Source organism: Thalassophryne amazonica, chromosome 13 (assembly GCF_902500255.1).
Source record: "Thalassophryne amazonica chromosome 13, fThaAma1.1, whole genome shotgun sequence".
Taxonomy (NCBI): domain Eukaryota; kingdom Metazoa; phylum Chordata; class Actinopteri; order Batrachoidiformes; family Batrachoididae; genus Thalassophryne; species Thalassophryne amazonica.
The window spans coordinates 36,513,963-36,586,051 of NC_047115.1; the positions used below are offsets into that span (position 1 = coordinate 36,513,963).

A 72,089-nucleotide genomic window follows, 5' to 3' on the forward strand; every position below is an offset into this window, starting at 1 on the left:
AGATTCACCATTACAATCAAACAAGATAAATGGCAGACATTTTTCCACTTCAAGGTTCAATGAAACTGAGAAGATCTTGGACCGATGTTTTCTACAACAGCTTCCGAAAAAAATCCCTGTTGTACTCTTGCTTTCAAGAATCAGCACATCAAAACAACACACAGCAGAAAAATCAAAAGCCCATACTTAAATATTAGTGCAGTTTGTACTTTTCCTTCCTGCGGTGCCAAATACTTTTTAAAATTAAAAGAAAGCCAACAGGAAACACCAGAATCAAAAAATCTGTGCAACAAAAGGGAGAAATAAAGCACAAGAAAAGTGAGAGACAATTTAGACCAGCAGGGAAGATCGTAACGGCTCTACGCAAGGGTGTGAGCCAGCTTTTCTATGCCAAACTGAGAAAAACGCCTATTGCTGAACTTATTTCCTGGAACATAACCAAGTCTGAGCAAGAATGTTCTGAAAGTCATTAGGTCAGAATTCAGGATGATGTGTTTATGGAGATGTACCTCACACAAAAAATCATCAAGGAATGTGACACTCAATTTCACAGAATACCTGGATACATTGAGCACCTGCAAATTGATCCCTTTGGTGTATATATGTATACAGAAACTGGAATCAGCATTCTTGTACAACATCTGAGAAAGAAAACCCCACTGTCCTTGTACCTAGATGCTACTGGTAGTGTTGCATCCAAAGTTCCTGGTCAGAACAGCAGACGTCTTTATTATTCCCTCACTCTTCGTGGAGGTGGTCAGAGTGCACCTCCTCTTCCAGTCTGTGAGATGCTCACGACGGAACACTCAATACCACCCATCACATTCTGGCTGATGCAGTTTCTATGACACCTGTCACAGTTCACAAAGTTCAAAGTTCATCAGGTTGAAACCGACTACAGCTGGGCACTGATAAATAGTGCTCTTCTGTCCTTCAAAAAGAGAGTATTTTATGCTACCTGGATAGGGCTTTTGCTATTTGTTCAGGACAGATGACATCAAAGGATATGAATACATTCACTGTGTTGCATATGTGCTGAAAGCAGTCGCTCATTCCATTGGAAAAAAAAAAACTGATGATCAAGGTTTAAAAGTTTTTGCAACCTTTGCATTTGCTAGGTTGCAAAACATTACTTCATTGACTGATGCCCTCAGCAACGTCCGCCCACTGTGCAGTGTTTTATGCGGAAAACACAACAGCAAAGCTGTCGTTAATCTGAAGGTCATGCAGGAATTAATAAAGAAAGGCAAGACACCAGACTTGGACAAGACAGAACAGTTGAACAGCCAGATAGCACAGGAGGAAGATGATGAAGAAAAAAGAAAAGCCTGCACATTTCACTCATCAGTTTAAAGTGGTTCTGGAGCAGGTGCTAAGTGATCTTGGAAAAGAAGATGCCCAAACCCATATAACTGGGAATCTGTATTACTGCCCTGGGATAGTTGACATCCTTTTTGAGAGCTACCTGAGAATCTTCCCACTTTGTCTCCTGTTGGGAGATTTGAAAAGGCGTGCATCAGACAAGGATGAAAAGAACTTTGACCCAAAGAAAACAAAGGACACAAACTGCCATGTTGAGAGATGGTTTGGTATCGTGAAGCAATCAATACTCAAAAAGCAGAGACAGTTAACACCAGCAACATTCATCAGAAAAATGTATGGGACTCTACAGGGACGGTACAGAGAACACATCATGTGTCATAACCTCTCTGAAAAGCTACTCCTCAAACAAGGCATCTCAAAAGACATCACACAATCCCAGGAAGGATGGGCAAAGAGAGATGGGGGCAAGCCCCGCACTGGACACCCCAACACTTCTCATCTCCTTCCACTGTTCCTGTTCCAAAGAGAGCAAAATCTGCCCAAAACAGTGACAAAGGACAGAAGACCAAGGATAGGAAGAGCAGCAGCAATGCAGCCGCAAGTGATGGGACCAAGCCTACAAAAGAGGTCATTATTGCAGATTTATAGCAGTTGATAAATTTCTGTTCATTGTAATTTTACAGCATGAAGTTTTTACATGTAGTGAGTGAAGCATTAAGACACATAGTGTCTTAATGCTTCACAGTAGCATTAAGTAGCTGCAATGACAGAGTTTTGAAAATGTTTAATTCAATGACTTGGTTTATACTGTATAAAGTGATGACAGTTCTGTTATTCATAATAGGTTGAGTGTCTTGGGACCAGTAAACCAACTGACGTTGTTGTGGCTGTTATCAGAAATAACAGAAGATGAAGGTCACACTCAGACAGAGGGAATTTCAGAGTTTGAGGCTTCACGAACTTTTCTTAGGAGAGGCAAGCTTGTTTTTGTGTCCAAAATAGCCGTGTTTCAATATTGAGCTGCAATGCTTTTAAGCAAGATTTCCTAATCATTGCTTAAAAGTAATCTATTTTCAAACCTATTGATACTTACTGTATTAGATTTTATTCTCTAAATCCCAAGGCATGTGTCTTAATTAATTTCTTAAACTTTCTTTAAAAGGTAATTGAAGGTTACACAAGAGTCATCCTCAATGCTGGCCGATTATACCAATTAAGTCACTACACCATGGGCGCACTATTATACAGCACAAGCAAGCAGGTGGCCAGGCAAGGTTTAAAAAGTGTAAGTACAACTCTTAATTTCTAAAATAAAAGGCAGCACGATGTGCGGCAACCAAATGGTTTGAATTTTGATCTAAAGATATTCTTGGGTTTTAGTGTCTTGACGTGATAACTGATAGTATTCTTTTGAATTAATACATAGCAACATTCACCGTTTGGGGTTACTTCACTTGGGAAAGGCACATACTGTTTTCTCTGTAAATGAAAAAACATTTTTTAACCCTGGTCTTATCACAAAAAAGTAAGTAATTAAAACTTTTCCTCATAAACACTTTTTGCTGGTTACATTTGATGACTATGATGGAATAATTCTCAGTTTCTCAACATGAACAGTGTGCACTGGAAGTTTGTGGTGAGTATATTGCTTGTGTATTCCTTAACGCTCTTTGAATGTGGTTTTTAAGGTTACTTGTACTGCAATTGCAAAGAACAGAACTACCTGTTATTTGAAGTTAACATAAATAACTATATAATGTAATTGGCACTGAAGGCACATGTGTTTTTTGATAATAAATACTTCATGAGCAAATGAGCAGTAACAAAATCCCATTGCAGTCCAGTTTTATTACACATACAAAATTACAATTTTTAGTTCTGATTCATTTTAGACATGTTTAAGGTTTTAAATGTCTTTATGGTCTTCATTGCTATTTCAGGGAACCATTTTTTAATATTTGTCATATCGGGGTATTTGGAGAGCGTTTAAATTCCTCAACACTAAGTGGAATTTTTATACATTTTCTTAATGACTTAATCATAACTAGCATGTTCCCCGTAGGGATCCATAGGCTCTAGATTGAGTAGTGTTTATAAAAAAAGTAACTGACATTTTTCAAGGCTTGTAATAAATTGTGCAAAGTTTCTATAATGAGTTGGAATGGTGTGTGAGTCCAGAAAGTTTTAGAACCTCAGACCTCAGCAGTTTTTTGAAGAAGAACTCAACCCTTTATTTCCTTTTAATTACATAATTTTGTAATGTTAATTTACTGTCTGATTAGATTAGATTAGATAGAACTTTATTGATCTATTGGGAAGACTCCCTATGAGGAAATTGTCTTAATGTATCTATAAATTGTTTATTTTTATTATTATTACTACTACTACTACTATCAGTATTATTATTATTTTATTTTTACTTCTATTTTGTCATTTGATTTTTAAATGGACCACAATGGAAATAAATATTTTCACTTTCTTGTGTCATCCATGCGTACGAGGTCTGTGAGAAAAGTATCCGACCTTATTATTTTTTTAAAAAACCATATGGATTTGAATCACGTGTGATTACATCAGCCAAGCTTGAACCCTCGTGGGCATGCAAGAGTTTTTTCACGCCTGTCGGTGACGTTACAATTTCCGTTGGAAGCCTTAAGGACAAGTTGGAACATGCCCTGCTGTTAAACAATTTCTCAGATACTCACTCAACTGAAAGCCACCAAAAGCCGCCTGGATTTTACAAATGGTTATCAACACGGAGGTGTATTTCCTGTGGCGGGCGCGCCACGCTGGCTGCGAGCCGACGCGCCAATCCATCCGCACGTCTTTCATTAAAAAAATCTCCTTTAACAGTGGAATGTCCGGACAAACTGCTGATTCCGACCTCTTCTGAAAGTTCTCTGTTCTTTCACGACATCCTGGGTCAACAGAGGCTTAAATTTGGAGGTTTTCAGCTTGAAACAGGATGACAACATCGCCTCGGAGCGCTGCGCGACGTCCCACTCCGTGGGAAGTCCTTACAGCGATAGAAACAATCCAGAATCTCTCATCAGCCGTTAAAATTTACACCGAAAACCATCTGAATTTCTCGAATGGTGTCCACTTGGATGTGCCTCACAGTTTTTGAAAAAATTTTGATCAAGCACAGCGCCAGTCTCTCAGCAACTTCTCAGACAATGAAAATCCGACGAGGGGGCTGGACCACTCCTTCCACAAGGTGTGCTCACAGGCGAATGACGTCACCGACAGGCGTAAAAAAACTCATATATGCGCACGAGGGTTCAAGCTTGGCTGATGTAATCACACGTGATTCAAATCCATATAGTTTTTTTTTTAAATAAAACTGTCGGTTTCTTTTCTAATAGACCTCGTATTTAATGTATTTACAATTAAATTATGTACTCACATTGAGCTTACTAAATAAAATCACGCACACACATTTAATATAGAGATGATTTATCACCCCCTGCTGGATTGGGGTGTGAGTCCAGAATGTAAATTTCAATGTCCATTGTTCAGTGTTATCAGTTAATATATGTAGCTTCTCTAAAAATATTACTCCTATCAACATTCGGTTTTGGTGCCATTCATCCTTGACCCAAAATACATAAGCATACCAAACAGAAAATTTCAGCTCTTGCATGTTTGCACATGTTTAAAATTGCACACGCACGCACGCACACACACAAGCGCGCGCACACACACACACACACACACACACACGCAAGCATAGCTGTTTGTCTTTACTGCATTCTGCTGTATGCAGGTGCTTTTTTGAGAAACAGAGATAGTAGTGAAAGATATTAAAAGCATTACACATTCACTCATTGTAAAAGCAACAAAACACTTAACTAAACTGATTAAACCAATTGAACTACAAAAAAACGCAACTACCATGAACCACAATAACATTTAAAACTTCAAAACCCCGAACTTGTTGTGTGGGCCGCTGAAGAGGAGGTACTGCTGGCCCACCACCACCAGAGGGCGCCCTGCCTGGAGTGCGGGTTCCAGGCACCAGAGGGCGCCGCCGCCTCACGTGAGCAGCTACGGTGACAGCTGTCACCCATCACCTGAGACAGCTGACGGCAATCATCTGTGGGGTATATCAGCAGGACGGCACCTCCACCTCATTGCCGAGATATCGTTTCTACCAGAGAGGTAACGTATCGAAGCTACGGAGTGTATCTTTTTGGATTTGTGCTTAGTTTGTGGATTACTGTTCCAACGAGAGGTGGAGGTAACTTCCCTGCTGTTCGGAGTCCTGGGTGCAAACGCGCCCCCATCTAACTGTCCTTTGTTCCTCGCCAGCAGTACCAGGTCCGACACGCGGAGGCAGTGGCCACCTGGGAGTTCGGGACTTGGCGGCTCCAGTATTCCCGGGGTCCTGTGGCGGAGGAAGCCGTGTGGTTCCGGTCTTACCTTGGAGAGGCGTCTCCTATCTTCGAGCCTGCCCACACGACACTTTTGTGAATTGACTGTTGTCCATTGCTGTGATTGGTTGTATTCGTTGTGCACATTCACAACAGTAAAGCTTGTTATTTTGACTTACTCCATTGTCCGTTCATTTGCGCCCCCTGTTGTGGGTCCGTGTTCCTACACTTTCCCAACAGAACTGCCATAGTGCACTGTAACACAATATCCATTGTTTACTAGTTATCTAAAATCACTACTTCAAAAAATGTTAGTATTATAAACTTTGTTTTTGCAGAATTCATCCTTGACCCAAAATACATAAGTATACCAAATGTCAGCTTTCCCCGGTTTTTGCGTGATCGAAGCCACACACACACACACACACACACACACACAGGCCACTTGCCTATTATTATATAGATAATAAATAATAATTACCATAATTTCACTGTCACTGTAAAACACTATTTCATCAAATCAAAAACAGTCATTTTTGATTTTATGATGACGTATTAAATATGACTGTTTTTTATAACAATATTGCTTTTTTGTTACTGTTTGAAAATGATTTTGTTTCAATGATATACACCTCGTTCAAACAGTATCTCCATGCCCCTTCAAATCACATTTTTGTGGTCGATCCTCTGCAAGGGTCAAATTTGAGTATTATTTTTGAGCTGTTTGCAAATTGACTTTTTACACAAATATTTTCTAAAGCAAAAGAGTAAGAACCTAATAACTTAAGGGAAATCAAAATGCTTGATTCCTGCAGACAGTACTTCGAAGTACACTTGGAAAAGAGGACTGGGTTAACATCAAGTGGAAGCCTGGCATGATAACCCACACCTTACAGAAAGATGGCACCAGCTGTGGGGTCTTTGTCATGCAGGTGATTATGCACAACATTTATGACATTGTTGAAAAAATATATATATTTATTTTACTGTGTAGGATCAAACAAAATGCATGTGTTGTTTTGTCTTTCGTATAGATGGTCAAGATGACAGTGATGGAATTTTACCAAAGAACTTTCACATTGTCATCAAAAAGATGCATTCAGAAACTCAGAGGAGACATGGCAGAAGAAATTCTCAAAGGATCAGGGAATAAAAGACTTATTTTTGGACACTTTTTGCAAATGAAACAGTTATTTCTTTTTAAAATAAGATGAATCATCGATAAATTGATTGAAAGTCTTTCTATTTATTTTAAGATTCAATGGATGAATTCTGCTCCTTCTGTGGAAATGGGGACCTGCTCCATTTTGTCGTTGCTGCCTTTGGGTGAGGAAAAAAAAGGCTTAATGGATTAACATAACTTAACATAACTTGATCTGGAGTTTAAAAAAACACAAAACAAAACAATTATATATTAACTGAAATGGTAAAAACAAATTTATTCTATACTGATTTCTTCGTATCAGAAGTTTCACAATATGATAGACATGTATATCCCCATGTTGTAGATACAGTGTGAAACCTGTGGACGATGGTTCCATACGAAATGCATTGGGATGACACCAGCACAGATACCAACCAAAGACACATTTAGTCATACTGGAGTGTTTAATAAATATTTTTTTTTCATTTGAAACAAGGCTCAAAGATGTGATTTTTTTTTTTTGCCATATATGGCAAAAATGGTAAAAGCAAGCATGAAGCGTGATTCACTGTGTGATGACATTTTTATGGTGACCCTAGGGCCTACAATGGTGAGTTTTTTATGAAATAATATCCATGTTAAACAAAATCCCTCTGATTGCACAAAAAAAAAAGAAAATCCAGTGTCATTTAACTAGAGACATTCATCACGAAATGCCCCGTGCACAGTAATATTTGCAATGCAAAGTGCAGTAATATGTACTTGTATGGGGTGGGTATCTGGTTGATGTAAACTGGGATATACAATGAAAAAATTGGAGATTGGCATAATATTTATTTAGAGGATGTGACAAATAGTGACCATAAAAAGTCGGTCACCGTCACCAGCCTTAAAAACAAATGCAACCACTAGTAACCTTGAAATGGAGGTCAAGGTCACTGGCCTTTGAACTCATGCGAAGTACTCCTCCAAGGCATGTACCCACCAAGTATGAAGTTTCTATGAGCAAAAGGTGCCGAGCTACATTGCGGCGAAGGATTTGACAATTGTGACCACTGATGACCTTCTAAAGTAAGTCAAGGTCACTGGCCTTCGAACCCATGCAAAGTACTCCTCCAAGGCATGTACCCACCAAATATTACGTTTCTGCAAGCAATAGGTGCCAAGCTACGTTGTGGCGAATGATTTGACAGTTGTGACCATTGGTGACCTTGAAAAGCAGGTCAAGGTCACTGGCCATCAAACCCATGCAAAGAACTACTCCAAGGCATGTACCCACCAAATATTACGTCTCTGCGAGCAATAGGTGCCGAGCTACGTTGTGGTGAAGGATTTGACAGTTGTGACCACTGGTGACCTTCAAAAGTAAGTCAAGGTCACTGGCCTTCAAACCCATGCAAAGTACTCCTCCAAGGCATGTACCCACCAAAAATGAAGTTTCTGCAAGCAATAGGTGCATAGCTACGTTGCGGCGAAGGATTTGACAGTTGTGACCACTGGTGACCTTCAAAAGTAAGTCAAGGTCACTGGCCTTCGAACCCATGCGAAGGCCAGTGACCTTGCGTGGAGTACAGGAGGACAAAGTGCCGAGCTACATTGCAGCGAACGAATTACAGACGGATGGCCGGACAGACGAACTGACGGAGGGACGGACAACCCAGATAAAAAAATAAAAAAAAGAGACCCCTGTTGGTCAAACTGAGAACTGCTATGAAAAGCTGATGACAGAAATGACTTCCTCACCATGGAGTGAAATCCAAAATCCCCAAGCCAAGTGCTGTAGTGTAAACAGCATGTTATGGATATATAAATTTTAAATAATTTTATATAAATTTTAAAATGAAATTTTTAATTTTTTTCCAAACTGAGTTCTGCAGTATAATCAACAGGACACCCCTGTTGTGTGCAGTAAATTCTGTCACTGCACCTTATAACTTTGATGCTATTGAAAATGTAGGCAATAAAAATTCTCCAAATTTTTTTGACAATTACTTTTGTCCAAACTGAGATCTGTAGTATAGTCAGCAAGACACTCCTGTTGTGTGCAGTAAATTTTGTGTCACTACACCTTCAGACATTGATGCTACTGAAAATTAAACAATGAAAAATTGCCCACATTTTTTTAAATTACTTTTTTCCAAATTGAGTGCTGTTGTATAATCAACAGGACACCCCTGTCGTGTGCAATAAATTTTGTGTCACTGCACCTTATAACTTTGATGCTATTGAAAATTTAAACAATACAAATTCTCCAAAATGTTTTGAAAATTACTTTTGTCCAAACTGAGATCTGTAGTATAGTCAGCAAGACACCCCTGTTGTGTGCAGTAAATTTTGTGTCACTATACCTTCTGACATTGATGCTACTGAAAATTAAACAATGAAAAATTCCCCCAAATTTTATAAAATTACTTTTTTCCAAATTGAGTTCTGTAGTATAATCAACATGACACCCCTGTTGTGTGCAGTACATTTTGTGTCACTACACCTTATGACATTAATGCTGTTGAAAATTAAACAATAAACATTATCCAAAATGCTACTGAAAATTTAAACAATAAAAAAAATGTTCAATTTTTTTTATTACTTTTTCCAAATTGAGTTCTGTCATATAATCAGTAGGACACCCCTGTTGTGTGCAGTAAATTCTGTGTCACTGCACCTTATAACTTTCATGCTATTGAAAATTTAAACAACAAAAAATTGTCCACATTTTTTTAAATTACTTTTTCCAAATTAAGTTCTGCTGTATAATCAACAGGACACCCCTGTTGTGTGCAGTAAATTCTCTGTCACTACACCTTATAACTTTGATGCTATTGAAAATTTAAACAACAAAAAATTCTCCAAAATGTTTTAAAATTACTTTTTGTCCAAACTGAGTGCTGTAGTATAATCAACAGGACACCCCTGTTGTGTGCAGTAAATTTTGTGTCACTACACCGTATAACTTTGATGCTATTGAAAATTTAAACAATAACAAATTCTCCAAAATGTTTTAAAATTACTTTTTTTCCAAACTGAGTGCTGTAGTATAATCAACAGGACACCCCTGTTGTGTGCAGTAAATTCTGTGTCACTGCACCTTATAACTTTGATGCTATTGAAAATGTAAACAATAAAAATTCTCCAAAATTTTTTGAAAATCACTTTTGTCCAAACTGAGATCTGTAGTATAGTCAGCAAGACACCCCTGTTGTGTGCAGTAAATTTTGTGTCACTACACCTTACGTCATTGATGCTACTGAAAATTAAACAATGAAAAATTCCCCCAAATTTTATAAAATTACTTTTTTCCAAATTGAGTTCTGTAGTATAATCAACATGACACCCCTGTTGTGTGCAGTACATTTTGTGTCACTACACCTTATGACATTAATGCTGTTGAAAATTAAACATTAAAAATTCTCCAAAATGTTTAAAAATTACTTTTTTCCAAACTCAGTTCTGCAGTATAATCAGCAGGACACCATTGTTGTGTGCAGTAAATTTTGTGTCACTACACCTTATGACATTAATGCTATTGAAAATTTAAACAATAAAAAAATGTTCAATTTTTTTTTAATTACTTTTTCCAAACTGAGTTCTGTAGTATAATCAGTAGGACACCCCTGTTGTGTGCAGTAAATTCTGTGTCACTGCACCTTACAACTTTGATGCTATTGAAAATTGAAACAACAAAAAATTGTCCACATTTTTTTAAATTACTTTTTTCCAGATTGAGTGCTGTTGTATAATCAACAGGACACCCCTGTTGTGTGCAGTAAATTTTGTGTCACTACACCTTATAACTTTGATGCTACTGAAAATTTAAAAAACAAAACATTCTCCACATTTTTTAAATTACTTTTTCCAAATTGAGTGCTGTTGTATAATCAACATGACACCATTGTTGTGTGCAGTAAATTTTGTGTCACTACACCTTATAACTTTGATGCTATTGAAAATTTAAACTATGAAAAATTCTCCAAAGTTTTATAAAATTATTTTTCCAAATTGAGTTCTGTAGTATAATCAACATGACACCATTGTTGTGTGCAGTAAATTTTGTGTCACTACACCTTATGACATTAATGCTGTTGAAAATTAAACAATAAAAATTCTCCAAAATGTTTAAAAATTACTTTTTTCCAAACTCAGTTCTGCAGTATAATCAGCAGGACACCATTGTTGTGTGCAGTAAATTTTGTGTCACTACACCTTATGACATTAATGCTACTGAAAATTTAAACAATAAAAAAAATGTTCAATTTTTTTTTTATTACTTTTTCCAAACTGAGTTCTGTAGTATAATCAGTAGGACACCCCTGTTGTGTGCAGTAAATTCTGTGTCACTGCACCTTACAACTTTGATGCTATTGAAAATTTAAACAACAAAAAATTGTCCACATTTTTTTAAATTACTTTTTTCCAGATTGAGTGCTGTTGTATAATCAACAGGACACCCCTGTTGTGTGCAGTAAATTTTGTGTCACTACACCTTATAACTTTGATGCTATTGAAAATTTAAAAAACAAAAAATTCTCCACATTTTTTTAAATTACTTTTTCCAAATTGAGTGCTGTTGTATAATCAACATGACACCATTGTTGTGTGCAGTAAATTTTGTGTCACTACACCTTATGACATTAATGCTATTGAAAATGTAAACAATAAAAAAATGTTCAATTTTTTTTATTACTTTTTCCAAACTGAGTTCTGTAGTATAATCAGTAGGACACCCCTGTTGTGTGCAGTAAATTCTGTGTCACTGCACCTTACAACTTCGATGCTACTGAAAATTTAAACAACAAAAAATTGTCCACATTTTTTTAAATTACTTTTTTCCAGATTGAGTGCTGTTGTATAATCAAATCATTCCGCCATTTCCTCGCAATGAAACAACGACGAGAGGGGTGGACCAGTGCTCACTCAAAGCCTGCCCACAGGCGAATGACGCAACCGACAGGCGTGGAAAAACTCATGCATGCGCACAAAGGTTCAAGCTTGGCTGACGTAAAAACATATGAATCAAATCCATATATTTTTTGCATAAAATAAAAAGGTCGGATACTTTTCTCACAGACCTCGTATAATCAACAGGACACCACTGTTGTGTGCAGTAAATTTTGTGTCACTACACATTATGACTTTGATGCTATTGAAAATTTAAACAATAAAAAAATTCTCCAAAATGTTTTAAAATTACTTTTTTCAAACTGAGTTCTGTAATATAACCAGCAGGACCCCACTGTTGTGTGCAGCAAATTTGGTGACACCACAAATTATGACTTTGATGCTATTGAAAATTTAAACAATAAAAAATTCTCCAGAATGTTTCAAAATTACTTTTTTCCAAACTGAGTTCTGTAGTATAACCAGCAGGACCCCACTGTTGTGTGCAATGACTGTGATTCCATCTTACCTTATAACACTGATGCTATTGAAAATTTAAAAATAAAAAATTCTCCAAAGTTTTTCATGACATTTTCCCAAACTGAGCTCTGTGGTATAATCAGTAGAACACCACTGATGTGTGCAGTGAATTTGGTGATATCACTCCTTATTACAATGATTTATTCAATAATTTTCTAGTGTCTTTTTTTTCTTGTTTGCACTTGGGTGCATCTCCTCTGTGTGCAATGAAAAAATGCGCCCCAGGCACCTGCCCGCTTTGCCCGCATCAAAAACCGCGTCTGCACCCCCAGGAGTCACCAAATGCAGTCTGGGACTTTCCGCCACAAAAACCAGTCCAGCTGGTGTGAAATGATGACTTGACTCATGGCATTAGAGGTGAATGAGAACAGCTCGGAGAGCACAGGGACCTAAAAACTCCAAAGCGCACCCACAGAACCAGTGTCATGCCAAAGTAGTTCTCCCCGTCACAATTTGAATCTCCTGACGCGGGAGCGCGCACTCACTCAGTACAGCGCTTACAGATGTTCTGCAGCTCTTAACAAATGATCTCCCGCTGCTCCCAGACAAAAATAACAGCATGTTGGTTGTTCAATACATGACATTAAAAAATAAGTTTCATAATCTTTTGACGACGTTTAATGCATGCATGTCTTCACGCCGATTACACGCATAGCACAGAAACAGTGTCCAACAACACACCGTAAACGCAAACACGCCGTAAGACATTTATAAAAGCAAACACGCCGTAAGACGTTTATAAAAACAAACACACCGTAAGACATTTATTTATATTAAAAAAAAAACAAGCTGTAAGACATTTATGCCCACACCACTGTCAAGATAATTCAATGATTTTCACTCTTTCAATTCAATTAGTTTATAAGAGATTAAAATATGAACAATATGAACATCACACAAACGTGATGTGGATGATGGGTTGTTTTGTTTACAATAAATCAAATTCAGCTTTTACAATGTAAAAAAATCTAGTTTTTACAGAAAAATTCTGGCAGCTGTGGTTGCCAAGGGAATTCTGTCAAAATTACAATGAATATGTAAATGGTTTTACACATACATATTTATATCAGTTTTACAGTTCCAATCTTTTGGCTGGCTAGCGTGCCCATTAACATCAGCCTAGAAACGCAGGCTATGGAGGACGGCTTTCGGACTGTGGCTAGGCGGAGGAAGCCCCGTAGGGCTTGGTGCCCGGTTGTGGTACCCCAATCACACTCGCCACTGCAAACTGTGAATCGGTTCTCTCCCTTGGATTTCCCTGATGTGAATTCTTTGAGCCCACGAGTGACTTCCACTCCTGTCTCCAGACCAAAATGCCGGACTTTAGTGATAGGGGATTCTATCACCCACAAAGTCAGGTTACAGACGCCGGCTGACGTTAAATGTATTCCTGGGGCCAGAGCTCCCAACACTGCATCCCATCTTAGGGTGCTGATGCTGCAGAAGGGACGACAGACTAAGAAACATGACATGAGATATAGTCACAAAGTTATTCACATCGGCACCAATGGTGTCAGGATGAAGCACTCAGAGGTCACAAAAATAGACATAGAGAGGACTTGGGACCTTGCCAGAAAGATGTGTCGGCATTGATTAATAGTCTCTGCCCCCCCCCCCCCCCCCCCCAGAGTACTGAGGAGGCGTTTAGCAGGCTAACATCATTAAATAGGTGGCTGGCACAATTTTGTAGACCGCAAGGCTTTAGCTTTATTGATAACTGGCCTTTGTTCTGGGGCTGCTGTGGCTTGCTGATGCCGGATGGCCTCCACCCTACTGGGGAAGGCGCCGCCATCTTGTCTGCCAACATAGATAGAGCTCTACAGGGAGGGTAACATTAGGAATTTACAACAGGCCACAGAGCAGGTGATTAGAGACCCTGCAAGGCTTATGACAAAAGAGGGTGTGGAATCCATTATCTTAGCGGGGAAATTAGTGCAGAAAATCCACTATGGTGATAGTGCAGTTTATCTGCCAGGGAGGGAAATTCAACAAGTTGAGACTGTAACCTGCTTCCGTAGATGTGTCCATAAAAATCATAGAGGGATATGCTTTGCAAACTTAATACCCATTACTACCTTGGATGATTTTGAAACTGACGATGGCCCAGTGGTTGTTCCAACAATATCAAAAATTTCGTGTCTGCTACCTACAACGCGTGTGGAATGTCTCAAACCAAAACCTACTTCTAGGCATCTTATATATGCTACTCTGGAACCACCCCTAAACCCAAACACTTCAACTGTCAACCACACTGAGGTCCTTAGTCTAGGTCTCATTAGCATAAGATCACTATCCTCAAAATCATTGTTGATTAATGATCTAATTATTGATCATCACCTAGATATGACTGGGTTATGTGAAACCTGGCTTAAACCTACAGCTGCCCTCCCCTTTAGTGAGGCCTGCCCACCAGCATATACATTTAGTCACGTCTCTCGTGATGTGAAGCAAGGCGGGGGTGTTGCTCTTATTTATAAATATAGGTTTAGCTTATTAGATGTTGGGGGTCACAAATATAACTCATTTGAGCATCTGATTCTCCGCTCCACTCAGGATATTATGCATTGCCAAGGTCCAAAGAATAAAAATCAGACGTGTTACTTTGTCATTGTATATAGGCCTCCTGGCCCATATTCTGAATTCTTAGATGAATTTGGTGTGTTCATCTCTAACTTGTCAACTAGTGCAGATAACATTCTTATCATTGGTGACTTTAACGTTCACATAAATAAGCCTTCTGATCCCCTCTGCAAATCATTTATGGCAATGCATTCGGGACTCCACCTTGCGTGGCGTGATGCTATCTTAGACTATAAGCATGCATTACTGGCTACAAAGAGGACCCGTTACTCTGATTTGATAAACAAAAACAAGCATAACTCAAAGTTCTTGTTTGACACAGTGGCAACACTTATTCATGGACAACCACCTGTAGTTCACTCTCCTTTTACAGCACAAGATTTCTTGGATTACTTTGAGAAGAAAATAGAAGTCATTAGGTTAAACATATCCCAGCATGCCTTAACCCAGCCACTACATCCTGCTATTGAGATGGGCACCATTACTGAGGTATTACCTAGATTTACAGAATTTGATAGTATCTCACGAGGCATGCTGATGAAACTCGTAACATCAACAAAAAGCACAACCTGTTTATTTGATCCTATACCAACAAAACTGTTTAAGGACCTGTGGCCCACTCTTGGGCCGACTGTGCTGGAAATGAATAATCTTTCTTTACCTTCTGGCTCTGTTCCTAAATGTTTCAAATTTGCAGTGATTAAACCATTACTTAAGAAACCTAATCTTGACAATCGTGTATTGAAAAACTATCGGCCAATATCAAATCTATCATTTTGTTCTAAAAGTCTGGAAAAAGTGGTGTCACGGCAGCTCATGGACTATATTACTGAGAATAATCTCTTGAGCCACTACAGTCTGCTTTTAGAAAATATCATTCCACAGAGACGGCTCTCACTAAAGTGATGAACGATCTTCTGCTTGCAATGGATTCGGACACCACTACAGTTCTTGTGCTGTTAGATCTCAGTGCTGCATTTGATACCATGGATCATCATATTCTACTTGATAGGCTGGAAAATCATTTTGGGATTATTGGGAGTGCCTTTGCATGGCTGACATCATACTTGACTAGTCATTCTCACTGCGTTTTGTACAGTAACACTACCGGTAACCTTAGTGACATGAAATTTGTGGTACCACAGGGGTCCGTCTTAGGCCCCCTGCTTTTCTCCCTTTATATAGCACCCCTTGGGCACATATTGCGGCGTTTTGGAATTACCTTTCACTGCTATGCTGGTGATATTCAGTTATACATGCTGATAACTGCTGGTAATCTCATTCACATAAAATCCTTAGAAGATTGCTTTGCATCAGTGAGAAGTTGTATGTCTAGAAACTTCCTACTTTAAAACTCTGATAAAATGATTTTTCTTTGTCCAGTGAGGCACTGGCATCAATTTGACCAGTTAACACTTAGCCTAGGCTCATGTGTCATACACCACACTGACAAAGTGAGGAACCATGGGGTAATTTTTGATCCTACATTGTCCTTTGATCTCCACATTAGAAATAATACGAGGACTGCTTTCTTCCATCTGTAAAATATAGCGAAGATTGATCCCATCCTGTCTGTGGCTGATGCTGAGACCCTGATCCATGCATTTATCTCTTCTTGATTGGACTACTGCAATGTTCTATTTTCTGGTTTACCGCAGTCCAGCATTAGGGCTCTCCAATTGGTTCAAAATGCTGCAGCCAGATTTTTGACATGAAGCAGAAAGTTCGACCACATTACACCCATTTTGGCATCCCTTCACTGGCTTCCTGTCCCAGTGAGATTTTATTAGGAAACGGAGCGGGCTGCGGCCTCAACTTTACCTAAATTCTGGGTCTTTTAGTGAAGCTTATGGCTAGTGGCCGGCGATCACCTTAGTATTTCCTGTTTTTCTTGTTGTTTAATGCTAGCAAATTATACTGGATTTCTTGTCTTTCTGATGCCTGATTCAGTTTTTCTCTCTGTTTAAGGTGCAGCTCCATCCAGAGATGGGTGTGGTATTTGTGCTGGAGACCCTCCTGTCCTGTGCACCAACAGTATTTCCTTTATATTAGTTTTGTGAATTGTTTCTGTGAATTGTTCTGTAATTTATGTCTGTAGCATGGCCCAAGCAGAGGGTCACCCCTTTGAGTCTGGTCTGCTTTGAGGTTTCTTCCTCAGAGGGAGTTTTTTCCTTACCACTGTTGCTCTGGGGGTTAGTAAGGTTAGACCTTACTTGTGTGAAGCGACTTGAGGCAACTCTGTTGTGATTTGGTGCTATATAAATGAAAATAAATTGAAATTGAAAATTGAAATATTAAATCTGGAATTTTTACGGTCTTTTTCGTGTTCAGTTGGCATGACTATACTGATATTAAACCTTTTTGTTTTGTTTTGCTAAAATTTACACATATATTAAGTCAGGAAATATACATTAACAGATATATTTCATGTTGATTTGGCACAAGCTGTACACCAGATGCCCTTCCTGATGCAACATCCCATTACACAGTGAAATGTGGCAGGGGTGGGGTTCGAACCAGGAACCTTCAGCACTGAAACCAAGTGCACTAAACACTTGTCCACCACTCCTGATATCTGTCTGTATCTTATAGATTAATAAGCATGGTGGCTTTGTAATTACCACAGTTGCCTCAGAGCAAGAAGGTCATGGGATCAATTCCCACCTGTGGCCTTTCTGTGTGGAGTTTGCATGTTCTCCCCATGTTTGTGTGGGTTTCCTTCAGGTGCCCCGGTTTCCTCCCACATTTAAAGACATACGAGGTCTATTAGAAAAGAAACCGACCTTTTTATTTTTTCAAAAACTATATGGATTTGAATCACGTGCGATTACATCAGACAAGCTTGAACCCTCGTGCGCATGCGTGAGTTTTTTCATGCCTTTCGGTTGCGTCATTCGCCTGTGGGCAGGCTTTGAGTGAGCACTGGTCCACCCCTCCCGTCAGAATTCCTGTCTGACTTCTTCCTGAGAGACTGGCGCTTTGCTTGATCAAAATTTTTTCAGAAACTGTAAGGCACATCCAAGTGGACACCATTCGAGAAATTCAGATGGTTTTTGGTGAAAATTTTAACGGCTGATGAGAGATTAAGGAGTGTTACTATCGCTTTAAGGACAGCCCACGGCGCCGGACGGCGCGGCGCGCCCCGAGCCACCGTTGTCAGCCTGTTTTGAGCTGAAAACTTCCAAATTTAAGCCTTGGTTGACCCAGGACGTCGTGAGAGAGCAGAGAAGTTTCAGAAGAGGTCGGGATCAGCAGTTTATCCGGACATTCCACTGTTAAAGGAGATTTTGTAATGAAAGACGCGAGGACGGATTTGCGCGTCGGCACGCAGCCGCTCATCACATGGCGCCACAGAAAAAAAAATTCCAGGTTAGGTTTAAACTGTAAAATTTACATAAATATGTATGTGCAAACCATTTACATATTCATTGTAATTTTGACAGAATTCCCCTGGCAACCACAGCTGCCAGAACTTTTCTGTAAAAACAACTGGATTTTTTTTTTTTTTTTTTTTTACAGTGAAAAGACAGACAGCTATCAGGGGTGGTGGCCAAGTGTTTAGTGCACTTGGCTTTAGTAACAAAGGTTCCTGGTTTGAACCCCACCTCTGCCACATTTCACTGCAATGTGACGTTGCAGCAGGAAGGGCATCTGGTACACAGCTTGTGCCAAATCAACATGCAGATCCTCCTTGCATCTGCTGTGGTGATCCTGAGTAAAATCAAGGGAGCGGTCAAAGGGACTTCATATATTTGTAAATTTTACAAAAACAAACAAACAAATAAATAAAGTGGTTTAATATCAGCATGGCCTTGTCAATTCAACATGATAAAGACCATCAAAATTACAGATTAGTATTTTTAATTCCAGGTTAGGTTTAAACTGTAAAATTTACATAAATATGTATGTGCAAACCATTTACATATTCATTGTAATTTTGACAGAATTCCCCTGGCAACCATAGTTGCCAGAATTTTTCTGTAAAAAACAACTGGATTTTTTTTTTTTTTTTTACAGTGTAAAAGATGAATTTTATTTCTTGTAAACCAAAACAACCATCACCCACATCACGTTTGTTTGCTTATCTTTTATTTAAAACAGAAAAAAGTCGCAGACAAGTACAAGAGTGTACAGGTTATAACTGTTCATATTTTAATCTCGAATGAACGAAGTTAACTAAAGAAAGAGTGAAAATCATTGAATTATCTTGACAGTGGTGCGATCAAACGTCTTACAGTGTGTGATTTTTTTGTTGTTTTTTGTTTGTTTTTTTACTTATATAAACGTCTTACGGCGTGTTGTTGGACACCGTTTCTGTGCTGTGCGTAATGGCTGTGAAGACGCACGCATTAAACGTCGTCAAAAGATTATGAAACTTGTTTTTTATGTCATGTATTGAACAACCAACATGCTGTTATTTTTGTCTGGGAGCAGCGGGAGATCGTTTGTTAAGAGCTGCAGAACGTCTTGTGAGCGCCGCGCTGAGTGAGTGCGCGCTCCCGCGCCAAGACGGGGAGAACTACTTTGGCACGACACCGGCGCTGTGACTTCTGTCCCAAGAAGCTGCGAGCGTCACTCCAGACCGTCACGTCACCTGAATGACGGGATGTGAGACAATGAAGCAAGTGAAGACGACAGGGATCAAACGAGTGTGGAGCCGCGCCTGCGATGACAGACGACGCAAAGGACAGAGAAGAGGTAAAGCAGAAGTTACTCGGCACATTAGAGGCGCTGGAGAGAATATTGAAAAAAATAACAGATGTGCAAAGCGAGTGTGTGACTAAATAAAGTGGGGTGGGAAAAACCGATCTGCTTTGTTTGAAAGAGAACACTTAACCCAGAAGAGGAGACGATCATGGAGCCGGAGGGGACCACAGAAACGCAAGCCGCTAATTTGGCGCAGTCAGCAGCCTCGAAACTGTCCCAGATGAGCGAAAGAACTAAACAACTGGGGAATGTGATCCAAAACCCAGAAAGACAGAAACGGATTATTATGATCATAGTTTGTGTTGCACTTTTATTAGACAACATGCTGTACATGGTGATCGTGCCAATTATACCCGATTATCTGGAAGAGCTACAGCAAGAAGCGGACCATGTGCACACTGCTGCTGATGCTGCTGTTGCGCACACTAACTCCACCAACATCACCACCGAGCCCGATGATGAACCCAAGTGTAACTTCGACGTGCAGATCGGCGTTCTTTTCGCCTCCAAAGCCATCCTGCAGCTGCTGGTCAACCCTCTGAGCGGCACCTTCATAGACAGGGTCGGATATGAAATTCCACTTTTCATCGGACTCAACATCATGTTCCTGTCCACAGTTATATTCGCCTTCGCGGAAAATTACGCCACGCTGTTCCTGGCGCGCAGCATGCAGGGCCTCGGCTCGGCTTTCGCGGACACTTCGGGAATCGCTCTAATCGCAGACAAATACACGGAGGAAGCAGAGAGGAGTAAAGCGCTGGGTATCGCTTTAGCTTTTATCTCTTTTGGGAGTCTCGTGGCACCCCCTTTTGGAGGGATCCTCTATCAGTTCGCGGGAAAACGCGTGCCATTCCTGATCCTGGCCTGTATCTGCCTCGCTGACGGCGTGCTGTGTCTCACTGTGCTCAAACCCTTCTCTAGCCGAGAGAGAGAGAACATGCCGGTGGGCACCCCGATCTATAAACTGATGATCGACCCTTACATTGCCGTGGTGGCGGGCGCGCTGACAATCTGTAACATTCCTCTAGCCTTCCTGGAGCCCACGATCGCCACATGGATGGAAGAAACCATGAAAGCTAACCAGTGGGAGATTGGCATGACGTGGTTCCCTGCCTTTTTCCCGCATGTTTTAGGTGTGTTCATCACTGTGAAACTAGCAGCCAAGTATCCTCACCTGCAGTGGTTTTACGGGGCCATAGGCATGGTGTTCATAGGCGCAAGCTCGTGCACAGTCCCCGCCTGCAAAAACTTTGGACAGCTCATGATCCCGCTGTGCGGAATCTGCTTCGGCATCGCCTTCGTGGACACCGCGCTCCTGCCCACGCTGGCTTTCCTGGTGGACGTCAGGCACGTGTCCGTCTACGGCAGCGTGTACGCCATCGCAGACATCTCCTACTGCGTGGCCTACGCTCTGGGGCCCGTGGTGGCTGGACAAATAGTGCACGACCTGGGCTTCGTCCAGCTCAACTTGGGCATGGGGCTCGCCAACGTGCTTTACGCACCGGCGCTGCTTTTGCTGAGGAACGTGTCGCAGCTGAAGCCGTCTTTCTCCGAGCGCAACATGCTCCTGGAGGACGGTCCGACAGGACTGTACGACACGATTAAGATGGAGCAACGGGAAAAGAAGCGGAAGGGTCTGTGCACGACAATTGAGGAGAATGGAATTGAAAGTTTTACGCAGCGCTCCTATTCCGAGGAGGAATCTTCAGGCGGAGAGTACGCGTAAAAGTCACTTAGATGACTTGTTGAAAGTATCAAAGTGCCCACGCAGACTTGTGTGCATCCCATCACACTCACGAAATTCTTAAAAAAGATTGTGTAACAGTATCAATTATGAGATGATTCTTGCAAGTAGCTTCATGCATTTATAGTAGAAGTCACTCGCTGGCGTTTATTCATGTTAAAGTGAGAGTGTTACGGAAATGTGTCTAAATATTAATATTTATCACTATCAGATTCATATGGTATTCAGGGACAGTGTGCAAATGCATTTTAACGAAAGAGTAAAAATGTTACGTCCTTTAAATGTAGTGTGCATTTATTTTGCCAGAGTGCTGCTAAAACTCAATATGCAATCTTGTGCGTCACTGCATCCAGGCGGAGAAAAGTGATGGAAACGCGCGTCTTGGTGTCTGTTTTGTTTTGGGGTTTTTTCTTTTTCTTTTTCTGTTGGATAATGTCCTTCTGGAATGCATAATGCCATTATGATTTGTACATAAATGTACATTCATGTACATAATTAAAGAAATATTATAAGAATAAGGTGGTTTATCATTTTGTGTGTGTGAGAGAGGGAGGTTTCTTTCTTTAGAAAAAGTTCGTTGCTTTTTGCCGAAATATAACCACACAATTGTGATATATATATATATATATATATATATATATATATATAGTGAAAAAATATTCAAATAAAAATTTAATACAGTGATAAAATAATTCTATGCAGCTTTCTATTGTCATCTGTTTGCAACCAATTTAAACTGACCCCCAGCAAAACCAGCCACTGTGTTTATATATAGTGAAAAAATATTCAAATAAAAATTTAATACAGTAATAAAATAATTCTATGCAGCTTTCTATTGTCATCTGTTTGCAACCAATTTAAACTGACCCCCAGCAAAACCAGCCACTGTGTATATATATATATATGTGTATATGTGTGTGTGTGTGTGTGTGTGTGTGTGTGTGTGTGTGTGTGTGTGTGTGTGTGTGTGTGTGTGTGTGTGTGTGTGTGTGTGTGTGTGTGTGTGTGTGTGTGTGTGTGTGTGTGTGTGTGTGTGTGTGTGTGAAACATCCTATGTGCCGGTGTCTAAATAAGGTGGAGTGGAGAGGAAAAGTGCCAAATAAACTTGTGGACGAATAGCAGGACTTTTGGGAGGAGCCTGGCTGTAAGGAGGGTGAAGTACCCTCAGCATCTCTCCTGAGCCAGTTGCGCACTTTCCACGCTGGAGATGGAAGATGCTCAAGATGACAACGGATCACAATAGTGAAATTTAGCAGAGAAAATGAAGATTTTCACAATGGGTTCCGGTGCAGACGAACAAACCTAGATTTCTTTCTTGAGCCAGACAGAAGAGACTTACTTTTTTCTGCTGCAGGTAAGTCCAGTTTTATGTGATGCATTCCTTCACAATGGGAAAATTTGGCAATGCCATTTATGGCACAGCATGCAAACACATTTAAGAATAAAGATGCATGAATATGAACGCTTCAAAGGTGGATTAAAAAAAATATTTGGTTAAATAGCTGTTTTGTAATTTGCATTGCACATTTGGCTTCATTAAGTGTTCCAGCTACTCCCAGATAGACAGACAGTGATATTGTGTCAGTGTATGACACTTTAAGTTGCCTGTCTTTGATGTCTGCTTTATTTGCAGACACAGAATCAGACTCAGCAGGGATCAAGCTTCCAGAATAAAGCACCTCTGCACAGCCAGCATGCCAGTTCTGAACCGAGATGCCTCCAAAGATTTAGGCGGCGGTGATGTGAATATACTATATCTGACTTAGATGTATACAAACTCAGATTTATTGGGATGTGAATGAAAATCATAATTTTTAGTAATATTAATCAAAGCATAAAGATCAAACAAACTAAAAGGTTCAAAAAGTAAAAATAACTTAAAACTGTTTGACATAGCTTTAAGAACATACTCTTATTTTGAAAAAAAAATTGTACGAGTAATTTCATTTTTACACATTAGGATACAATTACATTTTTAATTAAATTTATACAAATTTTTAATTAATTAATCTTTTCATAATTTTAAGAAAATATTGGCTATGAGTAGAATTTACTGATTTGTTTTTCATTCCAACCTCCGGTCAGGTTCTGCCGAAGCTGCCGCTGCCGGCCCTGACAGACACAGCAGAGGTGTACCTGAGGTGCATGAAGCACCTGCTCACAGAGGAACAGTTCAGCAGGACCCAAAAGTTAGTGGAGGAGTTTTGTGCCCCTGGTGGAGTGGGGGAGCTATTACAGAGCAAACTCGAGGAGAGGAAGGAGAGTGAGGCAAACTGGGTGAGAAAATTATACATGTCAAAATAAATAAATAAAAGTAAATTCAAGTACATTTGTGTTTGATCATGAAGCTAAAATGTGTGATAATATTTAGGATTTAAAAACGTGTAAATTGGTGTTTTTGTAAAACAAGATCTTGTTCATGACTTCATTCGTTGACATGCGTCAGTGCAATGAGAGGTGAGCAACATTAAGAAATTTTGAAATGAATGAATGAAAGAATTTATTTATTTATTTTAAAAGCAGAGTAGCTCAGTGGGATAAAGAGCTGGTTTACCAACATGTAGACCCGGGTTTGATTCCTGCTCACACTATCTGTATCCTTAGTCAAAACCATGCTTCTCAGTCCAAGTCAAGTCTAGAAGCTTGCAAAGGTGCCGTGTTTCACTACATCCACAACACCACGGACAGTGCTGCGTCCTGGATGGCAACCACTCAGGCATACAGCCGGTTCATTCTTACATATATAAAATATCCATGTATCTGCTGCAGCCAGGAGAACTGTGCGCATCCCCTTGGCCTCCTCCAGCCACTGGGGTCCTCAACACTCACACACCTGTGTGCTGAATCATGCACAGAGAAATGCATCACGGCCAAAATGTCAAAGTTGATGCTTGCTCATAATGAAAGCGAGACTCCCTAACTGCTCATTTAGCACAAAGTCATTTCAGCAGTACCCAAGGATCCTCCAGAGAGACCTGGTACCAAAGATATACAGCCGTTACCATAAGTTATTGGTTCGAGTCACTCAAGCATATAGCAAGACATGAAGCACAGTACCCTAAAGACACGGACCTTCATTCTCCTGCAAAGATATCATCAATGCCAAACATCTCTGTCCAGCGACCTAATGACTTCATAAGCTCTTCCCAGGCATCTTTCGATCTCAAAGGGTGAGGACCAAGAGACATGAATGTCAGTGCCAAGATAAGTGAATGTTTTCACCAAGTTCAACATTTTTACCAAATACAGATACATTTCTGATGGCAGAGTTCAGAAAATCATAAAAAGGGATCTTAAGATCTGCTGGGCCATATGAGAAATTTATGTTTGGTAACACAAAATTACAGGTTTAGATTTTAATTGGGTAAAAAAGTCTTGATCAGTTTGACAGTGGCAGCAGAGGATTGCTTTCATGTGTTGACACTACACACTTTATACTGTATGCAGAATGATTGTGTTTGTTCCTGTAGGTGTACGAGTTCTGGCTGAATGACATGTACCTGAACAACAGACTGCCTCTGCCAGTCAATTCCAGTCCTGCTATGGTGTTCTCACAGCAGAACTTCAGGGCTCCCATCGACTCTTTACGGTAAGAGGTAAAGAGCAAAAGCTCACAAACAGCAAAAGCTCATCAACTAATACAGTGATATAATAATGATGATGATGGTGTCATTATTATTGTTATTATTATTATTATTGTTATTATTATTATTATTATTATTATTATGCATATGCCGCAGACATGAACGAGCGAAGCTCGTCAGCATCTCACCATGTAATTTAGGTCCTTCAGACATTATTTTGAGTAAATGCTTCAGGGGAGCATTAGCATGGCAAAAACCTTTCAGACCCCCTGCTTTTTTAAGCATTTTCCTTATTTTACCTTTCAGTTTCCGGAGAGGGGTTCTGCTCCATATACCCCCCACCTTTTTAAGCATTTTTCTTTTTTTAGCTTTTCAGCTGACCCCCCCCCCCCCCCCCCCATTACAGCCCTCTTAACCCCCTACCACTTTAAGCATTTTTTAAAATGTAGATGTAAATTAATATTCAAAGTTTTCAGCTAGTTGACAGTAGGGCTGTACAATATGGCCAAATTATCACAGCTCAATATTGTCATATAAATTGTCATGTAAATGTCATTTATAGACATGCTGTCCATATTCTTGAGCCGCTTAGGTGGGTAGGGAGAGTTCCCATGGGATAAAAAAGCTTTGCAGAGGTCACAGGGGTCAAAATTAAAAGATGCTCCAATCATATAGAAAACTACACCACATTATTTGCTTGATCATAAAGATTCCAAAAAGGTATAGTTTGAACTATCTGTGAATGTTATGGAGTTATGAGATAAAAGCAGCAAGAAAGGTGACAAAGGTCAGTTTCAGTTTGTAGAGGGGTCAGAAGTTAAAGTTGCTCCGTTAATTTTGCTCCAGCTGTATTTGTGCTGAATTTGATGCTTGTATCACCATTTGAAGGATTATCTGCTGCACTAATAAGCCATATAGCATGAACCAGCTGCTGTCTGTTAGCTTAAATGTGTATATAAGGCAACCTGAATTAAAGGAGAAATGCTGCTTTTAACAACTTGGCCCCCATTTCTGCCATAAAATACTGTCATTTACTCACCAATATAAGTTTGGTGTGATTAGAAGTCCATAGTTCAAACGACATGTTCAGTTCAAATCTGAAGCAAACACTTTTCTTCTTCTACTAAGGTGGATTAGAACTTTTTCTGGTACACAGCACTAATTACTGGACAGGAGGAACCTAGCAGTCAATGTGACTCACTGATTTGAAAATGCAGGTCTTTCAACCAGACATGTGGTGCCGTGACATGTGTCCAATCAGATTTCAGCGGAGTTCAGTGAAAGCCTGGCCTCTGCTCTAGCTCCACCCATGCCAGGAAGTGTTCAAAACTGGACATTTCCTGTTTCACTGTGACAGAGAATTCGGCACTTCCTGTTTGAGTGTGAGCTTGCCACTGAGTTCCCGCGAGATTCCATGGGATCTCGTCTGTCAATCCAGGAAGTGTTTGACATTTGAACATTTCCCGTTTTACTGTGGATTTGAATTTTGGTACTTCCTGTACCATGACTGAGCTTCGCACCACTGCGCAACGCTTCTCTCATAATAATAATATTATCGTTATTATTATTGGCTGTTGAACACAGCAAAATGTTGAACTGAACTAAGACGTAGACTTTCATGATTTTTTTGTTTATGTTGTTCTGTTTAAAAAAAAAGGCATTTAGGGTAGACAATGACCATCCAAAATGCTGAGGTACCAAATTAAAAAAAAAAAAATCTGTTTCTCCATGGAAGCACATTGATGTTCTTGTTTGACATAATATATTGAAGAAATACATCACATTGTGGGGTACAACAGTGGAAAACCTCCAGTCTGTTAGGTATGAAATAATAATTGTCTACTTGACATTAGCTATCCATAATGTGAAAAGGAAATTTCCACTGTTAAGCTCTGGTGAGATATGGCTAGGAGAAAGAAAAAATAAAGCTTCACTCCTTAGTGTGCAAATTTGTGCATGCGGTGCAACCGGAAAGTATTCACAACGCTTCACTTTTTCCACATTTTATGTTATTCCAAAATGGATGAAATAAATTTTTCCCTAAATTTCTACACACAATTACCCCATAATGACAATATGAAAAAAGGTGGGGGTTTTTTTTTAGATTTTTGCAAGTTTTTTAAAAAATAAAAAATTAAGAAATCACGTGTACATAAGTATTCACAGCCTTTCCCATGAAGCTCAAAACTGAGCTCAGGTGCATCCCAATTTCCACTGATCATCCCTGAGATGTTTTTACAGCTTAATTGGAGTTCACCTGGGGTAAATTCAGTTGACTGGACATGATCTGGAAAGACACACACCTGTCTACATATAAGGTCTCACAGTTGACAGTGCAGGTCAGAGCACAAACCAAGCATAAAGTCAAAGTAATTGTCTGTAGACCTTCAAGACAAGATTGTCTCCAGGCACAGATCTGGGGAAGCGTACAGAAACATTTCTGCTACTTTGAAGGTCCCAGTGAGCTCAGTGGCCTGCATCATCTCTAAACGGAAGAATTTCAGATCCACCAGGACTCTTCCTAGAGCTGGCTGCCATCCTGTTTTATTTCTTTATTTTCTTTATTTATTTATTTTTAATGGACTGCTCAAATGAAATTGCCCCTTGTGGGATTAATAAAGTTGTTGGTTGGTTGATTGATTGATTGATTGATTGATTGATTGATTGATTGATTGACTGAAACCGAACGATCGTGGAGAAGGGCCTTAGTCAAGGAGGTGACCAAGAAACCGATGGTCATGCTGTCAGACCTCCAGCAATCCTCTGTGGAGAGAGGAGAACCTCCCAGAAAGACAACCATCTTTGCAGCGATCCACCAATCAGGCCTGTATGATAGAGTGACCAGACGGAAGCCACTCCGTAGTAAAGGCAGCCTGCCTGGAGTTTGCCAAAAGGTACCTGAAGTACTCTCGGACCATGAGAAACAAAATTCTCTGGTCTCATGAGACAAAGATTGAACTCTTTGGTATGAATGCCAGGCATCATGTTTGGAGGAAACCAGGCACCATCCCTACAGTGAAGCATGGTGGTGGCAGCATCATGCTGTGCAGATGTTTTTCAGCAGCAGGAATTGGGAGACTAGTCAGGATTGAGGGAAGAATGAATGCAGCAATGTACAGAGACATCATGGATGAAAACCTGCTCCAGAGGGCTCTTGACCTCAGACTGGGGCAAAGGTTCATCTTTCAGTAGAACAATGACCCAAAGCACACAGCTAAGATATCAAAGGAGTGGCTTCACGACAACTCTGTGAATGTTCTTGAGTGACCAAGCCAGAGCCCAGACCTGAATCTGACTGAATGTATGTGGAGAGATCTGAGGATGTCTGTGCACTGATGCGCTCCATCAAACCTGATGGAGCTTGAGAGGTGCTGCAAAGACGAATGGGCAAAACTGCCCAAAGATAGGTGCACCAAGCTTGTGGCATCATATTCAAGAAGACATGAGGCTGTAATTGCTGTCAAAGGTGCATCAACAAAGTATTGAGCAAATGGTGTGAATACTTAGTTTTTTAGCTTTAACACTCAACAAAAATATAAACGCAACACTTTTGGTTTTGCTCCCATTTTGTATGAGATGAACTCAAAGATCTAAAACTTTTTCCACATACACAATATCACCATTTCCCTCAAATATTGTTCACAAACCAGTCTAAATCTGTGATAGTGAGCACTTCTCCTTTGCTGAGATAATCCATCCCACCTCACAGGTGTGCCATATCAAGATGCTGATTAGACACCATGATTAGTGCACAGGTGTGCCTTAGACTGTCCACAATAAAAGGCCACTCTGAAAGATGCAGTTTTATCACACAGCACAATGCCACAGATGTCGCAAGATTTGAGGGAGCGTGCAATTGGCATGCTGACAGCAGGAATGTCAACCAGAGCTGTTGCTCGTGTATTGAATGTTCATTTCTCTACCATAAGCCGTCTCCAAAGGCGTTTCAGAGAATTTGGCAGTACATCCAACCAGCCTCACAACCGCAGACCACGTGTAACCACACCAGCCCAGGACCTCCACATCCAGCATGTTCACCTCCAAGATCGTCTGAAACCAGCCACTTGGACAGCTGGTGAAACAATCGGTTTGCATAACCAAAGAATTTCTGCACAAACTGTCAGAAACCATCTCAAGGAAGCTCATCTGCATGCTCGTCGTCCTCATCGGGGTGTTGACCTGACTCCAGTTCGTCGTCGTAACTGACTTGAGTGGGCAAATGCTCACATTCACTGGCGTTTGGCACGTTGGAGAGGTGTTCTCTTCACGGATGAATCCCGGTTCACACTGTTCAGGGCAGATGGCAGACAGCGTGTGGCGTCGTGTGGGTGAGCGGTTTTCTGATGTCAATGTTGTGGATCGAGTGGCCCATGGTGGCGGTGGGGTTATGGTATGGGCAGGCATCTGTTATGGACGAAGAACACAGGTGCATTTTATTGATGGCATTTTGAATGCACAGAGATACCGTGACAAGATCCTGAGGCCCATTGTTGTGCCATACATCCAAGAACATCACCTCATGTTGCAGCAGGATAATGCACGGCCCCATGTTGCAAGGATCTGTACACAATTCTTGGAAGCTGAAAATGTCCCAGTTCTTGCATGGCCGGCATACTCACCGGACATGTCACCCATTGAACATGTTTGGGATGCTCTGGACCGGCGTATACGACAGAGTGTACCAATTCCTGCCAATATCCAGCAACTTTGCACAGCCATTGAAGAGGAGTGGACCAACATTCCACAGGCCACAATTGACAACCTGATCAACTCTATGCAAAGGAGATGTGTTGCACTGCATGAGGCAAATGGTGGTCACACCAGATACTGACTGGTATCCCCCCCAATAAAACAAAACTGCACCTTTCAGAGTGGCCTTTTATTGCGGACAGTCTAAGGCACACCTGTGCACTAATCATGGTGTCTAATCAGCATCTTGATATGGCACACCTGTGAGGTGGGATGGATTATCTCAGCAAAGGAGAAGTGCTCACTATCACAGATTTAGACTGGTTTGTGAACAATATTTGAGGGAAATGGTGATATTGTGTATGTGGAAAAAGTTTTAGATCTTTGAGTTCATCTCATACAAAATGGGAGCAAAACCAAAAGTGTTGCGTTTATATTTTTGTTGAGTATAAATGTGCACAAATTTAAAAAAAAAATTATGTCATTATGGGGTGTTGTGAGCAGAATTCTAAGGGGAAAATGAATTTACTCCATTTTTGAATAAGGCTGTAACATAACAAAATGTGGAAACAGTGATATGCTCTGAGTAATTTCCGGTTGCATTGTATGTCATAGCAAGATCAAAGGTGGAACATGTACTCCACATGAAGTATTCATGGTGTAATATAAACATTCCACTGCTGAGCAATGGAGAATTTGAGTGAAAACTCCACTAGGAAGAAAATCAATTCTCTAAGCCACAGATTAGTAAATCAGGGGCCAGTCCCTTTGGCCCAAAATTTGGTTGACCTTTAACCATTTTTCCCCTAAACTGAGGCCAGACTAATTGCTTTATTACAACCAAACCAAAAGCACTTAGTAAGAAATAGAGCCTTCATTGATTTAGTACAAGTTATCCGCACAAAAAAAATTCCAGCAAAGTGTATGAAAGGTAACGCACAAAAATTCATACATGTCCCAAAAACTCATCAGTGATGATGATGGTGGTGATGATGTCACAGTGGAAAAAAGAAAGCAGAAATTAATCTTATTTTAACCCTAACCCTAATGTGCATCTCAGAATGTTAAATATGAAATGTGCATAGGCAAGGAAATTCATAGTGATATGTGCAATATATTGTACTTGATGTGTTGTGAGATTACATTGATTAGTAAGTTAGCAAACCTAAAGTATTTACACCTTTAATCTTGCCCTTGATATTTGACCTTGATAGTTGACAGTGACCTTGAGCTCAGAGAACCACATTGTTCCCAACCATATCCAAATATACATAATAATAATAATAATAATAATAATAATAATAATAATAATAATAATAATAATAATAATGATGAAAGAAAAATTTGAACTTGACCTTTGTCCTTCAAATCCCAGAACAGGGGTGTCTGCCGAAAAAGCAGCACATTGGTCAATTTGTTCAAAAGGTTAGAGCACAGACAAACTGTCAGCAAAATCCAGCCTCCAATAATTATTATGCAAATGTATGCAAATATCATAACAGCACATTCAGTATCTGCTCCACATGAAGTACCCGATGACGGAATATGACCACTGTGATACTGAACACGAGTGAGATGTATATTCAAAAAGTGCTTCACTAATTAAAACATATTTCACCAATTAATATGCTAATTATCTGCATATGTAACAGTATTCGTACTGCAGCATGTACTCCATGTGAGGGAAGAAATGAGAACGTTCCACCAGACTATACTACTGCTGTGATACAGAGGTTTAGAAAACATCATGTTGTCCTCATTTGTGTGTAAATTTATACACATACATCAAGCAAATCCTAACCAGTTCATCTGTTTCATAAAAACTACATTTGTTACAACAAAACGTCCAACATGCGATGATCTTGAGTTGTGCTTATTCAAGCATATTTATGTACACCTTTTGCACCATCTACTCTACATAAGATCCCCATAACACTGAAATATGAATGTTACACTTCTTACTTAGCAATGGTGAGATACATGACAGGCTCTAGATTGAGTAGTGTTTATAAAATAGGTAGGTGACATTTTTCAAGGGTGGTAATAAATTATGCAAAGTTTCTATAATGAGTTGAAATGGTGTGCGAGTCCAGAATGTTTTTAGAACCTTAAACCTCAACAATTTTTACAAGAAGAACTCAACCCTTTTATTTCCTGTTAATTACATAATTTTTAACGTTAATTTACTGTCTTAATGTATTTCTAAATTGTTTAGGTTCTTGTTATCATGTACACACTATTGTAATTATCAATGTATTTTTGTATTTTTAACATATTTATATTATGTACTTACACTGAATTTCCGAAAAAAAATCATGCATGCTTTTAATATAGATGATTTACCGCCTCCTGCTGGAATGGCGTATGAGTCCAGAATGTAATTATCAACATCTATTGTTCAGTGTTGTTAGATAATATCTGTAGTTTCTCCAAAAACATTAGTCCTATTAGTCCTCCATTTTGGTGGCGTTCATGCTTGACCTGAAATATACCAAACAGCAAATGTCAGCTCTCCCCAGTTTGTTCATGATCAAAGTTATATGCACGCACACACACAGAGCATCTTGTCTTTTCTGCCACAAGCATGTGCTTCTATTTTTACACACCCACAAACAGAGACGGTGGTGGAAGACATCAAACACAATACACGTTTTACTCATGGTAACGGCAACATGACACTTAACTAAACTGACTACACCAATTGAACTACAAAACTACAATTGAACTACAAAACCACAATAAATCAATAACACTAACAACTCACATGAACAACAATAACATTTAAAACCCCAAACTGTGAAATTCCATAGTGCATTGCAGCACAACGTCCATTGTTCACTGTTAGCTAATATCACTAATTTCTCCAAAAATATTGTTCCTATCAACTTTCCATTTTAACAGCATTCATCCTTGACCCAAAATACATAAGCATAACAAATGGAAAATGTCAGCTCTCCCCAGTTTCTTCATGATCAAATCAATGCCATACACACACATGCACACACGCACACAGAGGCCACTTGGCTATTTTAATATAGATATTTTGACCATAACATTAACTAAACCAAACAGATTATCTTATGTCATTCCCTTTAAGAGTGTGATGTGTGTGAAACTGGTCCACTGGTATTTTGATGGTGGACTCCATAGAAGACTGACCCGAGAGGTTTTCTGCTGAAGAAATCTGTATGCAAAACATGAAAGCACACAAGAACATAATTTACAGGTGCAGTTTCCACCCATCTCCACATCTCTATTATACCCCATCGGGTGCATACAGCCTTCCATTGCTTCTATGGCAGCACCATTTTGGTGCTTCCTATCTGTGAAGCCAGAGAGAAAGAAAACCAGCGTAAAATATGGTACAAGCCAGAGTTATTAAAGTTTTGTGTTTTCCATTCGTTTTTAATTTTTGTCTAATTTTAAAAGTGTTTTCAATTTATTTTCATTGTACTGTGATGAGTGAAGATAAGCACAAATGCACATCCCAATGGGTACAAGCAGAGTGTATGTGCATGATGAACCCTCCTATGTAAGGCGTATATGAGTAACGTGCATATAAATATCAGAAAAAAACTCTGCACTTGGCTTTTAATTGAAAAATCATTGGCACTAGTTGTGAAAATAAGCATATTTGTCAAAACAAGCAATGACACTTACACTATGCATCGGAAGTAAGATGGAGCCTAGTGTCTCTCATACTGTATCCAGAGTAGCAGAGCAAACAAATGATCATTAAACCATAAAGCCTGGTGCACTAACAGCCTGACTCGATAAATTGCTGTGAAACTGGCTTTGATCAGTTATATCGAATTGAACACTTCTGTGCTGTGCACTGACAGATAGGGTCATTACCCAGAAGACCTTGTGGCCTCGAAGGCCATGGTCCAAAGATTAATAGGCAATGAATGTTGTGGTTTGGTTACCACAGTATTGATCTGTGACCGACTCCTCAACCAGATGATTTACACAAAGTGTTTACAGTGATAACTGATAAAGCTGTTCAATAAACATGAAGAAAGATAAATATAGTGAATCACTTCCTTTAATTTGAGGTAGAGAGTGTAAATATTTTTTAAGTACTTCTCTCCTCTCCTAGGTTTGCTGCACACTTAATTTCTGGAGTTCTGGAGTACAAGACTCTTCTTGATGCGTAAGTCAGCATATTATAGTGCTGTGGCCAAGGCCAAAAAAGGGCCCTAAAAAGGGGACATACCCCTCCCCATCTTATAACTATATGAAACCTGTTTTGTTTGATGCATTTATATGCCTACTAATAGAAAATCATGGTTGTATGATTTTTAAGTGTGCACAACATCACGAATTAACCCCTTCTTTACAGCTATATCTGAAAATTGTGAAATAAATACAGCCCTATTCTATGATTTTCTGATCTTATATGAACAAAATGGATATCGATTGTTATTGACGAGTTGTGTGCCAAATAAATAAGTTCAAGTTCAAGTAATCCATGATATTTGTAGAAAGTACACATCAACATGATATTTGCAGTCACTTTTGTTGAAAAAAGTATGATCCTGTGATAATCTTAACCCTTTCTGTAATTTTGCGTAATTTTTGGTATATTATGCTGAGAAACATTTTTGTTTTATTTCTGTGGTTGCAAATGGGTAGAATAGTAATATTTCTGCTTTTGTAGAGATGTATTTTTCATACCCTCAGCAGACTTTATTTAGACAATGATTGGGATCACCAGCTTAGTCATCAGTCTCCTTTACCTCCTCCTCAGCTTCCAGTTGTTGCCATCATCCATACCAGGTCCTTCACTTGGGCAGACTCTAAACTACCACTTCTCTCACTTAGCTTTTCATTCAGCAGAGAAGGATCAGGTTTAATGTGGGGTTTATTGTACCTTGTCACCAACTCTTCTTCAACCCGGGACAATGTGAGGGACTTCTGGGTTGTGCAGGGTATGGAGGACACTTTATCAGGAACACTTCTTTGGTACAGAACAACTGCCATCAAGTGGGTTGTGGTTTTGCCATCCAGCGTCTCCTCGTTTTGATGAAAATTGTCAATGGCAGCATCAACAATTGTTTCTGTGTTGTCTGGACTGAATGGACAAATGCCTCTAGGGACATACGTATACTGCTGATGTGTTAGTTAGCTGATCATTGGCCAAAGAAGTGGCAAATCGTCTCACTTCATCATAGGAGATAGAATGGCCAAGAGAACTGAGGACATCAATGAGACACTTACTGCCATAGTCATGATGCATTTGGACTCCAAGTCCAAAAGTTATTGGGGTTTGGGTATTACAAGACACTGCAATGATGTTGTGACATATAGCGAGAACTTTTACAATGTCTTTTCTTCTCAAGTCTTCTTAATGGTGGGTGGAATTATCATAGTCACATTTTGATGTACACCACAAAACAAAATCATACAGTTCATCTGGAACAAATTTTTTGCACTGGTCTATTTCAAATTCATCACTAGAGGCATAATGATCATGTTTAAATGTTTTGCCTTGAACTGCATTGCGTAATATTCCAGCAGCCCTATGCAAAATGACTTGATCATCCTGTGGCATGATATCACTTTCTAGTTCATATTCACCTTGTTCAATAAGCTGGATGTGGAGTTTAGATACTTTTTGCAATGCATCAAAAACCATCACAGTACTTGAGCAGACAAGCTCAGACTTGCCAGTTTGCGCAATGGATACCAACTTATCCCCAAAGTGACTCTTTAGTTTGTCTTTCAGTTTCCAAGTAGAGTAACTGCTTGATTTTGCAATGCCAGCCTCCTGAAGAACCCCAACAAATTTTGTATGCAAGTCTGAGAGTGGTACAACCATTTTAGTCTTTGAAAATACAGTCTTGTTAATGTACAGTAACTGTACAGTTTCAGTGCAGCCTTGCCATATGCCATTAATCCATTCTCGCCATTAATCCAGTTTTGTCCTAGCAGCTTTAATATTGTTTGTACTTACACTCAACAAAAATATAAATGCAACACTTTTGGTTTTGCTCCCATTTTGTATGAGATGAACTCAAAGATCTAAAACTTTTTCCACATACACAATATCACCATTTCCCTCAAATATTGTTCACAAACCAGTCTAAATCTGTGATAGTGAGCACTTCTCCTTTGCTGAGATAATCCATCCCACCTCACAGGTGTGCCATATCAAGATGCTGATTAGACACCATGATTAGTGCACAGGTGTGCCTTAGACTGTCCACAATAAAAGGCCACTCTGAAAGGAGCAGTTTTGTTTTATTGGGGGGGATACCAGTCAGTATCTGGTGTGACCACCATTTGCCTCATGCAGTGCAACACATCTCCTTCGCATAGAGTTGATCAGGTTGTCAAATGTGGCCTGTGGAATGTTGGTCCACTCCTCTTCAATGGCTGTGCGAAGTTGCTGGATATTGGCAGGAACTGGTACACACTGTCGTATACGCCGGTCCAGAGCATCCCAAACATGCTCAATGGGTGACATGTCCAGTGAGTATGCCGGCCATGCAAGAACTGGGACATTTTCAGCTTCCAAGAATTGTGTACAGATCCTTGCAACATGGGGCTGTGCATTATCCTGCTGCAACATGAGGTGATGTTTTTGGATGTATGGCACAACAATGGGCCTCAGGATCTTGTCACGGTATCTCTGTGCATTCAAAATGCCATCAATAAAATGAACCTGTGTTCTTCATCCATAACAGACGCCTGCCCATACCATAACCCCACCGCCACCATGGGACACTCGATCCACAACATTGACATCAGAAAACCGCTCACCCACACGACGCCACACACGCTGTCTGCCATCTGCCCTGAACAGTGTGAACCGGGATTCATCCGTGAAGAGAACACCTCTCCAATGTGCCAAACGCCAGCGAATGTGACCATTTGCCCACTCAAGTCGGTTAAGACGTCGAACTGGAGTCAGGTCGAGACCCCGATGAGGACGACGAGCATGCAGATGAGCTTCCCTGAGACGGTTTCTGACAGTTTGTGCAGAAATTCTTTGGTTATGCAAACCAATTGTTTCAGCAGCTGTCCGAGTGGCTGGTCTCAGACGATCTTGGAGGTGAACATGCTGGATGTGGAGGTCCTGGGCTGGTGTGGTTACACGTGGTCTGCGGTTGTGAGGCTGGTTGGATGTACTGCCAAATTCTCTGAAACGCCTTTGGAGACGGCTTATGGTAGAGAAATGAATATTCAATACACGAGCAACAGCTCTGGTTGACATTCCTGCTGTCAGCATGCCAATTGCACGCTCCCTCAAATCTTGTGACATCTGTGGCATTGTGCTGTGTGATAAAACTGCACCTTTCAGTGTGGCCTTTTATTGTGGACAGTCTAAGGCACACCTGTGCACTAATCATGGTGTCTAATCAGCATCTTGATATGGCACACCTGTGAGGTGGGATGGATTATCTCAGCAAAGGAGAAGTGCTCACTATCACAGATTTAGACTGGTTTGTGAACAATATTTGAGGGAAATGGTGATATTGTGTATGTGGAAAAAGTTTTAGATCTTTGAGTTCATCTCATACAAAATGGGAGCAAAACCAAAAGTGTTGCATTTATATTTTTGTTGAGTGTATATAACCTGTGTAGCAATCCCTGTGATATTTTGCGTCAAATGCAAATAGATCAGGGTAGGACATCTTTCTAAGACTGATGGGATGGTCTTGTCTATCATCTGCTGCTGTAAGCATTTTCTGCCTAGTGGATTCACCTGTTCCTGTAGAAATTGCAATGAGTTTTTTACCCCTTATGTACGACTTATCACAAACAAAACAGTCTGTTCGTATGTTAAATCTTGAGGAATCATTTCTACTTAGTTGACTCCCAATATAAGTATCAGACTGGGCACTAGTTGAAGGAAACACATCCTCTGATATGTCCGTTTTAACAGAACCAAGGTTTGTCGTACTCGTATATGATGCTCTATAATCTTTATATTTAATTTTGATAGCCCCGTTCAAAATGTCTTCTCTATTTCCAGATAGTCGTTCATAGAGGGCATCTTTTCATTTCTCTACAGCCTGAAATATCGTGTTCAGTCCTTCAACCTGGGGAGAATGGACAACATTCTTTTCTGACTTTCCAAGCACTTCATTACAGATTAGGCAGCGTGAAATATTTATTTGTCTTCTCTTCTTTGGGGGTTCTTCACAGAGTTCCATCTTGCAACTGAAAGGAATGAGCAGAATTTTTTGGACAATAAAATGAATTCAGGTGCAAGTTCAAGTGCAAATAATCACATCTTTTCAATCTACAGATTACATCTCTACAAAAGCAAAAACATTGCTATTCTACCCATTCTGCAATCAGAAATAAGACAAAAATGTTTCTGAGCATAACATAACCAAAATTACAAGAACAAAGGGTAAAGATTATCACAGGATCATACTTTTTTCCACAGAAGTGACTGAAAATATCGTGCTAATGTGTATTTTCTACAAATATCATGGATTAGATATCCATTTTGTTTATATAACCTCAGAAAATCATAGATTAGGGGCTTCTGTATTGATTTCACAATGAAGGGGTTATTTCACCATGTTGTGCACACTTAAAAATCATACAACCGTGATTTTCTATTAGTAGGCATATAAATGCAGGTTTCATATAGTTATAAGATGGGGTGGGGTAGACCACTTTTTTTTCCACCCTCTGGCCACAGCTCGATTATGAAGGCAATTACAAGTCAATTCTGTTCAGAAATATCAGCACATACATATGAAGGAAAGAAGCCAGACAGGAGCTGTGTGTGTGTGTGTATGTAGACATGCCCTGCCTGTGGATTATGCCCGGGGTCAGCTAGCTGGAACGCCTCTGTGCATGGACCAGTACTATCGTCTTTTCACCTCCTACCGTCTACCAGGGCCCGAAAGAGACACGCTTGTGGCCCAGAAGAGCAGCGTGATGCCAGAGCCTGAACACATCATCGTGGCCTGCAAAAATCAGGTCATACAGAATGAAAGCCGAAATGAAAACAGTCATAGCCTGCAGTACGACACTCTGTGATCCTTATGAAGTGTATGTGAATTTGAAAAATGCACCACAAACACACGGGCGAGAATACAGTAAAAAATAGATTATTTTTTTAAAAAGCTTTTTGTTGTTGTTGTTGCATGCAATAAAAGTAAATAAAAGTTAAAGCTGCGGTGTGTAGGATTTAGCGCGTCGAGTGGTGAGGTTGCAAATTGCATTATGCCATCACCAATTAGGGTTAGGGTTAAATTTTGTAGCATGCATTTGCACTTTGTCATGACTTATGCTGTGATTTGATGCTGTATAGCTCAGTTGAACTGAATTCAAGTTAAATTCATTTGACTAACAAGCAGTAGCACATGGGAGAAACCACTGATTCTTCTTCTTTTTATTCACTCTTCTGGCTATGCTGCAAAGTGTGAAAAGTGGAACAAGTATGTCCCTTTTGGGCTGCTTTATCAACACGGTAGTGCAACATGACAGCCTCCATGAGGGGGCGCACTCCCATGTAGACATATACAGTAAAGCACGGGTGCTTATGAATGCTAAAGGACTTCATTCTTTATTAATGTGGATCTTTACAAGATACAAATTCAGTAAACATCAGAATGAAATTACAAATGGAAAGTTTAATTTACTAAAATATCTACTAGCCTCCACTCGGAGGGCCAATCACACATACCTCAACACGTGTCCATATTATTCGGTAACAAATCTTCCTCTATGCGATGGGAACTTCCCGCTAGTCCTAGGGTCCAGTAGTCCTAGTCCTCATAATAAGGAGAACATGTTGGATTTGTTTTTTACATTTATGGTAGGCTATATGTTGCACTAAAGTAGGTTAAGTAATGTTACAAAAGTGTGACAATTAAAAAAAAACATTTAATTATACTGAATTACCATTATTTGTTGATTTTCAATTCAACAGATTTATGGACAACAGTATAATTAAAGGTGATTAATGGTGCATGTCAACAGAATCATATGTTTTAATTTTGTAAATTGAACACAACTGGATCTGGTTCGTTACCTATTTGAAAGTATTACATTTATTTGTGAATTTTAAAATCAGTTTGGGGTTGTAATATACACCATCAAATAATATAAAGAGGTTAGGACCAGTGGACCGTAGGACCAGTGGACCCTCCCCCTGTGCGACACTGGCCATGTGGCCCTGCAGCCTGCAGCATAATGTCCCGCTATGATTAGACAGTGTCAAGGAATGCGAACGCGTGGCACAGAAAGCGGATGGACACAAATGGAGACTCAGACTGTGGCGCAAGAGTAATCAAAAAAGCTTTATCCAGAAATCAGGCAGAGGTTTGGTACACAGTTTGGCAGTCAGCAAGGTGGAGGTAACAGACAGATGTGAGGCAGAGGCATAGTCCAAAAAAACGAGCAAAGTTCAAAACACAGTGAGCCAAAGTTCAAAGGCAATGATGAGAGCGAGGTCCAAAAAACACAGTGGGGTCATAGACAGCTTGGCAGAAGAATAACTAAACAATGGTGATGAATACAATACAAAGGTTGGAACGATGCAGAAGCACAAGGCAAAAAGCACAACGAACTGGCAGTGACAATCATTTCAAACGAGGCTTAAATACACTGCAAAATCAGGGCATGGTGAAAGACAAGTGCGGAGAACATTCAGGAAGGAGAGCGTGGTCAGACGGGAACAAGATAATGGATGACTGGTGCAGGAGACAAGAGGGTTCAGTGACAGATGGGGCGTGACCAACAGGAGCAGAGGCAATAATGATCCGTGACAGTTACACCACCCAAAACCAACAGTGATCAAAATAAAATACCAAAGGCCTAATAAAATACCAACTCCAAAAGGAACGAAGACTACAAACTAGAAAATCAAAGGTAAGACCAGAAAACACATCAACAAAACAAAACTAAGACCGAACTCAACAAGTGACTGAAGTTTAACAAACAGATAATCAAGGACAGGGACCAGACAGTAGATCAGTGGGTGGGAGGGCAGACACAGACATGGGACAAACCATAACATAGGCAAACCATAACAGAAAGACAAGGAAAAGTGACAACTTGTGTTCAATTTGGACCTCGGTCCAGTTCTTTGTGCTAGATGTGGTGATCAACTTCCGTCGACTGAATGAAAGAGATCTGCTGACTCAGCTGCAGAAGACTGCCAAGATGGCTGCCAGCCAAGAAGAACAGCTCCCACCTATCGGTGTCCTCACCACAGATGGACGCACTGAGTGGGCGGAGTCTCGCAGTGTGCTCATGAGAGGTAGGCTATGAACACAGCTTCTTGAGTAGAGTTGAAAAACTGCAGGTGAATTGTGGTGGTGCTAAGTCCGTTTCAGTGAGTAGAAGGGACATTTGTCTTGTCGTGCTCTAGAGTCTACCAACAGAGACTCTCTCGATATGATTGAGCGCTGCCTGTGCCTGGTCTGCCTGGATGAGGCATCTGGGCCTGAGCTGAGCGACGGCACACGAGCCATGATGATGCTGCATGGAGGAGGAGTGGCCAAAAATGGCGGCAACCGATGGTATGACAAGCCCATGCAGGTTAGTGGGCACAAGTCAGCCTCTGAGGTGGAGTGTCTCAGAAATATCTGAAAATCAGTGTTGTAATGTAGCGAAGTAGAAATACTTAGTTACTGTACTTAAGTAGAATTTTGAGGTATCTGTAATTCGTTATTTACATTTCTGGCTTTCACTTTTACTCCACTATATTTTCTCAGTAAAATGTGTACTTTAACTCCAACACATTTCTCTGCAACATCTTCGTTACTCATTACTACAGTATAAAAGTAGATGAAATTTGACTGGGCAATGCCTGTTTGCAGAGGTGAAAGTAAGCCAGAGCACAGCAGATACAGTCCGAGATACAGATATCTTCAGCCAGGGCGCAGCGCCTTTCAGCCCTGCAACATGTGTAGTGTTTGACGTAAAACAAGTTAAAAAGAATATGACAGGTTGAATCTGCGCCCCCACTGAGGAAGAGGAAACTGTGAAGGATGAAAACCATCTGCGCGTTGGACACCAAATGCACACACACTGACGCACGCACACATGCACTGGAGTGCAGCACACGGTCAGAGTTAACACACACATAAGAGGAAAACTACCGACAAAACGAGCCAGCGTTTCTGTTTCATTTAATTTATTTTATTTGAAATGTTCGCAGAGAAGAGCTGCTTTGCAGTGGTTGGTGGTGGTGATGCATGGAAAGCTTTGTTTATTAATTTATTTACTTTTCCTTATATTTGGCACAACTGTGTAGCTATAAATGACTGTTCTGTTTCACAAGAGCTTGGCTGTTGCGTTTAAAGAAAAGTGTGTGTGGGTTTTCCAGGAAAAAGAATGGTAACTTCATTTACAGCTACATACATCCATCCACCAGAGGCGGATCCAGCCTTTTATAGGGGCTGAGGCCCCCCTCCTGATTTCTCCAGACACCACACTCTTTCTTTTCGTGTTGCCGTTTCACTCTTCACTCGTTTTGGATTTTACTTTTACTCAGTACTTTTACTTAAAGTACATTTTATATGAGAAATTTACTGTTATGTGCAGACGCAGGTTGAGGAGCGGACCAACGTCTGACCGAACCCAGCGCTAAATAACCAGAAAGCGGTTCCACAAACAAAACGGTTTTATTTCCCCTCCAGTGCAATAATTAGTGTACAACATAAATATTTGGTTTGTCTGGCGGAGTGAAGGACGGCGCGCTCTCCAGCGCCCAAAAGGATCGAAGCCTCGGCGCTTCTGGACTCAGATTCACCGCCAAACACCCCCCAGGTGGACACGACAAACTGACTCTGTGAAGGATGGAAAAAGGTGAGGTAAGTCAACAGAGCTACAGCAAATATCCTTCAGAGGCACACACTATCAGCAACACATTCAGGTCTGAATTTAAGCTTTATGTAAATGAGCAGCTTCTCACAACAGGTGGAGGATCATCAGTCCGTACGCCACGGCAGTGAGAGGCAAACTGCACAATTCTCATCAATGTTCAAATATACTGCGTAACAGAATGCCAAATTACTATTAACGATCATTCAGACAATAATCACCTCTGATGTGTGCTGACAGCATGTGTCCCTCACCCGTCCTCCTTCACAGGCACGATGTGTCAAACCCTGGCGCGGTCCTCAGCGTCTCACAAACGAACGTCACAAGGTCGAGTTCCCGGCAATTCTGCTTGAACCACTCATGGCTTAAATGCAGAACGCCATCTCATTATCTGCTTCAGCTGAAAGTCTTTAAGTTTGCACGTGAGCATCATCCACAGGTGCTGCGAGTCAGTAGGCCTGCACGTGAACATCCTCCACAGGTGCAGCTAATAATGCTGATGAGGGTGAAGGACTCTTCTGCCAGCACCTTCTCCACAGACAAAAACCAGTTTGCATACCACCTGGAGAGCAAAGAAAAGAAAACAACACAAAAACATCCAGCCAAATCCCCCAACACACAACATTTACTTTATTTCAATTTACCGACGATATGGTTCAGACATCATCGGTGAGATATGAACAAATCAAACAGCCTGTTATGCAGCAGAACCATGAAAACAGTCAGTCATCCTACAGTTTGTGGTTTGCATGTCAAAGTGAATGCGGCAATGTGTGTTTTAAGTTGGTGGCATTGTAGAAAGCTCTGGAATCTAATTCCTTTAGCTTCTCTTGATTTTTTTTCCCCTTGTGGTTGCCACTGTTGTGACACATAGGAGGAAAAAAATGGCATAAAGAGAATGTGAACAGACAAAGGGCATGAAAGTGACTGTGAACGTTAACCCATGTCACACTCTAAAGCTGAGGAAATTGTTGACAAATAAACTAACATAACTTAAGGTTCTAGCTGTGCTTATACTACAGCAGGGAAATATAATAAAGGGCTGTCAAACCAGCCATCAAGCATCCTACAAGGGGAAATCTATCTTCCATCTTGACTTTTCAAAACAAAAGCCCTAGACATACTAAGATACTTAAACTAGCAGCTTACAGTAACACAACATCAATTATGTGGAAGCGGTTTGGATATCTTAAAAATTACAAAGCACAGATTTAAGTTGATTTGAAAAAATATATCATTGGTGCCAACCAAGACAGGAAATAAATCTTTTCCATCATCTAAAAATTATACAGCAAATATTTACACAGTTAAATGCTTACGTTCTGTTGAACTAATGAACCCTCTGGTTTCTTCAGCTTTCAGTTGTAATCAGGATACTTTTCAAACTGGAAACAATATTAGATTATACATTGTGATAAATATCAATCAATATGCAAAAATATAATTTTTGCCATGTTGATCAGATTTCCCAGCCCTAACTTCAAGTCACGTCAGGTCTTCTAAAGCATCACTGAAAATTTGATCTAAAGACATTCTGATGAATAGTGGAACTTTCCATTAAATTAGAAACTCACATCCTGAAAAATGTCATGAGCACAAACCTAAAGAATTCAAATAATCAGTTGCATGATTTATATTTGTCATCCAAAGACTTGATTTCTTTTGATTTTACTGACTGCCTGTTTTTTTCTGCAAGAAAAACATGCATGAAATAACATTAAGCATTTTTACTGCTGAAAGAATGACACTAAGACAAATTAAAACTTGATAAACGTAGTGCTACAGTTTGCGTCTACCTTCCGAAAAATAATTAAAACTAATCCCACTGTCAGTTTGTTATAGGCGCTGACGGCTGCTGCGGGGTCGTGTGTGAACACTCGCCATTTGAGGGAATTGTCCTTGTGCACTGCACAGAGTATCTGCTTAAATTCATGTGAGACTTCACAAAATAATACAAACAAAATTTCAAAGTTGCACTGTAAAAAGGCAAAGTTTTTATGTGATATTTCTGGTGTATGATTTGAAAAGCCAAAAAAAAGTTTAAAAATGAAATGTTTCGTAATTACTCCTATTTGACTAGGATTGGCAGTCCTTCAAAGTTGGTCAGGGCTGCCAGTGTGAGTGAGCTTCCTGCCCCTCGCAGACTCCGCTGGAAATGCACTCCAGAGGTCCACAAACTCCTGAGCTCTTCTACTGACAAACTCCAGAGGTCAGTTTATTCCATTTTCTACACAAACAGAGGGATTCCTAGCTCATTACCACGTTGTTTCCTAGGCTGGTGAAAAATCTAGACATAAATGTCCATAAATTCTGTGAATATGGGAAAGAGTTTATTAAGAAGCAGAAAATGAGTCCAGATGCTTACATCCAGCTCGCCCTTCAATTAGCGTACTACAGGTAAGAAAAAGCCAACTGTTACACAAAATACTCTAATATGCCACATCAACATGGGCAACAGAGTTGTTCTCTCTGTGTGCTACTCTAGATGTCACGGCAGAGCCGTGCCAACTTACGAGAGCGCATCTACACGTCGTTTTCAGAAAGGCAGAGTGGACAACATCCGGTCAGCAACTGCCGAAGCGCTGGCCTTTGTCAAAGCAATGACTGATGCAAATATACGCAAAAGTGTAAGATGTGACAGTCTGGATGGAGCAGTTGTGTCCTGCATCATGTTTTGTACTGCAGAAAGGTGGCAGTGTCTGTGGTTTTTATAGACAGAATTTAAAGGACCATCTGAAGGTTAGGGCATCTGTTATGGTAACTCCAGTGTCACATTTCTGATTGTTACTCATAAAATACAGTGGTAGGCATGTTATAGCAAAATAAAGTCAAAATTGTAACTGACTTAACACAAATTGTTTGATAAAACTGTACATACGCACTCAGGGAAAACTGAGTTGGAATATTTTTTTAATCCAAGGTGTATGTATAACCCTGAATCAGAAAAAGTTGGGACAGTATAGAAAATGCAACTTAAAAAACCAAACAAAAAAATTAAATATATAAAGCAATGTTAAAAAATACCCTTGGCTGTATGAGCATTATGTTCTTTATAATTTGCAGTTGTTTCATTATTTATGAAGATCCTGCCTCAAATTTGTACATGTTCAATAAAGCCTCTCAATCAATCAGTCAATCAAAGACAATGTTTATATTTTAAGAGTGGAAGTTGTGCAAATCAAGGAATATTTGTAGATCACTGTCTGTGCATTTGCACGTATTAATGAGACAAATCTAACTCCATGGGAAGTTAGTTTTGAGTGAGCGGAAGTTAGCATTCATGCTAACATCTGCAAAATGTCTTGTAAATGACTCCAGAGGTGTTATCATGTTATACAAACAGCATTTTCAGTTTTAGAACTGTTTATTTCTTGCTAGCTTTTACATAATATGAGCGAAGCACTGTGCAGTGACGCGAAGCTCGCTCTACGGTAGACAGAGGCACAAACCAGAAATGGCACCAAAAAAAATCAGCCCCAGTGGGGAAAAAGCCACAAACTGGAAAAAAAATTGTCGTAAAAAGCCATAAAAGGTCACAAACCAACGGTCGACAAACATAGACATTAATATGCATATGTCGCGGACATGAATGAGCGAAGCTCATCAGCATCTCACCATGTCATTTAGGTCCTTCAGACTTTTTTCAGTAAAATGGTTCTTGGGAGCATTAGCAGGACTGAAACCTTTCGTCCTGAGCTGCTTCGTGCCGACACGCGAAATCCTCCGCACGTCTTTCATTACAAAATCTCCTTAACAGTGGAATGTGCCGCAAAAGTGCTATGTCCAGCTCTGTTGCCATTTCTGTGGTAGTCACACGATGTCCCGGATCAACACAGCGTTCAGTTTAGAAATGATCTGGTCGATCCAGCCTGTCGATGGCCGCTCGACGCGCCGCGCCCTCCGCCACTGTGCGCCGTCTTTAGAAAGGTTTTAACAGTCCATAATCCGCATGACGCCGACAGAATCTTCACCAATATCCAACTGAATCTATCGAATGGTTTCCAACTGCCTGTCTCTAACAGTTTCTGAAAAAAATTTCATGGAGCAAAGCGACAGTCTCTCAGCAAGTTCTCAGACAAAAGAAATCTGACGGGAGGGGTGGACCAGTGCTCACTCAAAGCCTGCCCACAGGCGAATGACGCAACCGACAGGCGTGGAAAAACTCACGCATGCGCACGAAGGTTCAAGCTTGGCTGATGCAATCACACGTGATTCAAATCCATATAGTTTTTGAAAAAAATTAAAAGGTCCGTTACTTTTTGGACAGACCTCGTACACACAAAGGAAACAGAGTTCTGCAGCTAGCTACCAGCCTGTGATGTCACCACGCTAACATCCATGACATGTCTTGTAAATAAGTTCAGAGGTGTTATTAGATTCCAAAAACAGCTATTTCAATGTCAGAAGTGTTTATTTCTCACTAACCTTTACATAATATATGAGAAACATGTATATAAACACACAGAACAAAGCAATTTTGGATAGACCAGCTACTGACATCAAGGTGCAGCTCTGACTGGCTGTCATGCCCCCCATTTAAAAACAAATGGAACAGACTTAAACAGAATGTGACTTTTTAACCTCCTAAAATAGGTCAAGGTTAGCCATCTTTGAATTTGTCCAAGATCTGTGTCCCACTAATGTTCCCTGTAAATTTGAAGATTGTGGCTGTAATAGGACTGGACTTATGCTGAGCACAGACAGATGGACGCAAAGCCTTTGTAATACCTGATGGCCATATTAGATGGCCTCGGGTAAAAATGCAGTGATTCCTACATTTACATACTTTGATTTCTATTTAACTGCAGAAAGTATAAACCCAAGATATTACAACTTCATTTGTTGATATGAACATCCATTCCTACATTTCAGGCGTGTAATACATTCCAAAATAATTTGGGATGATACGTAAATATTTACCACGTTGTAATGTTGCCTTTCCTTCTCACAACAATTAAAGATGTTTTGGGATCGACAATATGAAGCGATGAAGCGTTTCATGTGTTCTTTTATCCCATTCCACCTACAAACATGTTTAAGGTGTGCAACAGGGCAGGGTCACAGTTGTTGCATTTTTTTCTTGGTTCAACATTTTGTACGCATTCTCAATTGGGGACAGGTCAGGACTGTAAGTGAGCCTGTTTAGTACCAGTACCCTCTTCCTCTGCAGCCATGCCTTTGGAATGTGTGCAGAATGTGGTTTTGCATTGTCTAGTTGAGAAATGCATGTATGTCCCTGGAAAAGATGGTGTCTTGCCGGCAACACACATTACTCTATAACCTCCCTCCAAGATTTTTCTGATTTGGGGTGGTAAATGCATGTCTACAGCTCTAGATTCAATGGCCACTGCATTACATATACCTTATTTATATCTGGCTGAATTGCGTTTTATCTTCATAACAACTTTAGTTCTTTGTGGCATGGATTCAACAAGGTCCTGGAAACATTCCTCAGAGATTTTGAACCAGATTGACATGATTGCATTTTGCAGTTGCCACATCACCAGCAACCTGTTGATAAAAGTCATCCATGCATTCTTGTTGTTTACACCTAATTCTGACCCTACCATGTGAATAACCCATAGAAACTTAGACTTTTATTTTTAGTCTTTCCTTGCTTAATTTTGTTAAGCCTGTGCTCACTTGTAGCCTCAGCTTACTGTTCTTAGCTGACAGGATTGGATCCCTGCTGTAATTGGTCTGCTTGAAAGTTTGGTGTGTTTCCCTTCAGAGATGATCTTCTGTACATGTATTGATTATTTGAAATTCTGGTGCTTTTCCATCAGCTCACATCCGTCTGGCTGTTCTTCTCTGTCCACATCAACAAGGCATTTTTTGCTAAAAGAAAATCGCTAAGTGGCTGTTCCTTCTCTTTAAGACCATTGACTACAGACCATAGAGATGGAAGCACTTTCTGAAATACTCAAAGCAACCTGTCTGGCAACAACAACCATGACATGCTTATAGTCCATTCTGATGCTTGCTCTGAACTTCAGCAGTTGTCTAAATTCACTGAGTCTCTGCCATGTGACAGTGAATATGGGCTTCAATGAGCAGTTGAATCTCTATACTGCATGGAAGTGGCTACTGAGTGTACTTCTGATGGCTTCTTAAATAGATCCCTGATGCTCATTGTGAATCAGCGCCTACAAAACTGCCAAAGAAGTCACAGAATCTGTTGCAGTATAGTGGACTTTTTCCTCTTGGTTGGGAAATTATTGTTGCCCCAAGTGAAGCTATTCATGGGGTATTTTGAGTAAGATATTGCCAGGTGTAGATGTAGCTGAGCTGAATTTAGCAGCTGGTTTATGTGGTTGTGAACCTTTGGCCATGACCAAATTAAGGAGAAGTGACTTTCCTTCACAGTTGAGTAAGCAGGGTTGACAATCAAAGCTCCTTGATGTTGAAAGGACACAGATGAGGTGGTTCAGGTATCTGATCAAGTGCTCACTGGGTACATCCCTTTGGAGCTTTTCTAATTATGTTAAACTCCAAGTTCCCATCTGGCCTCAAAATGCCTCATTTTAGAATTTCCCATGGCACATGGTGAAATTTGGTGGGGAGACGAATGTCTGTGCTGCCTTATTTATTCTGTACCTAGTCAGTGGAGGAGAAGAGATGGATGGGTGGATGGGTGGATGGGTGGATGGATGGATGGATGAATGTTCAATTACAACTTAAGTGTAAACTGTTGTTTTGTATTATATGTAACCATATTTACTGTACATAAACAGGCTTTGTATTGATTTTAGTTTAGTATTGATTTTCATTTTGCTCATTTCAAGGCTGCAGAAAAGATGGAGCTGTTACAAGGTGCCATCGCAGCACAGACAAAGTACACAATTTTGGTAAGTTGAGGGTCTTACATTGAAAAGTCCAAATAATATATTTTATGTTTGTCAAGAAAGGCACATGTACATGTCATAATGTGCGTATGCTGTCTCCTTTCCAGGCAATTACAGGGATGGGAATAGATAATCACTTATTAGGACTGCGTGAAATTGCACAAGAACTGAAGTTGGAGAAACCAGGGATTTTCAAAGATGAAGCCTATGTCATCAGTAATCAATTTATTCTTTCTACAAGTCAGGTTTGGCATCATTTCACAACATTAAACTGAAAAAAATATGGAAAATGTTGTTTTGTAAATTTATTTGTTTTGATAATCTGTGATATGACAGTAAGAAAGATGTTTCAAATTACAGATTTAATGTCAAAATATTAATTATTAAAAGAAAAGTACCTAAATATATAGGGAAAAGTTATTATGTGCAAACAGTTAAAAATATAAAATTTATTTTTGGTGGTAAAATCGCAATCTCTTTAAAATGGTCTCCTGCAATTTATAATAAAATCAGAGATTGTATTTATTGACTGTATTAGCATTTAGCACTCATTTTATCAATAAGTAAAATTTGAGAACTACATTTATGTTATAATATGCCACCAGTGAGTACACCTACAGAGAAAACAACTTTTTCTTCTTTTTGAAAACTGTTCAGAGCTTCATAATTTACTTTATTTTAATGAAACAGAAAAAAATATTGCAGCTGATTTTTATTCTTTGGAACAGTAATGTGTTTGAAAGCCAAACAAATAAATAAATAAATCATACATATAAGTTTTCCACAGTACTGCATGTAAATAGTGCCCTTGATTTTTTTCACAAGAGGTTTTCAGAACTATTCCAGAAATTACATTAATGGCAAAACTAACTTCTGGACTGTAAATGTGACTTATGTTTAATGACTGAAGTATTTCTTATCCTTGCAGGTGCCGACGACTGTTGAGATGTTCTGCTGCTATGGACCTGTGGTTCCGAACGGTTACGGCGTGTGCTACAACCCTCAGTCAGAACACATCATCTTCTCTGTGTCAAGTTTTTACAAGAGCCCACACACGTCTTCAGCAGAGTTTGTCAGCGCTCTGGTACAGGGACTCCTGGACATGAGGGATCTGTGCAACAAAAATAGCTCAGGCAAAAATGTCTCCGAGCAAAAAATTAGTCAGACGTTGGAGACGCACACACAAACGGAAACTGATCAGCAAAGCAACACACAGCAGAGACCGAACAATCTGATCAATTATCAGCAACCGCTGCCGCAGGTTCTGGTGAGGTCAGCAGACCAGAACAAAGCGGAAGCTCAAACCCAGACGTCATGACGAGGACAACCGCAAGCTTTGAAGAATGGAAGTAAGTAGTGGGGGAAAAGTCTACTTGTCATGTCAGAGGTGCGATTTTAAGTGTTTGATGTTGTCACTGAAAAAACAAATGTTGAAAGTGTTACAAATATGTCATGTAATACTGTCGTGTGACGTATTGTAAAATGTGTCAATTTTCCGGTGACTGACTCTGTAATCAATATTAGAGGTTATCGAGGTAACAGAAAGACTAAAAACATCAGATTATTGTTGTTTACTGCAAAAATCATGATATTAAAATATTAAATCGATATTGATATATTCAATTGATATCGATATGGACAGATCTTATTACACAGCAGAAAATAAAAGTCCTACCATGTGTTGCTTCTGCCTGTTCAAGTAAAACAGGTGATTTCAGTGATTAGCTCTTCTACCTGACTGAATAGTTGAAGAAATTACTATCAGCTGGATTAGTGGGTGGTTGGAACAAATATATGTGAGGACTTCTAGTGAAGTTTGGGGTGTAACACCTCTAACATATGCAGGTTTTTGCATGCACACCAAAGTGCGTGGTCATTTTTGACAATAAAATGCTATTTTACCTACCGGTGATTTAAAAAAAATAATAATTAAAAAAAAACACTGGAAGTGGGGTAAAAAAAAAAGAAAGAGAAAAATGACCTGTGAAAGTAAATTTGTCCAAGATGTTTCTGACTTTGACCTTTGAGTCAAAAATGAATCAGTTCTTGCCTATCAGGATATGAATCTTCAGTAAAATTTCAGAACGATACATGAAAAATTGTGGGTTTCAGGCTGTTCACAAACAAACAGGCAAAAATATAACCTCCAAAAGTTTAACTAATGAACCATCTAGTTTCTTCAGGTTTCAGTGATTATTAGGATATTCTTCAAACTGGCAACATTATTAGATTATATATAGAGTAATGATGATCAGTATTTACTTGTTTTTGGCTGTCCGCAGTTGTTCAGGGTCACCATAGCAGATCCGGTAAAGATCCGCATTGGGAATTTGGAACGGTTCCCGCGAGAGAGAAATGTGTGCAGCTCTTGGTCCTCTTAGGAGGTTTGTCAGAGGACCTACTCTGCTCAACTTCTGAGATGTGACAGTTTCAGGTGTGCACAGAGTGGAATTGCTGCAAATTATATATATCATGATAAATGTTGATATTTATCAATGTGGTGAAAAATACTTTGTTTTTTCACCACATTGCCCAGTCCTGGCTGCTGGTAGTTAGTTACAACAGGCATTTAAGTGATGGGGGGGCTGAAAAAAGCTGGGAACGAGTTCAAATTGAGGAGCGGGGCACGGCAAGTCGTGATTCAGCAGCACGAAATATACATTAATCTATTGGTTCGCGACATTGTGACGAAAAGCGCCTCATTTTTCGTCACAGCAGCACAAATTCATTCTTATTCATTCCGTGATGGCTGCACAAAATTATAAGTGAAGCCAGGGCGGGGTCGGGGGTGGTCACGGTTAGGGTGGAGGGAAAGAGTAAGATTAGGTTATGGTTATGGTCGGGGGTATGTTAGGGTTAGGAATAGTGAGTTAAAAAAAAAAACCCCGTCACAAAAATTTGACTCATTTCGTCACGGGAGCACGAAAAAAAAACATGAGACTGGGCTGAGAGGGGAGGTGATGGTCTAGTGGTTAAGCATTGATCTTGAGACCAGAGGATCCTCTGTTCAAATCCCAGCCTGACCAGAAAAATCACAAAGGGCCCTTGGGCAAGGTCCTTAATCCCCTACTTGATCCCGGTGTGTAGTGAGTACCTTGTACGGCACCTTGACATCGGGGTGAATGTGAGGCATTATTGTAAAGCGCTTTGAGCGTCTGATGCAGATGGAAAAGCGCTACATAAATGCAGTCCATTTACCATTTTACATATCTATAGTAAGTAAGTCCCTTCGGCTGCTCCCTTGTTTGCACTCGGGGTCTCCACAGCAAATCCGAGGTGGATCTGCATGTTGAATTGGCACAAGTTTTATGCCGGATGCCATTCCTGACGCAACTCCACATTACATGGAGAAATGTGGCAGGGGTGGGATTTGAACCGGGAACCTGCCATGCCATGTGCACTAATCACTTGGCCACCACCCCTGCACCATTTTACATATCCATAAAAACTCAAATTTGTAACATTATTTTGTATTTAGAGTTGGCTTCCCTTGGCTACCAGCATATATGTGAAAACCGCAGATATGTGCATTTTCACCTAAATTACAAAATGAGAGAGTTTACCATCAAAATCATGTTGACCATTATGTCTCAAAACTAAACACATGCATTCAGTTACACATTCGAATGGTGAAGGTCGGTAAGATGTTGGCACTTGATTGACCATAAACAATACTGACCACTACCACAACCATAATTCGCCATCTATTTTATTGTTTGCATCATTGTAAGTCACATGTGGCCGTGTTTAACCAGCATTTTCTTAACATTTTGTCAGTACCATGCACAAGATGCCATATTTTTTTGTTTCCAGGCAGATCACACAACAACATACTAGCTTTGCAGCAACATTGACATTGACGCTGACAGACCAAATGAAGCAGTCGCTTTGGGTATTCAACCTGAAATCTTTACTCTATTTTATTTTTCAAAACGTGAGTTGAATTATTCCATTTCTTTCCTTTTTGGACAGCTTTCTAGTTGATTTTTGAATACAATGGCGAGCAAGAGTACCAGAAAAGCCCTATTAGGCAAGACCAAGGACAGATCTACAATGACACTGGCAGATTTTAGTTTTACTGTGGAGCAACTTCCCTTACATTAGATCTAATGGCTAAATGAGAAATATATCAGGATGCATATTGAAAGTTCTCTGGAAAATAATTATTTTGAGCATAATTGCAGTATTTCATAAAATGCCAGTAGCCACAAGAAGCAAAATCACAGAGAAAAATCATGTTTACATATCTTTTTGTACAATAAAGGTTCATTTAAACTCATTGCCAGGTATTTTCCATACTGTACAAGTCAATGCTCTATGCAGTATAAACTGTTGCCACAGCAATGTGTAGTGTTACTAAAGTGTCTGCCTACGAAAGCATCCTTTTACAATGATGTCACTGTGCTGTAATAATGTTATATTATACAGAAACAGCAAGACTAAAGAAGGATACTCTTGGTGTGTCAAAGAATGTGACCAAAAATGTGTGTGTGTAAATTTATGAGAAGAAAATATCTCAGTTATTGCTTTATTTTTATAGAATGTCACACAGAGTAAATGTAATTCTAAATGTAGCTGCTATGTTTCAAGTGTAATATTTAAGATGCAAAAAGTTGATTAAAAGGAAGAAAGCCAAAAAAAGTTGACTGTTCATTTTTATAATCATCATCATTGTCCTGTCTAAGAGTTATCTGTAAGAAAAGTCAAGAACCCTGGACCACACAACACACTGTGCGTGGTGACATTGATTACAGACAGTTAATGGGGCTACGTTGTGCCAGAAAACAAAATTATCTACATTGCACAGTTAAACAAGGTAAATAAGGTCAGTATCTAAAGCCTAAGGCACACCTGTGCAATAATCATGCTGTCTAATCAGCATCTTGATATGCCACACCTGTGAGGTGGGATGGATTATCTTGGCAAAGGAGAAGTGCTCACTAACACAGATTTAGACAGACTTGTGATCAATATTTGAGAGAAATAAGTCTTTTGTGTATATAGAAAATGTTTTAGATCTTTGACTTCAGCTCATGAAAAATGGGAGCAAAAACAAAAGTGATGTTTATATTTTTTGTTCAGTGGATCTTAGACTTGGAAAATACACATAGAAATGATGATGAGGTCAGAATATGCACTTAATAATTGTCCGTCTTTATAGCTCAATTTGTAAACAATGTTACTATTTACGACCTACGTACAATTACCAGAAACTTCATCAATTAATCACATGCTACACCTCATAATTAGGAGAAACATCACTTGGCTGTAGGAGTAGACAGAGGCCTCTGCCTGGTACTTTGTCCATGGAGACTGTTGCGTGAAATGCACAAGAGCTCACGATTTCACCTGGAGGGAACTTCATTCCTTTGCAGGTTACATTATGAGCAAAAACCAATATTCATTTACAGATACTTTGATGGGGAAGATGCAAATGAAGTGTCTTCTTCAAAAACACAAACAGGTAGTCTGAAGCAGCCGCACCTGGAATCAAACCATGGTCTACAGGCTGGTAGTCCAACTCCGATAACTTTACATTTATTACATTTATACAGCACCAAATCACAACAAAGTTGCCTCAAGGCACTTCACACAAGAAAGGTCTAACCTTACCAACCCCATAGAGCAAGCACAAAGGGAGGAAAGCAGAGAAAATACTAAGGTGATCGCCGGCCACTAGCCCTAAGCTTCACTAACAGACCGCAAATTTAAATAAAGTTGATGCAGAGACCTGTTCCATTACTAATAAACTGAATTTAAAAGGACAGGAAGCATAGTTCCATGCTAAATAACTGAGCAACTTGCACAGGTAGGTCATAGTGCAGGTAGAGCCATTCACTGTTGCTCTGTTAACCACAATGCAATGAGGTGCTCGCTGTTGATGCGGTTACATCATGTGCAACAAAAACCTGCCCTCACACCAGGACTGCAACAGGAGAGTGATGTGATACCTGACACTGTCAACAAGTTTACCCCAGTAAGCGATGTCAAGAAACGCAACGGTGACTATACACTACAGCCCATATGAATCCTCGAACACCGTGGTGGACACCGGTGGTCAGGTGCCAACAGGCCTGGAGGGCAGACCGTGAGGCACCTCAGGAGGGGAAAACGGGGAACCATCCAAACTGTCTATAGCAGTGGTGTCCAAACTATTCCAGAAAGAGCCGAGAGGGTGCAGGTTTTCTTTGCAGTCACTGACTCCAGCAGGTGATTTCACTGATGAAGTCATCCCACCTGTTCAAAGGGATGTTAATCAGTGAAATCACCTGCTGAAGTCAGTGGCTGCAAGGAAAACCTGCACCCTCTCGGCCCTTTCTGGAATAGTTTGGACACCACTGGTCTTCGGTAAGGATGGGACTCTGTTGAACTTAACTGAGGATGTAATCCGGCACTGGAAGGAACACTTTGAAGAACTCCTGCATCAGACCGGAGTGCCCTCTATAGTAGGGGCAGAGCTGGAAGCTAATGGAGGATTTTCATCAATTTCCCTGGTGGAAGTCACTGAGGTAGTCAAACAACTCCGCAGTGGCAAGGCCCTGGGGGTTGATGAGATCCATCCAGAAATGCTGAAGGCTCTGGGTGTGAAGGGATTGTCTTGATGAGACGTCTCTTCAAAATTGCGTTGAGGTCTGGGACAGTGCCTAAGGAGTGGCAAACTGGCGTGGTGGTCCAAATATTTAAAAAGGGGGACCAGAAAGTGTGTGCCAACTACAGGGGGCATGACACTACTCAGCCTCCCTGGTAAAGTCTACCCCAGGGTGCTGGAAAGGAGGGTTCGGTCGATAGTCGAACCTCTGATTGAAGAGAACCAATGCGGGTTCCTTCCAGGCCGTGGAACAACTGACCAGCTCTTCACTCTCACAAGGATCCTGGAGGGGGCCTGGGAGTATGCCCAGTCAGTCTACGTGTTTTGTGGACTTGGAGAAGGCGTATGATTGGATACCCTGGGAGATACTGTAGGAGATGCTGCAGAGTGAGGGGGTCCCTTCTCAGGGCCATCCAATCTCTGTACTCACAAAGCAAGAGCTGTGTGCGGGTGCTCAGCCGTAAGTCAGACTCCTTTCCAGTGGGGGTTGGCCTCCGCCAGGGCTGCCCCTTGTCACGAATCCTGTTTGTGATATTCATTAACAGGATATCGAGGTGTAGTCAGGGGGAGGGGGGTTTCCAGCTTGGTGGGATCAGGGTCTCATCACTGGTTTTTGCAGATGATGTGGTCCTGTTGGCTTCATCGGCCAACATACAGTTTATTCACAGTACAGGAAGTATTAAACAAATAAGTAATATTAAGAAACAAATTTCAATGATTAACGCATTTAATCTGGTTTGACCTCCTGCTCCCGTATCTCCTTGATGTGATGCTTATTCATGCAATGTGTCAGTTTTGCTTAATGGATTTTTGTATAAACTCCAACAGGAACAAATGTGTGATTTTAGGGTTTACAAATGTTTTGGACCATTAAACCTTATTTAAAAAAAAAATGTTAGCTGAAGTAAACATAGCATAATTTGCTGAAAGCTAATTGGTCCGCTAGTGGTTTTCAAACACACTTCTCAGTGTGGCACACTATACAGAAAATGTTTATCGTTGTTCGGCCAAAACGAGAGCGTCCACTGTTGGCTTCCCATAAGCTAGTGGCACACGTGAGTATGGTTTTCAAAGTTAGCTGAGAAGCTAATCTAACAAAAAAAGTGAGCTTTGCTAAATATCTGTTAGCGCGAATGTGGCAAGCACTGTCACAGTGCACAGCAAGCTCAGGCTGGAACAGATCATCAGTTCTGATGATTATGCCTTTCCATTTTGTTGTTGCAGAAAATAACTATTTTCACAAAAAATGACCTAAAATACATATAACTTTACAAAGGGGGGGGGGGGTACCCCACCTTTTGCAATGCCGTCAAACCTCAGCAGGGATTTGCGAGTGAAAATATTCAGGTGTGGACAAACTAAAAAGTTTATTTTGACTACAAACAACAGATTGACTCTGTCATCCATATCTCCATTGTGCACTTTGAAGAAACTCTAGAGTTTTATCTCTTTTCACGCTCATTTGGTGAAAGCACATAGCATGCAACATCAGTGTAGGGTAAACAAAACATTTCCTTAACAATCAAATAAATAAATTCCTTTGTGTTCAGCCAACCAAGTCCATATTGTCAGTGTTTTTCACAGAAAAACAGCAGTATCCCCTATTGGCCCCTCTCTAATTTGCCCAGGAAGGAATTCTCTCACGCTTCACAAAGCATTGCATTTATGTGTGATGAGGGATCAGTAAAGACATTCGCTGTGGCTGAAAACGGTAAGAGACCAGCTATCAAAATGCTAGAGGCTCTCCAGCCCCCACATATTTAATGTATAAATTTCAGATTGGCAACAGAATTTCAACTTAGTTCAGGTCCGGAGCAGTCTGCAATCCCACGCTGTGCACAAAGTTTAGCCACCATTATACCGCACAGTGAATTAGCAAATTGCTGGGGGGTGGGGGGTTGTCCTGACAGATATTGGTCACATAAGGTCTGGGAGCAGACACTGGTGACACACGTTGCTGCATCCACCACACCGCAAACCACCTTCCCATGCAAACAACCAGACCATCACCACCTGCCAAAAGTACTCATCTATCTGCCACAGTCAGGCAAAGTATTCGTGTCCCCTTGGCCTTCTTGGGTCCTCAACATTGTGCCACCCCCATAATGGATCACATCCCCCAACACTTCACTTGGCCAAAATGCTATATCTCACAATCTCTCACACTGCAAGAGATACTCCTCTTCTTAGTCTCCCTAATTACCTGATATTTTAACACAAGATTCCTCCAAAGAGACCTATTACCAAAGACATCTAGCATCACCTTAGGTCACTGGTTAGCATCCCAGTCTCACAACCATACAGTAGGAGAGAAAGCACCAGGACTCAAAAGACTTGTATCTTCAATTCTTCTGCAAAGATATCAGTATCACCAAACACCTCTGTCCATCAACCCCATGACACTATAAACTCTCGCTGTCATACTCCGAGAACCCAGAGACATGACTGCCACTGCCAAAATGACTATCTCAACAAGACTGACTTTCACCACGTACAGATACTCTTCTGATGGCCAAGTCCAGGGAGTCATTATAAGCTTTGAGCTTCATCTTGTGTGTACGTCACAAGGTAAGATGACTCATGAGTGTATCTCTTTTCTTTTTCACCCATCCCCACCTCTATTTATGGCAGAGAGAACGTTAATCTCTTACACTCCCATTAATAGTTTGATCAATATCCCATTTGGAGATGAATGTGGTCGGCTTCTGCTTATACAACCTGCTGAAGTCCCCTCCAGGTACATCTCTTACCACCAGCTTGCCCTTGGGAACCTGATTTATTGCGTAACAGTGACACTTCGGGCAGCATAAAGAGGAGACTGTTCTGAGATTTATCAACAATTAAGTGAAATGACATCACCATGGCCCATTAAAACAGGAAGCTGCTGGACATTAACTGCTGCACACTGACAATGTTTGTGCTCCGTGTCAGCCGTGATTCAATTAGCACTTTCACAGTTATAGGAACGTGATCAGGGTCGGCTCTGCTGATTTCCAGGAAGCATTCAGGTTGAGCTGAAATATGTTCTAGACCCGTACAATGACAGAAAATTAGGAAATATACATTTGACAACATGGTGGTGGAAGACGTTAGTACACTTGTCTAAAAATAAAAAGGGCCCTGGTTTGAGGCAACCTGTGCTACCTCTCCTTGTACATCTAGAGTTGTGTTAGCTATCAGCACGGTGGCTTTGTGGTTAGCACCATTGACTCACAGCAAAAAGGTCCTTGGATCACTTTCCACCTGTTCCTTTCTGTGTGGAGTTTGCATGTTCTCCCTGTGTCTTTGTGGGTTTCCTCCAGGCAATCCAGAGGAAACACGTTAATGACTATATATCTATGCAATGTTAAGATAAAAAATACCCCAGAGGATAAATTTCAACGCATAAATCCATGTATGTACAATTATAAAAGAGGTCCTTCATCATCTTCATCATCATAAACCACTGTAAGCATCTCCTTCAGATAGAAAAGAGCAACAAAAATGTGGTCCATTTCACCATATCTCCTTTGAAATGTTCATAAAATTGCAGAAGATATACACAGTCAGTGCTCCCACGCTTACATTAAGAGTCCCAGCTCAGTCACTCCTCATCATCAGTCAGTACAAGGAGGCCCAACAAGAGCTGATGGGGAGCAAAGAGCCGAGCGTTAACAAGCTCTGCTGCCCGCTAGTTCCTGGTGCAGGAATCAGTCATCAGAACCAGCATGAAGAGATGATCACTTTAAGCCCTTTAACATCGCTCTAATGATGTCTCACACACACACACACACACACACACACACACACACACACACACACACACACACACACACACACACACACACACACACACACACACACACACACACACACACACACACACACACACACACACACACACACACACACACACACACACACACACACAGTGCTGGAGGTTGTTAAACGCTAAAGCAGAAGGGCGACAGGAAATAACCAAAATATATTGATTGTTATCTTGGTTGTGACATGTACCAGTTTACAAGACAAGATGATTATGGTTTAAATTCTTAAAAATGAATTTGATTAATTTATGTTCTGCTTCTTCGCATTGAAACGACGGTTCGGGCATCTGGTGAGGATGTCCCCTGGTCGTCTCCCTAAGGAGGTCTTTGTGGCACATCTAACTGGGAGGCCCCAAGAAAAAAAAAAAAAAAAAAAAAAGAAAATTATGGAAGGACTATATTTCCCAGCTACCTTGTGCATGTCTCAAGATCCACCAGGAAGGATCAGAGGACTTGGTCGAGGATAGGGAAGTGTGGGATGAGCTGCGTGATCTACTGTCAACACAACCCGGACTCATGTAAGTGAAATGAATTAATAATTTGTGTTAAATGAACTATTACATAGTGAATTTCTTTGGAAATGTGCTTTGAGGACTAATGTTAAACTGGAAACAGTTCCTGACTGATTAGAACTATCAATAAGTCCCTTGGCAAAGCTTCCATTGCTTCTTTGCCAGAATAACAAAAGTAAAACATCTTTGCTCATATAAAGTACTTTACTTCCCATAGAGTTTGACATAACTAACTTTAACTATAATTTCTACTCAATCAGAAAACATCAGTGGGCCTGTCCTGTCCTCAACAATATGTTTCACTTTGCCTGTGACTGTATTATCAGTCCAGTATTGTACATAATAATAATAATAATAATAATGACTGTGTGCCATTTGGAATCACACTGAGCTGAATTCACCAAATTTGAATAATTTATTAATTACATTTTACTTCAGGTTTTTTTTTTTTTTAGAAAATCAGCTGAGAACCACTGAGCAGAATTTAATTATATTTATCAGGAAAGTCAAAAGTGCAGAAAATTGATAAATTTTACTCATTGGGAGGTCTTGAGGCATTTTTCACCATGCTGTGAGCTGGATAGTTCAAAGCTCTCCCCAAAAAGAGAACAGCCTCAGGAATAAGCTACTGGTTTAAGAAAAGGGACCCTTGTTAATCAAAAGGGAATTGACAAGTCACTGTCAAAACTGACACACAAGACTTTGTGAAATGCTTGAGTTGCAGTGAAGTTAGTTAACATTAGGGCAATTTCAGTCCAGTTTGGATTTCTGCATGTGTATATTTTTCTTGCAGTACATTACAAGTATTAATATGTTGAATTTTTCTGTTATTACACTACAATGTGGTTAAATGCTTTTGTGCTATTGGATGGCACCATCCATTCAAGAACCACCCTCTTTTTTAAAGGACAGATCCACTGTTGTCATATGTGGTAAAGTGAGTGTTCATGTGATGCTTCTAAAAAAATAATCATATTAACTTTAGCCATACTTTGAGCAGAGTGGCATCATGTTTTTGACTTGATACTGATATGTATTGCCCCTTCTCTGGTTTATTATTGTATTTTGGCATTTTTCACTTGCTGAGTGCTCGATAAACAGGTTTTAAAAAAGTTGCACAAATAAATGTTTATCTGCTGCTGTTTTATGTATTGTAATCTGTTGATGTTTCTTGATGCCACCGTTTACTTAAGTTTAGTCATGATATTGGGTAAATTAAACACAGAAAATGTATGGCAACAAAGTGACATTCAATATTATTGAATAAACTTAAAGTCCTGTGACACAAATTCAAACAACTATTTTAGGTACAGATAAATAAGAACAACAACAGTGTAAATGTGTGTAAGCAGCATTGTGCTAGAATATAAGTTGATATAATTTATATTAGTTACTCAATCCAAATCATTTTTATGCAGCTATTTAGTAAATGTAAATCAGTTTCACCAATTTAATTAATAAATACAAGTCAGTCAATTTCACCTAGGTTATAATAAAATATGAATCACTTTCCCCCAGATATTTAGTAAATCTAAACTATTTTTGCACAGATAGTAAATATAAATCAGCTTTCCTTGTGAAATTTACTAGGATTTACCAAATATTTTTTGGCGATATAACCCATCATTTGGCGTGCTATTACTAAATCCAACACATTTCAGCTGTTGCTTTTAACATTTTTTGTTAAAGTTTAGTTAACGTATTCAATACGTTTTAATCAAAATCAGTTATATTACGTGTCACTTTGTTGCCACAATTTTTTTAAAGTAACCATTGGTCAAAATGTTTCAGTGTAAAACAAAGCTGTGACTACAGATTTAATGCAGCCAATCAATCCGTGAGAATCCGTGAAGTAGTTTTGACGCAATCCTTTAAAGCCTATATAAAGTGAAATCTTGATCCAGAATCTGGATCCAGATCACCTCCAAAATTTAATGGAGTCTTCCATGGCCTAATATCTCTCTGTGGTGAAAATTACATCAAAATCCCCGCAGTGGTTTTGACGTAATGTCAGACACAATGGCACAAAGTAGTGGGACACATTTGCAGGATTTAGATGTCAGAGTAACAGAGTTTCATGTAGGTTCAGGCTGGGTTTGCACATAAAGGCAGGCAGTGAAAAGCAACAGAAACAGAAACCGAGGTATGAGGCAGAGACAGAGACAAAAAACAGGCAGCCTGGTCAAAAAACACAAGTAGGCAATACAAGGCAAAAACACTGAAAGCAAACATTTGAAAGTGGCACAATATAACAATCTCACAACCAGGTGAGGAAAAGGGTGTGACTTAAATAGAGGGAGTGATTAGGAGGAAATGCAAGACAGGTGTGTGAGGAAGGATCTGGAAAGGGGCGTGTCAAGGAGGAAGGAGGACAGGAGGGAAATGCCCAACACCAAGCACCAAACAGCAGACAAGAAAAGTCCCTTCACAAAAGCCAAGGCAAACATAACAGAGATAAATAATACAGCAACAACACTCCCCACAGACCCAATCATGACACGGAATCCTGCTAACAGACACACAAATAAATAAACGCAGATTTCTCCAATCTATGAAAATGTCATGGATTTTTGCGAGGATCGGCCGATCTGTGTGGCAAGTATAATCCAAATTTGTGCAGGTCACTTATGACCCTGGAAAGATCTGTGAGATTTTAAACATTATAGTGTCAGATGGTATTGTAACTTGCTACCTCTAATCATTATATTTTAGTGTTTTGCAGGGAAGCATGGCCAACAGGCCTAGAATAACAAGATTTACAGCTGCACAAGCAGTGAGACTGATTCTTGATGCCCAGAGTGAGGATGAAAACAATGACGGACAAATATGTTCGAGAGTGAAATAATTATGAAGAACCCTAAAGCAATCATTTATACAGAAGAATTCCAATATAAAGTCAATGGGGTCGTAAATAACCCTACTCGGTCACATTAGTCGCTAACATAGCTTGGTCACTTGAGGGTTAATGAGAATTGGTTCATTAGCTTTTGGAATAATCCTGCTAGCAAACAAACAGGTGCTGTTTGATCACATAAACTCCTTGGTGATCATTACACGAGAGCAAATAAAATCAGTTTCATTTCTTGAATTATTTGACATCTACTGTACTTTAAATGGGTTAAGTGAGACAACCACTTTGCTAAACACTCTTTTTCATCAATAAGAGGTAACCTCCTAAACTGTACCCATGTCTCTCTCTTTCATTTACACACAAACACTAATGTGCTCACGCTTTGTGCCTGGGGGCCCCATTTGTCAGGGAAAGAGGTGCAACGCACCCAAACACGACTGAATCCATTAGTCCTTGCTGTTACGTACGTCACGCAGGCCCACTCAACTGGAAACACACCAATATGCTCAGCACCTGAAGAGGGAGAAGGGGAAAAAGGGGCTGAATAAAGTGAAATAAGGTGTGATAAGGAGGCTGACGTACAGTGAGGAAACACAAAACACAGCTTGCAAAGATGGTGCGTTGAAATAAATAAATAACAGGTGAACCAGAGATGAAGCCTGCCCGGCTGCTGTTGGACTGATGTCATTTTTTCCCCTCCCTCAATGAAGCAAATTGCCCTGCTGCAGGACAGCGCGAGACGGGGAGACGTAGACGTCAGTGGCAAATGTGAGGCAAAAGAAAAAGACCCCGTAGCCTGTGGTTAGTTAGTGTGATGTATGTCGCTGTGAGAGGAGAGGAGGGTGTCAGCAGAGATGGGCTGGTGGAGAAATGATAGGGGACAGATGAGACAGGCGCAGAAAAAAAGAAGGGGAGAGCTGGTTTTGTTCATGTGTCACCCGCTCCCTCTATGCCATGACAACACCATGTGGGCTCTGCAGTACCCAGGAGACTTTCCTAACATCTCCTGTCTGTCAGGCTCCCTGTGACTCCCCCCCCAAAAGAAATTAACAAATTCAGATTCTTTAATGTGCGGCTCTCTCCTTTAACTCTGTTCACCCATGCTGACAGTGACATAGTGAACATGTGTGTAGATGATTTTACAACTGTCAATAGTGCAGCGGATAACTGCAAAAATCCCTCAAATGGTGATACAAGCACCAAATTTGGCACAAATACACCTTAGACATTACCCTTTGGAAAGGCAGGGTGTCCACTTGAATGTTCAATAGGCGGCCAGGTAGGGGTCAAATGAAGAATTACACAGGGGTCAAAATTTAAAAGACGCTCCAATTGTATTGAAAACTATACCACATTATTTGTCTGATCCCAGAGATTCCAAAAAAGTATAGTTTGGACTATGACTGTATGTTATGGAGTTATGGGGTAAAAACAGCAAGAATGGTGACAAAGGTCAATTTCAGTTTGTACAGGGGTCAAAAGTTAAAATTGCTCTAATTTTAAAAAAAAATCAATGCAAAATATTGGTTGAGTTAATAAGGTTTTACAAAGGAATAGTTTGCACCATGTGTCATGCTTCGTTATCACGTTACGGGGTAACATATGTCACATGTCATAGAATCCAGTGGACGTCGACATTCCTTTACTTTGGAGACCAAACATTCAACACAGTCAAAACTATTCCATTTATTAATCCTATTAGCTCAACCAATAATTTGCATCACTTTTTACCAAAATTGGAGCATCTTTAACTTCTAACCCCTGTACAAACTGAAATTGACCTTTATCATCATTCTTGCTGTTTTTACCCCATAACTCCATAGCATTCAGTCATAGATAGTTCAAACTATACCTTTTTGGAATATTTATGTTCAGATAAATAATGTGGTATAGTTTTCAATATGATTGGAGCATTTTTTTTTATTTTGTCCCCTGGGTAATTCTACATTTGACCCCTTCCTGGTCACCCATTGAATAGTGAAGTGGACACCCTGCTTTTTCAAAAGAGTAATGTCTAAGGTGTTTTTGTGCCAAATGTGGTGCTTGCATCACCATTTGAAAGATTTGTCTGTAAATATTCTTTTATCTGGTGCACTAAAATGGAAGCTTCATAGTAAAGAAAGTTGAGGCTGTTTTGCAATTAAAAATAATGTGTACATGAGCACACTACACACATGCACTCAGTGTGCTTGAGCTGATGTGGCAGCAGTGGGAAGTCTGAGTTTGAAATGTGACACCATTCAAAATAAATATGGTATCTAATTTAAGTTTTCAAAGTAAAAGCTCAAAAGCATTTTCATATGTAGACACGTGACTCATTAAACAAGTTACAAAGTACAGTTTACCGTGAGGATACAGCAGCAGACAGATGAAAAGTCACTGTGCCTCTAAGATATGAAGAGTTGAAAAACAACAGAATACAATTATGCAAAATAAATAATGAAATAAGAAGAATAAGTAGAAGGCACTTAGAGGACACACATATCAATGCCATTTTCCTGTCAATGTTTTCCATATTTGTGAGAGAGGGGATAATTATGTTGTCTTCTTAAAACATTCTTAGATCCCGAATGGTGACCTTTGATCCTGAGCCTGAGTTTTGCTCACTCATCCTTGATATAGTTTAATAACATTTGATCCTTCCCTTTGACACTTACTGCCGTCCTTTGATATTGATCATCAAGCTTTGATCCTGACAGTTTACCCTGATCACTCATATTTGATGTCGCTGTTCTTTCCTGAAGGGTGACCTGGGATCTGATTCTTGGTTCTGATCCTTCTTCTGTTAAACTCATTGGTATCATTTCATCCTGGCCACTAACCTTTGATAATGATCTATAAACATTGATTATGCTCACACATCTTTGATATGATCACTGATCAGTTAACCCCTAAGGAGGTTGTGTTTTCATTGACAAATGTGTGTTTGTATGTGTAACTTTGATCCTTATCTGCTTTGTTTTTTTGTTTTTTTTTTTAGCTAATTATTCAACAAAATATTACAAAAAGACAAATAGATTTCAGTTCAACCTGATGGAGAGTTAGACCTCAGGCCAAGGATTTGATTTGATTTGATCGTTTATTTAGTCCCCATGGGGGCAATTCAGATGCAGTCAGCAGTAAAAATTGCATTCATAAAAACACATCATACAAGTTCATAAAAACACAGCAGAATAAATATACAAACCCAAAAAAAAAACCCCAAGAAATAAGGTGCAAGTCAGTGTAGACTTAAGTGCAACAGTGAGTCCTTAGGTGTTATTTAGGAGAGCAATGGCTGTGGGAATAAAAGAGTTTTTTAGTCTGTTGGTTCTGTATCTGGGCATTACCAGGCGTCTGCCCAAGGGCAGAAACTTAAATTGTGAGTGCAGAGGGTGTGCTGAATCCGCCATAATTTTCCTGGCTTTTGACACAACCCTTGTTTTAAAAAGGTCCATGATGTCCGTGCACTGAGTTCCCATAATTTTACCACATTCCTTGACAATATTACAAAGACGGTTGCCATTCTTAAGGTTCAATAAGTTGAGCCAACACAGGAAGGAAAAGGTTAACACAGACTCCACAAAGCAACTGTAGAACATTTTCATGAAGACACCATGTACGTTGTAATTCCTAAGTTTTCGCAGAAAGTACATTCTTTGATGCGCCTTACAGCACACTGCATTAACCTGCATTAACCTTCCTTAATGAATTAAGGAAGACTTGGTTAAATTTTCATCCATTCATTGATTCATTCATCTGCTTGCATGATGAATGAATCAACCAGGTCCTGGTTGCGGTGGCCGTTGGCCAAGCAACTCATCCCACACTTCCTGGGAGATAGAATGTAGAATGCAGCATGTCCTGGATCTTTCCCAGAGCCTCCTCAAATGTGGACATGCCTGGAAGACCTCCCCAAGGAGATGACCAGTAGACCACAAGCCATGTAATCAATATCCCTTTGGATTTTTGAGACCATGACATACGTCTGGAATGGGTGCTTTTTTTTTACAAAAGTGAATTGTGAGCATGCCCAAAATGTTAACATGCATCAAGTATATGATTTTCAAAAAAAAAAAAAAAAATCCAAATAATGACACAAAAAGCATGCAATTGATTTTTTTTTTTTTTAAATCAGTATTTATGGACTTCATTATTGCATAAAAAAAAAAAATGGTGCTAAGTTTCTCCATTTCACCATGGCGGCCGTCTTCATCAGAATCTTCTTCACTGTCATCATTATCTAAAGTACTGCATCCAGTGATGTTATGACAATCATTTCTGGCACATTTGCACAAATCTGTGCATGGAACATTGTTTTGCAGACATGTAGAAATCCCTGCATCTCTGCATTTATTTATTTACTTCAGTTACTAATGCAATATGCAAGTTCCATTATACAATCTTACAATTGCATAAAATCAGAATTACCAAGAAAACAGTTAGGCATGAAATATAGTATTCCAATGATGCAATTGCTGAACAGTAAAAACAAAAACAAATAAAAAAAACTGGTCAGCGATTCCCTGTGCAGCGACTAAATGAATTAGAATGACCATAAGATGTGGTATTCCAATTCACTGCTGGAGAATAAGTACATATAAATAACTAAGCAAATGAATGAATGAATGAATAAATATAGGCTAGAGGTTTTCCTACATGTCTAGCAGTAAAGCATTAAAAAATCACTATAGTATTTCTATGAATTATAATTGTCAGATCATTAGAAATGATAAGGCTGAGTGTGATCGTGATGACATCATGATGTCAATTGATGCATCAAGTATTGGTCTGTTCCAATTTCTTTGAATATCAATGGGTCATACACAAGCAACAACAGAATTTTCACAGACAAAAAGAGCATAATGATCTTCATTGTTTTGCATCACCATGACCACCACATTACAGCAATACTTCACAATCACCAAGCAGATGAAAGCAGTATTACCCAGACAGTGAGTCACAGCGTTTTAGTCATCATCTATAAAATTTAAGCTTACATGAAATGAAATATTAAGCTTACCTACGTGTAGAAGCTGCATCTTCTACTTTACTTTTGATGCTCTTTGTAGTTCTTTCAGTCTGTTCTGAGTCAGTAAAATGTGAGTAGCATGTCTTGTGTAATCCACCATCATCTGGTATTGGAGGTTTACCATTATTATTACTGTCGTTATTGAAATCTGTCAACATGTCCAGGTGTTGAGTGAAGTAACTCCTTGCGATTTCTGCTTGCACACCTTCCAAAGTCTTCTATTTCAGAACGCATTCTAAAAAACATGCACGTCTTCTCTGAAAATGGCACTACTTTGCATTTTTGGAGGGGAAGATACACATAAAATACAATTTTTCTTCATCCAAAGAGGACACATCGTGTTCACTGTAGGCAGCTATGTTGTCACCACACGTCACCAACTCAGTGTGTTACGAGGATTGTCATTGTCAATTGCTTGTAATCAATGGAATGACTGGTTAGTTCTGTTCGAGCCTTAGCGGGTATTTTTAACATGTAAATAATGAATTAATAATCCAAATTACTCATTAATGTACCTGGGTATTGTGTGTGAAAAGTAATCGAACTGTTCCTGAAATATTCTCTACCAAATAAACAAAAGTCATGCAGAAACCACGCAAAACCACAATGTATTGGGACGGCTGAGTGTCAACAGCGGCCATCTTCACCAGATGCCCAAACAACCTCAGCTGGCTCCTTTCCGTGTGAAGAAGTAGCGGCTCCACTCCAAGTTCCTCCCAGATGTTGGAGCTTCTCACTCTGTCCCAGAGTGTTAGCCCAGACACCAAAATTAGGAACCTCATTTCCACCGCTTTTATCTTCAACCTTGTTCTTTTGGTCTTTACCCAAAGTCCAGGAACACAGGTAAGTATAAATGTAAATGGACTGGGAAATCGAGAGTCTCACCTTCTGGCTCAGCTCTTTCTTCACCATCTGCAAAACATCTGATGTAGCCCCAACTAACTGGTCATAGAAGTGGTCATAGTGTTGTCTATGACCACTTGTCGTCTAAGTCTCCCAAAGTAATTGAGGTACCCAAGTATTCTATAGAGAGACCTGCTACTGAAGACATGTAGTCTTCTTCTTAGGTTAATGGCAAGGCTCAAGGTCTCACAACTATACAATAAGACTGAAAGCACCAGGACTCTGCTGAGCGTAAATCCTCATAAGTGTTTACGTGAGCTGATATGCTTTATGCTGGTTTTACATTTTACATTTTGTCCACATTTTATTTAGTTGTACATATATTTAAATAATTAATTTTGTTAAATTTCATTATCTTTTATTTGGCTAACAATTACTCGCACTTTGGAAAAGAATCTTTTGGAGTTGCACTCAAATCTCATTGCAGTGTAAACTACAATGACATTAAAGGCGATTCTGATTCTGATATCTGCTTCCTGTGAAGGCTGTAGTCCAGTGGTTTTCAATCTTGGTCCTCTGACATCCCAGCACAGCACATTTTTATTCTTCGGTGCATTGTTTTTGCTCAGCCAATACCTGATTAGCTACATCTAGTGGCTCCCAGCTATTGAACTGCTGATTACTCCCGAATGAGCTAATTGCTCTGGGCTCAGGCTAAATAGAAAATGTGCAGTACTGAGAGTTCCTACAGCACCCCTCAAGTCTAAACTGATTTCTTTTGTTTTTGGCATGATGCTGTCTCAAGTGACAGCTCAAACCCTTACTGAAGGTTTTATACTGTACACTGGAAGATAGTACCTGCAGTTTTATCTTGATTTAACAAACACAACAGTGGTATGTGCTATGGTTCAGCAAAAAGGTCAATTCGTAAGGGGGCTAATAATTTTGACCCTAGTAGTTTTTGGCTTTTGTGAAATAATTTTGCTTCAGTGATAAAACTAGAATGTTTAGAAATGCTGTGTTGAAAATTCCTTGCTCTGTTAAAAAAAAAAAAAAGCACTTGGGAAAATTTTGAAGAAAATGTTAAATTTCATAGGGGGGCTAATAATTTTGTCTTGATCTGTGCATCTTCTTCTAAACTCTACAGGGAAAAAAATGTACCCAAAGAATACGATCAGTTGTTCATTTTGTAGTTGTGCCATGAAGCACCATGTATATGCTTCCTAAATTTATTCACACTTTTTTATTATTCACACTATTTTGTCACCCATATGAAAATTTCCTTAGAAGCGCCATGTCGGCATGCACTCACCTAAAGTTGAGCCAGTAATGATCCTACACAGGATACCAGACACTTATTGCACAAAACCCACCTGGAGACAGCGATCAGTGAACAAAAATGAAAACAAGTCATACGTTAGGCGAGCACTGGGGAACAGGGTGTAAAAATCAATGGACTGATGTGCTATATTATAAATAACATTAAAAGCCCTTGCAGCACCATGAACTGCTGAAAACTGTGCCACATGAGTGGTGCAAGCCAAACACCAGCTGTTTGCAAAGGATGCATTTACAGGTGACCTGATTTAATAGACTTTCTGATTATTATCCATGTAAAAATATATCATAGCTGTACCTGCCAGCAGAAACCAGACTCACCGAGGTGAATCCTGATATCTTCAAGAGGCACCATGCTAGCTGTGTGGCCAATGTTCTGCAGAAACACCTTGTGCAGTCCTGTGGGAAGACAACTCATGCTTGGAAAAGAAATGTGTCGCTGAAAATACAGTCTGAAGGGGGGAAAACTTTTCAGCAAACATAATTATAAATTTAATCTTTTGTTTATCCTGCAAGGAGAATAGAGCCGATCCTGACAAACCCATCACCTTTTTGATGTTTGGTACCAATGTGAACAACTGCCCCACTCTGTCACATTATAAGCTTCACAGACTTAATTACTGCAGTGTATCATTTTATGAAGGCATTCATGTCATTCATTTTTTAAGTTAAGGTGGCTACATCTGATGACTCCTCCCATTCTGCACCCAGAAGTCAGGTCAATTTTGTACCCACATGATATTTCCATTTTTGAAGCTGGTGTGTGCTTTATACCACATCACTCACTCACTCATTCACTCATCTTCAACCGCTTATCCAGGATTGGGTCGCAGGGGCAACAGCTCCAGCAGGGGACCCCAGAATTCCCTTTCCCATGCCACATTGACCACCTCTGACTAGCGGATCTAACAACACTCAATAAGTGTTGGGGAACTGAGGAGATTAATTGTGAGTGTCATGAGTAGGTACAAAAGGAGCATCCCCAAAAGGCTCAGTCATTCACAAGCAAAGATGTGGTGAAGATCACCACTTTGTGAACACTGAGTGAAAAAATGGCCCAACAGTTTAAGAACAATTTTTCTCAATGTTCAATTGCAAGGAATTTAGGGATTCCATCATCTACAGTCCATAATATAATCAGAAGATTCAGAGAATCTGGAGAACTTTCTACACGTAAGCGACAAGGTCAAAAACCAACACTGAATGCCCGTGACCTTCGATCCCTCAGGTGGCACTGCATTAAAATCCAAGATCATTGTGTAAAGGATCCCAAGTGGGCTCAGGAACACTTCAGAAAACCATTGTCAGTTAACACAGTTCGTCGCTACATCTACAAGTGCAAGTTAAAACTCCACCATGCAAAGTGAAAGCCATACATCAACAACATCCAGAAGTGCCACCGCCTTCTCTCGGTCCGAGTTCATTTGAAATGGACAGATGCAAAGTGGGAAAGTGTGCTGTGGTCTGATGAGTCCACATTCCAAATTGTTTTTGGAAATCATGGACGTTGTGTCCTCTGGAAAAAAAGAGGAAAAAGACCATCCTGATTGTTACCAGCGCAAAGTTCAAAAGCCAGCATCTGTGATGGTATGGGGGTGTGTTAGTGCCCATTGCATGGGCAACTTACACATCTGTGATGGCACCATCAGTGCTGAAAGGTACATCCAGGTTTTGGAGCAACACATGCTGCCATCCAAGCAACGTCTTTTTCAGGGACGTCCCTGCTTATTTCAGCAAGACAATGCCAAGTCACATTCTGCATGTGTTACAACAGCGTGGCTTCGTAGTAAAAGAGTGCGGGTATTAGACTGGCCTGCCTGCAGTCCAGACCTGTCACCCATTGAAAATGTGTGGCGCATTATGAAGCGCAAAATACGACAACAGAGACCCCGACTGTTGAACAACTGAAGTCATACATCAAGCAAGAATGGGAA

The 72,089-nt window shown here is 40.0% G+C and overlaps 2 protein-coding genes and 1 long non-coding RNA gene across 5 annotated transcripts; 2 read left to right on the forward strand and 1 right to left on the reverse strand.

The window, feature by feature from the left end:
- Positions 1 to 12,563: 12,563 nt before the first annotated feature.
- LOC117523827 lies at positions 12,564 to 19,666 on the reverse strand. The gene is made up of 3 exons (XR_004564629.1): positions 19,483 to 19,666; positions 19,425 to 19,429; positions 12,564 to 12,575 (listed from the first exon to the last, which is right to left on the reverse strand). It is a non-coding gene; the product is annotated as an uncharacterized LOC117523827 (long non-coding RNA).
- slc18a3a (solute carrier family 18 member 3a) lies at positions 18,072 to 21,277 on the forward strand. Its single transcript, XM_034185435.1, has 2 exons — positions 18,072 to 18,076; positions 19,680 to 21,277. Exon 2 carries the CDS (start codon positions 19,691 to 19,693, stop codon positions 21,266 to 21,268), a length of 1,578 nt encoding a protein of 525 aa, XP_034041326.1. The 5' UTR covers positions 18,072 to 18,076; positions 19,680 to 19,690; the 3' UTR covers positions 21,269 to 21,277.
- Positions 21,278 to 22,391: 1,114 nt separating this feature from the next.
- On the forward strand, positions 22,392 to 50,541 carry chata (choline O-acetyltransferase a). Of its 3 annotated transcripts, XM_034185541.1 has the most exons (15): positions 22,392 to 22,640; positions 22,920 to 23,028; positions 23,372 to 23,563; positions 24,757 to 24,875; positions 33,659 to 33,712; positions 38,325 to 38,505; positions 40,615 to 40,792; positions 40,904 to 41,073; positions 44,193 to 44,293; positions 44,441 to 44,569; positions 44,635 to 44,757; positions 44,846 to 44,987; positions 49,146 to 49,208; positions 49,313 to 49,450; positions 50,134 to 50,541. In XM_034185541.1, exons 2-15 carry the CDS (start codon positions 22,981 to 22,983, stop codon positions 50,521 to 50,523), a joined length of 2,028 nt encoding a protein of 675 aa, XP_034041432.1. In that variant the 5' UTR covers positions 22,392 to 22,640; positions 22,920 to 22,980; the 3' UTR covers positions 50,524 to 50,541. The 3 variants fall into 3 exon arrangements, with proteins under 3 accessions (XP_034041432.1, XP_034041433.1, XP_034041434.1); XM_034185542.1 differs by lacking the exon at positions 22,392 to 22,640 and having other exon boundaries at positions 22,845 to 23,028; XM_034185543.1 differs by lacking the exon at positions 22,392 to 22,640 and having other exon boundaries at positions 22,845 to 23,023.
- The last annotated feature ends 21,548 nt before the right edge of the window (positions 50,542 to 72,089 follow it).

Bases quoted from the DNA above. Each gene is read 5' to 3' on its own strand.
- chata (XM_034185541.1), top strand. From the start codon at position 22,981: ATGCCAGTTCTGAACCGAGATGCCTCCAAAGATTTAGGCGGCGGTGAT. The intron at 41,074-44,192 runs GTTAGTGGGCAC...TCCCACTGTCAG, and splicing joins GGTATGACAAGCCCATGCAG to TTTGTTATAGGCGCTGACGG. The intron at 49,451-50,133 runs GTTTGGCATCAT...TTATCCTTGCAG, and splicing joins TTATTCTTTCTACAAGTCAG to GTGCCGACGACTGTTGAGAT.
- slc18a3a (XM_034185435.1), top strand. From the start codon at position 19,691: ATGGAGCCGGAGGGGACCACAGAAACGCAAGCCGCTAATTTGGCGCAG.